Here is a 72089-nt window from a genome sequence, read left to right on the forward strand (position 1 = left end):
CCAAAAATATCTTTAAAAAGAAGACTAAAATTAGAGGATTCATACATCCAAATTTCACAACTTTATATAAAGCTACAATAATAAAGATAATGTGGTATCAGCATAGGATAGATGCATAGATAGATTTACTGAATAGAATTGACAGTCCATAAATAAATTTTTACAAATGGTCAATAGATTTTTTTTTTTTTTACAAAGGTGCCAAGACAATTCAATGGGGGTAAAACAGTCTTTTCGACAAGCGGTGCTGAAAAAACTGGATATCCATATGCAGAAGTTTCCCTGATGACACCAAAAGTACATGGAACAAAAGAAGAAAATAGATATTTGGGGATCTATCAAGATTTAAAAATCTTATGCTTCAAAAGACACTAACAAGAAAGTGAAAAGACAGTTCTACAGAAGAGATTATGCAAACCATGTATCTGATAAGGGACTTATATGCAGAATACCAAAAAAAAACCTCTCATAACTCAAAAACATAGATGACTTAATTTTAGAAACTAGATCTGAATAGACATTTTCTCAAAGAAGATATATAAATGCTAACAAGCACATAAAAAGATACTCAACATTCTTAGCCATCAGAGAAATGCAAATCAAATTCACCATGAGATAACACTTCGCATCCATTAGTATTAGTATCACCAGCTAGTATCCAGAAAAAAACAACAATGGGGAGAAATAATAAATGTTGGCAAGAATGTGGGGTAACTGGAACACTTAGACGTTGCTGGTGGGAATGTTAAATGGGGCAGCCGCTTTGGAAAACAGTCTGGCAGTTCCTCAAAGGATGTATGACTCAGCAATTGTACTCCTAAGTATATATATCCAAGGGAAATGAAAAATTATGTCCACACAAGTTTATATTTTACATGAAAGCACATAGCAGCATAATTAATAGCCAAAAAGTAGACAGCACCCAAATGTCCATGAGTTGATGAATGGATAAATACAATGTGATATATGCATATGAGATATTATTTGATATTTATTTCTGTGAAGGGTATGATCAGATTGTTTTTTTAAATAAAGATTTACTATAGTATCAATGTGGACAATTGATGGGGGTTGGGAGAAGACAAAGAATGGAGAAAGTAAGGTCATTAGGAGATTGTTGCTATAATCCACTGATAACTTAAAACGAAGGGAGTAGCAGGGGTAATGGAGAGATTTGGAACAGATTTGAGAGACAGTAAGAGTCTAGAATTAATGAGATTTGCTAATAATGAAGGAGCATGGAAAAAGCAAAGGGAGTAGTCATGGCAAGCTCCTACTTGAGGGTTCAACTTCGGCATCACTTTCACCAAGGACCTTTTCCTGAATCTACAGTTTGAATAGTATGTCCTTTTTTGTCTTACATATGATACACCTCTACCACTGTATTCTCTATGTTGTAATGTAATGTAATTCTCTATTCCCCTATATCTCCTATTAGTCTCTGTAATGGAGGGCAGGGACCTTATAATGCCCTTCTAGCTCTATACTACAGAACTTAGTGCCTGGCCAGAACATTAAGGAAAAAAAAAAAGAGCTTTTGAATTAAAGAATGAATGCGGAAGATACCACCAACAGGATAGAGAATAGGACAAGGGAAGCAGGCTTAGTTTGGGAAAGGGACATGCCAAAGTAAGATAATAAGGCCAGGTTTTCATATGTGCCTACAACACAACCAAATACAACTGTCAAGCAGAAAGTTGTAGATCAGGAAAGAGGCTTGGAATAGAGTGAGTAAGTACCAGGACATAAGAGGTACAGGCAATAACTAAAATCTTGAACACAGGGACCAGATTGCCCATAAAACACATAAAACAGAAGGAAAGCCAGATAAAAACAATCTTGGAAATCTATATTTAGGGAGAGGGAGAATAACTGGCATTCACAAAAGGAGTTTGAAGAGGGATTATAGAGGAAGAAGAAATCAGAGAAAATGACATCAAGGAAGTATTGGAGGAGATACTCAAGAGGATGGAACTAGGGGCTGACCCTCTAGTTGGACCTGGGCAATTGGATGGTCATTACCCCTTCCCCTGTTCGTGGAATGTACACACTGCCAACCATTCCTGTAGTGGGAGCTGTTCCAAGGACATAGCCTTCAAAGAATAAGGTATTGTTGAGACCATTTGGACTGAATATGTGACTGAATCCAGTTATGGCCTCTGTATAATTTTAAGACTCTGGTGGATAGGTGTGGAGATCTACTCGTCTTGTGGCTGCTCAAGAAAAGCCTCATGAGTAAGTTCCCTTGCTTATTAAAACTGTCACCTACTAATCTGGTGTAGTCTGCCTCTTTCTTTGGTTTCTTCCTACCCTCCTCTTAAGGTGGCCAGTTTCAGATTACACTAGGAAATTTCCAGAGTTTGCGAACCAACAGAAAGGAATTTCAAAAAGGGCAAAAAGTTACTCACTAGGGGGCGCGTGGGTGGCTCAGTAGCTTGAGCATCTGGACTCTTGATTCTGTTCAGGTCATAATCTCAGGGTCCTGAGATCAAGCCCCAAGTTGGGCTCCAGACTCAGCGTGGAGTCTGCGTGCCCCTCTCCCTCTTCTTCCCGTGCCCCCCAACCCTCGTGCTCACTCTCTGTCTCTCTCAATCTCTCTCTCCCTCTCAAATAAATAAATAATAAAATATTTTAAGAAAAAAAGGTATTTACTAGATTTGGCAAAAGTCTCTCGTGATCTTGGCAGAAGTGGTTTCAGTGGAGAAAGAGAGGTAAAAAGACATACTGAGGTTGAAGAAAAGCAAATGAGAGATGGAGGACGTGCAAACAGAAATCAAGAAGCTTGACCACAAGGGGAAGGATAATGGTTGGGTAGTAACTAGAGGATGATACAGGGCCAAAGTTAAACTTTGTATTATCTTTTTTTTTAATCAAAAATTCTCAATCATGCGTATTACTTAGAAAAAGAAAATAGAGGAGCTTAGAAGAAAATGGGGATAAACTGATAAAGGCAATCACTGAGAAGATAAAAGAGGATGAAAGCACAGCTTCAGATAGGAAGGATACATAAGGATATAATTTCTAAATACAAGGGAGCAATGAGGGGGCTAGCAGGAGGTAAGGGAGTTCTTACCTGACTGCCTTCACTTTCTTGGTGAAGTAAGAGGTAACATCACAATGAAAAGTGATATGGAAATAGTAAGAAAGAAGCCCTGAGGAGAATGGCAAAGATTTAAAATAAGTATTGAAGGAATAGAAAAGGAAAGCTGACCTGGAAATACAGACAAAAACTGCCATGTGATATTAGGAGGTCAAATTGAGGTTGAAATTCTAAAATCTATAAGATTATATGATTTATCCCTCCAGCTATACAGGATTAAAAAGTTAAATAAAATGGAAGTGGAGAAGAAATAAGTACAAAATTCATTAAGCTGTATACTTCAGAATTATTTAACTGTAAATTATATCTTAATATAAATGTTAATTCAAAAAAGAACTCTATATTATATGTCTCATTATGTACCCTACACTCCCACCCCCAAATCAAGAGACTAAATAAAAAGGACCTCTAATGTCTGTTTAAAAACAATAGATATAAAAAAATAACAAAAGACTGAAAATGAAAACAAACAGAAACCTGGGGAAAAAAAACCCTATTTCTCCTCCAATGCATGTTTTTTATCTGGAGTAAATTACAGACCACCAAGTACAGTCTGACTTGGGTATCCAGCACCAGTTCCCACATGAAAATTGTTATTGTTGGCTTTAGCACTTTAATCCAAAGAGGACACAATTTCTGCTCATGTTTGAATAACCCTTGCCAACAAATTGATCCCATAGCAGCAGGGCTGTAGGGAGTAGTTTTAACGATTGAAAGGAAACATAAGGGGGATAAAACTCAGTAAATGTATTTCCTCCTACTTAGAACCTGGGATAGTTCACTTTAAAAAGAAAAAACAAAACAAAACTTTTAATCTTTCCTCTTTTTCCAAATGTTCTCTAATGCCCTGTTTTGGCTACATCTGTAATTTACATAGAAGGGAGCAATGCCAAAGAAATGCAGATTCCACAGCTGTTAACCCAGGGGACAACTCAAATCAAGCAAATCTCTAAATAAGGTCTGAAAGGCAGATGCTCTGCTAGAGGGCAGCTAACTTTCAAAACCAGGAGTATGGAGCGGGTACTTGGAATGCTAATGTCTGCCTTTCTGGAAAACTACCTTTTGCCTTTATATGGGCAAACCAGAATAATTCATAATTCCTTTGCTAATTAAGATATACCCAAAGACGACTAGAAACTTTGCGTTGCCACCCCTAACACAACATAAGAAGAGATTTTCCTTGTCATTTTAAATCCTCATCTTCTTCATCTACTCAATATTACATGTTGGTTAACAATATTACCAGAGTAAAAGCTCCCAAACTGTGCAATATCAAAATTAATATACTTTTACAAACTCTCTAATAGAATAGGCTACAGAACCAGATCCCCTGGATTCAAACTCAGCTTCTCTATTTCCTGTGTTGCTTCAGGCAAGTCACTTTACTTTTACAGACCTCAGTTTCCCATCTGTGAAATGAAGATAAAATTACCTCCTCATACAGCTGTGAGGATTAGTCAGTACATTGATGCATATAGACGCAAATATTTCAGATATATTTTCAGTGTTCCATAAGTCTTAGCTCCAGCTATTAAGTTCCTACCTTAATCAATTTATATCAAATCCATCTCTTTATTATGACTTCCGAAATTTGCATGGCACCCAGCATTAACTGATGTAGCTTATATACTCTGTGAATGCCTGATAGGCAAAAAAGGGTCTCAAGCTGCAGCACGATGAATTTGCTGGCCTATTCACCAATAAATAGCTAGCAAATATTAATGATTCCATTGTAAAAGTAGATACATTCAGACTTATGATTTGAAGGTTAAAGGCTCAATACACCAACTCCATTTCCCTTGACTAGTAGTCCTCTTCCACATAATATATGTGTTTACTGTAATGACTGACGAACTGCCTTTTGCGGAAACTGTCGATATTCTGCATGCACAGCATCTGAAAGGATTAAGCAGGACACTAGGGAATTAAAAAATACAATTAAGTGAAAATTAAGAAGGAAATAGAAAGATGTGTTTTAAATACCTAGAAGAGAGTTTCATTCAGCTTTCATAATTTTTCTCCCTTTTTTGTTAGACCACTAGTGGAGTTCTGTCCCTTTAACTGTCAAATCATTTTCCATGTTACAAGTAATCTTTCTTCACAGAGGAGTTTTTTAAAGTTATAAATAAAATACCCCAAATATTTTCTTTTTCCCACAGATGAGAACATTAGAACACTGATATTTTAATCTCTTCTGTACAAGAGTGAGTTGTGTCAACACAGTGCTCCCAGCTACAACACTGAAAAAAAAAAAAAAAACAAGTTTAATTAAAGACAGAGAAGAAACTGCATGTGGAGCCTAAGCCATTGAGATACAACGAAGAATTGTCATCTTCAGAATCAGTTCTCTATGAACAAATCTCTTTGTTATTGTCAGGAGGAAAAAAGACATAGGAAAGTGTGATGCTATAAAGGAAAAACATGGTGGTGTCAAATGTCAGTGTTCAGACTAAGAACTAAAAAATAGTATTTATGTAGTACTTACTTCCAGAGTCTAAACACTACTCCTAACATCATAAAACATCTCGGGATATAAACAGATGCTTATTAACCTTGTATATGTTGTAGAAGATAAAGCTGAAGCACAAAAAGGGAAAGAAGCTTAGCCAAGATCACAAGGTAAGAGTTTAGCAACAACAAATATTGCCCTTACTGGGTTTATTCCAGAATATTGGTATATCCCTTCCTTAAATTTTAATTTGAAGGGAAAAGTAGCATCATCACAGTGCTATTTTCCAAAATTAAGCCCAGCTCTAACTACTTTCTAGCAATAGCTTGCTTGCCTATGCCCTGCTCTTCTGTTAGGGCATCCTATCAACAGACAAGAAGCACTGCACAATAAAAGAAAACAGGGTAGATGTGACAGGTTTCAACCTCAGCTTTGCCACTTCCTAGCTCAGTAACTTTTGGGCATATTACTTATTTGAGGTTCTTTTTCCTCATCTATAAAACAGTACCTACGCAACAGCGTTACTGCAAGACTTCAGTGAGACAATATATGTAAAGTACTCAGTTCATTTCTTGGCACATAGAGATGCTCCATAAAAAATATTCTTCAAAACTTCTGATTTTTATAACACAGACCAATCGCTGATTGTGGGTCATCATATTCCTTATAACTACAACTTCTCTATTTAACTGTAATATAGCCTAACACACCTTAGTGGGAAACCTTAGTATTAAGTCTCAGTAACTGCTGGTCTGCTTAGACATATACTCTGGCATTGAAATAAATGTATAAAGATCTGTACAGCTTATCACAGGTTACTTATCTGTGCCTCAATTTCCTCATTTGTAAAACAGGGAAATAAACATATTTTATATTTATAGGGCTGCTGGGAGGATTAAATACATTAAATACACGTAAAGCTATTAGAAAACCTGGTCCAAGTAGGAGTTCGGAAAACATTTGCTATTATCTAACAAATATATCTGCAAATGAATGTTATTTTATATTTATTATAATAGTGTTAAATATTACTCAGAATTTATACAATATAAAGTTGTAGGGAGAGGAAGTGGGGTAAGTGTGTTAGTGAATAGTCATAAACATGTTAAAAACAAAAGGAACATGCATTAAGGGAAAAAAATTGTCAAACACGAGATAGGAAGTAAGTGAATAAGAATATAAGAAGGGACAGCATCATGGAGAAGAGAGTACAAAGATTCAGATAGATGAGAAAGAAAAAACAGGTCATTCAAAACAGTAAAAGACATGAGCAAAGGTATGAGAGAAATATAGAAGGCCCACTTTGAGATTGATGATAAACAGATTTGTCTACCTGGAACTGGGGGTTTCTATAGGAAAGAGTTGATCTGGTGCTCTCAATTTCCTTCCCACAGAGTTTAGCATGCACACATGCTAAGGTGCTCATTAAATAGCAATATAAAAGGATGAATTACAATTGTATCCAGTCTCAAAAGCTAGATTAAACAGCTTCCTAACTGGTATGCCCAGGCACACTGGTGTGCCCAGATTGGGCGACAGGTACACTGAGAGGGTGACACTCTCAGCTCTTGAAGTCCAAACACTCCAACCAGGAGATGATTTGCCTTCCACCCAAGTGTGCCAAAGAAATATCATCATTTTGTATCATCATGTACCATGCCATAAGAAGTTGGGAAACAATGGGCTAAGAACATGTCATTAGGCAATATACAATGAAACGAAGATAAAGATGACTAAATAGAGAGGACATAATGTACAAAAGTCGTTGCCTAGTTTGGTGTTACTGTGGAATACAATTAAAGAGGGAAAAGACAAGTGGCAAAAAGAGTAGTTCAAAACTGCTATCACAGGTGAGGCACAAACAATACAGGCCAAAATTAGGGTAGTAGAAAAGGGATGCATTTAACAGGTTGTGAAAGAAAAACTGTTTAGAACTCAGTTTACTTCAATTCCACAAACATTTATTGCTGCCTATTATACATCAGCCACTTGAGAGGCATTTGGGATTTAAAAAATTGAAGACATAATTCCAATCAAGAACTTTTTTTAATTGTAGAAAAAAAACCCCAGGTTTTCTTAATGCATTCTATTTCACATTAGCTCTTAGAAGAAAAGAAATATTAAAAGGTGTTAGGTATTACAGTATAAGCCAAAGTTTATGGGTAAGTTTTAACTTACCCTTTAGAACTTCCAAAAGTAAGCCTTTTGGTTAAAAACCTCAGTAGTAGAGGGCAGAGGGCCGTGGAGAGAATTTTGTGAAATAGTCACCTAAACACAATAGTTGTAGCACTAGTTTGTAACATATTTATATCTGAGGAAGTACTGGAATGCATGCTATTGGCAAAAAAGTTTTAGCCTTTAAGAGATGGTAAGAAAAATAATAGGTCTCACTTATACCAAACATCGTGCCATTTTTCCATATATTATCTGATTTTATTCTCCAAACACCCCCAAAGTATAGGTATTATTATTATTCTCACTTCATTTATGAAAACCAAGAATATTAAGTCACCTGTCCAAGGTTTTCCAGCTAGTATAACGAACAAGTCAGAATTTAAACCCAGGCCTGTTTAATTCTCAACTCTATGTTCTTTTTAAATGTATTTTAAGAGATAAGTTATTTAAGAAAGAGTCTTGAGGGAGGCACCTGAGATACAGAGAAAAAAGAATCAGAGGCAAACACAGGCAGTCCCACTCATGTACTGTGCTAGGAGAGAATGCGCTTGCCATCTAAGCCTCAATGACTGGATCCATACACTGAAAACCCTAGGTCTGTGTATTAGTTTTCTACTGCTGGTAACCAATTACCACAAATTTAGTGGCTTAAAACAACACAAATTTTTTAAGATTTTTAATTTACTTATTTGACAGAGAGAGACACAGCTAGAGAGGGAACACAAGCAGGGGGAGTGGGAGAGGGAGAAGCAGGCTTCCCGACGAGCAGGGAGCCCGATGCAGGGCTCGATCCCAGGACCCTGGGATCGTGACCTGAGTGGAAGGCAAACACTTAACGACTGAGCCACCCAGGTGCCCCCAAACAACACAAATTTATTATCATACAGTTTTATATGTCAGAAATTTGACATGAATCTCACTGGGGGACTCAGGGTACATATCAAGGTGTCACCAGGGCTGCATTCCCTTCTGAAGGCTCTAGAGGAATATCTACTTCCTTGCCTTTTCCAGCTGCTTGAGGCCACCAGTATTCTTTGGCTCATGGCCCCCTGCCACCATCTTCAAAGTCAGCAATGGTGGGTTGACTCCTCATGCTGTAGTCCCTCTAGTTATGCCATAATCCCATTTACCTTTCACCACAAAGAGTTTTCCCGATTTTAAGAAAACTTGTGATTAGATTGGACCCACCAGATAATCCACCATAAATCTCATCTCAAGGACGTTAACTTAATCACATCTGAAAAGTCTCCTCTGTTATGCAAGGTAGCAGGTTGTGCAGATTAGGGCATAGACATCATTGGGGAGCCATTATTCTGCCTACCAGTCTATGAGAGAGTGGTGCCACTCAATGCTTGAACCATGTAACTAGCTTCCTTGTTCTGGTTCCCCATGTACAAGGCAATTCATGATAGTATTTTGGCTTGCCTTATAAGTTACTCATAGGAAGAGAATGTGCTATTCAGGGGATACAGTCTCCAATCCCTAGGTGAATATATTTTACATTATATTGAATAATTTGTTTTCTGATACATTAGTGTCTTGTGAGTGCTGTCAGAATGAGTCAGAATCTCTTAGTCCAAAAACTCTAGGACTCAGACAAAATCAGTATTCTGAATCTTCAAGTTAAGGGTCAGAGGGTGAAGGGGGTATATTTAACAGGTCTATATCTATGGTAAAAACAGCCTTTTGAAAATCGTGTTTAAGAAACTATATATAATATCTCTAAAACTGCAGTTTTATGTCACTCCTTTTGATTTACAAGACTTGTATCAACAAAGAGAACAGTCACATTTTTCTAATTATACTGGGGATTTCAAATCAACAACTTTAAAAACTTGGATTGCATAGATTAATGGATGCCTAGGGCTGGGGGGATTGGTGGGGGAATAGGGAGAGATTGCTAATGAGTATGGGGTTTCCTTTCGGGAAATAAAAATTTTCTAAAATTGATTGTGGTGATGGTTGCACAACTTTGGGAATAACAAAAAAATCATTGCTTTGTACATTTTAAATAGGTGAATTGTATAGTATGTGGATTATATCTTAATAAAGTTGTTAAAAAACACTTGGGTCACAAAGAGAAGACAATGAGAGGAGGATCTGATTAAATACTAGGATTAAATGGGAAGGGAAGTCTTATCCAATTTATGATCTTAATGAAGATCCTTCCTTAGTATCTACTGCTTTCCTACTTGTTCTTTACTCTAGCTTTTTACATTATGTTCTTAGAAAACTCGCAACTTCCCACCCTTTTCCTTTCCTCTTTTGTTTTTTAGTTTACTTATCAATAATATACATATACAACATAAATAGCAAGCTTATTTCATAAATCTAATATTAACTTCCACTGCTCTCTACTACAGAGTAAGTATGGATAGAGGAGACATTCCCATTCTGATCCTGTTTTAAATGCTTATGTTTTGTCACCCTCATTCTGTGTCGTATGCCGACGATTCTCTGTATGCCCTAAATATCATTCCATGTGTCACAACAGCCTGTGTGAGATTCATGTCTCCTTGTGTCAAGATTCTCATGTTAAATTCAAAGAATTTTTGGTGTGGTGTGAATGTGGAAAGTTCACACTTTAGTCAACATGCTCCGTTTGCTCTGTTTTATAGTTGTAACTATTACAATGGCCAAGGGTGACCTCCACTGACCCGTACAATGCTACTGAATGACCTCTCTGCATTTCTTTTTACCTGCATCCTGTTTCTCAAAAGCAACGATACTCCCTTTATCCAAACACCAAGGCAGAGTAAAACCTGGCTGTCAGAGGTCACTACACAGTTATGCTTACAAATTAGAATGTTGGACAGGTTTTGCTTGGACCTTGCTTGCAGGTAATATGAAAATAATCAACCAAATCATTCCTAATGTCTCCTTTGAATAAGTGATCAAGTCATTTCAAAGAAAACACTTTCCTGAAACTGATACATTAAAGTTGTTCAGTTAAATTAATAAAATACCATTAACCAACCCATAATGGTAGATCCATTATCCACCTTGAGATAGAACACTTCCCATGGCAGAGTTTAGACAAAATGGCTTGGTTACTTTTCTCTGTGAGAGTTGTAAGAGAACACTCTCCACTCTCAAAATAATAGAAATAACTGAGGTTGCAACCCTAATCCTTGGGTGTAACTATGCTTATAAACTGTGTTATCCACTGAATCACAAGTTCATCACACTCTGTCATATGCTTCCATGCAACAGAGTTTATTCCCTTATCATGGTATATACCTAATTGTATATGCAGAAAGAACGTGATGGTTTGAGAAGATAGATATATACAATCCACACTGTAGAGTGTATATAATTTCCTTGCTCTTAAATATGAATGAAATGACTTTGTAGAACATAGTATCAATTCAGTTCCTGATATAAAACTACCTTTGTCAAGTAGTTTATATTACTCATTCTGCCAGGTTTCTGCAAAAAGTGTTGCAGTTGAAACTGCAATAAGTTTGTTAAGGTTGTGCTGTTGCTATTGTTGTTTTTATGCACCTAGAAACTCAAGCCCATATTCCAGGGATCCTTTCAGACAATCAAAAGCAGAATTTTCCAAGTAGACAGCTGTAGTTCATTAGATCTGCCATGGACCGTGAAAGCCACTTGCCAATAGTGTCGAAAGACTGTTACTCATTTCAATCTTTCCAAAGAGGACAGATCTTTCTTTGACAAAACATTAGTGAAAAACTCTGAGCTTGGGGCTGTGATTAGAAAAGCCCAGCACACATGATCGAAACTCAGTAGAGAAACTAAAGCTAAATGGAGATAGCAGAATGATCTAGCTTTTCACCTTCACATACCAGAACTTCTACCTACATTCCAAGGAAAAAAAGAAAAAAACCTAGGAATAACAATGCACTTGCAGCATACATAATAATTGTACCACCTGACCTGACAGAACTGTCAGTCTGAATGGCAAATTCTCTGCATATGATTGAGTTCTGTAAGCTTAGCGGTTCAAAACAGAGAAACTTAAGGGGCCAATCAAATCAGTTTTGAATGTCAGTGACTGTCCAAGCAATGTGGTTAATCAGAAAAATCAGGATCACACTCAGAATTTGTCTAAGTCCTTATTAAGCAATCACATAGACAACCAAGGAGACTCCAGACATTTAAAATTCTGTAGAATTAAATTGAATGAATATTAATTAGTATGCCCAGCCAGTATGCCAAAGACAAAAGTAATAATAACTATCTGGATAATTTGTGCAAATACTAAGTAATCTTGCTCTTCGTAAGTTTTTAAATCTAGATAACTACATAATACTCAACAAAATTTCAGTGGGTAGATAGATCCTGGTGTTTAGTTAGGTGTTAGCACTAATAAGGATTCAAGGGTATAGGTTATAGTCTATTGCTTGATCAAGGTGCTAGCTACATAGGTATCATTAAATTATAAATTATAAAAATTTACTGAGCTGTACACTTACAATATGAATCTTTGTGATCAAAGAAACTTTGTGATCAAAGACACATCATGTCCTCTAGTCAACTGCCGCATGAATTCAGTCTCCGAAAAAAGCTGTAGTATCAAATTCCCATTTGATCAAGATCATGTCAGCTTCACACATACTTGTTTTTCAGCTTTTCAAGCTAAACCATTTAGGGAGAGATTCAAGTTAGACATGTTAGAGCAATGGAACATGTTTTATTATATTTGGATCTATTATCTCATAACATAGCTTTTAACAATGACAATTATTTCTATCCTAAAGACCTACGAAATATTTTTTAAATAGTCCTGATAATCAGGATATTTAATTCCTAAAAAGATCTACCAAACCACAAACTCAGGTACATTACTCTTTAATAGTCATAAAGTAGTCTGTAAAAAATACACAAGACTGAGCACAATGTTTCAGTGGTAGAGGGCACTCAAAATATGTGCTATTGATGGCAAAGGCAAATCAAGAGATAGACTAAGACACTACTCAAAGTATTTATGAAAGATCATGATGAGAAAAAGACTGAGACTCAAAGATGAATTCCAATTTTGCAAGACACTGTTAAAGATATATCTAAAATGAAGGGGGGGAACCGGAGGGGGGAGACGAACCATGAGAGACGATGGACTCTGAAAAACAAACTGAGGGTTCTAGAGGGGAGGGGGGTGGGAGGATGGGTTAGCCTGCTGATACGTATTAAAGAGGGCACGTTCTGCATGGAGCACTGGGTGTTATACACAAACAATGAATCATGGAACACTACATCAAAAACTAATGATGTAATGTATGGTGATTAACATAACAAAAAATTAAAAAGAATTTTTTCAAAAAAATATATCTAAAAGCCTAAGAGATGCAAAAGTCTTAAAGCTACAGTTATTTGAAATTTTCTATTAACTTGCTATTTTTATAAGGTAGAATCATTGCTCAGCATCAGCTTAGTCTACTGTATTCACAACTAGGAACCTTAAAGGATTCCCTTCCCTTTTTATGAGCCAAGTGTTACACAAATGTGGGATTAAAAAGGCAGGAGCCAAAAAAGAAAATACACTTTCAATACCAAAAATTCACATGTACAATTTTAACATCCCATACAAATCTCAAAATTTTGATAGCTAGCATATGAGGCTGAGAAAAGCAGTAACTGCCTTCATTTCTTCAAAACAAATTCAGTTATTTCCTATGTTGCCTAAATCAAAGGCAAACCTTGGGGCACCTGCGTGGCACAGTCAGTTAAGTGGCCAACACTTGGTTTTGTCTCAGGTCATGATCTCAGGGTCATGACATCAAGGCTTGCATTGGGCTGTGTGCTTAGGGCAGAGTCTGCTTGAGACTCTTTCTCCCTCTCACTCTGCCCCACCCCCTGCACTCTCTTTCTAAAATCGATAAATAAAATCTTAAAGAAAAAAAGTCAAGAAAAAAAGGAAGGCACACCTCACCTCAGATTGAATGTTTAAAATGCACAGAAATAGGGGTGCCTGGGTGGCTCAGTCGGTTAAGCGTCTGCCTTTGGCTCAGGTCATAATCCCAGCATCCTGGGATCGAGCCCCACATTGGCATCGGGCTCCGTACTCAGCAGGGAGCCTACTTCTCCCTCTCTCTCTGCCTGCCTGTCTGCCTACTTGTGATCTCTCTCTCTCTGTCAAATAAATAAAATCTTTAAAAAATTAAACTTAAAAAAATAAAACACACAGAAATAATCTTATTTGTTAGTATTTGTTAATAACACAGCAACAATTTTAAATCTGACTTAAGTAAAGAAGGGTTCTTCTTCCAAAATGAACATTTACATAAGTCACTATAGCTTACAATTAATATAAGGGGATCAAATTCTGAGAAAGAAAAATGGTTAAATTTGATCTTAACCTTCAGTTAAAATACATTTTTTTATGCCTGTCTGGTATTAGTGGCATAACTGCTCATTTTTTACATTTTAAGAGTTATGTCTTTTAAAATGTATTTTTAGCCAATGAGCAGCATAGAATAATCAGCCCAAAGTTCAAGACAGTTCCTCTCTTAACATTTACCAGGATTTCAAAGGAATCTTCTTTAGATTTTTTTTTTAAAGATTTTATTTATTTATTCATCAGAGAGAGAAAGAGCACAAGCAGGGGGAGAGACAGGTAGAGGGAGAAGCAGGTTCCCCACAGATCAAGGAGCCCAACGCAGAACTTGAGCCCAGGACCCCGGGGGATCAGGACCTGAACCGAAGGCAGATGCTCAACTGACTAAGCCACCCAGGCATCCCAGGAATCTTCTTTAGATTTAAATTAGTAACCTAATATTTCCAAATAACCAAATGTTGAATTAACTATTAGTTGAGCTATATGAAGTTGCCATTGGTATAGATCAAAAACAGTAAAATCTTGGTAATTTCGTGTGGCTTAACCTAATAACAGTTTTTTAGACAGTTCCAATTCTATTCCAAAAAAAAGCAAATATACACAAAAAAATGTTTACATCATCTGCAAATACATGTAAAAAAAGTGTTTCCAAAGAAACAACTAAATGCAATTGAACAAGGAAAAATAAAAATAGTGGGTTTTATGAAAATGGAAAAATCAGGTAGTTCAACAGGTTACTGAAATCCTGGTGGTGATCGATAAATCGACTTCTGCTTCACCTTTTATGAAGAGGCTGTACTTAGCAAATCACTGCGTAAGCTGCCTCAATAACAGCACTCCTGCTATCAAGTTTACTTGCAATGATTCCAACAAAGAAATTAATTTCTTAGATGACAAGAAAAGGTTATCTGAAACAGGGAAAACACAGGAAACTGAGCTTTCTGCTAATAAAACAGACAAATACCAGTCTAGGCACTGATTTTAGAGCTGTTTTATGCTCTGCAAGACCTGAATTCCCTGTAGCCTAACTAATACCAGTACTTTAGACACATACGCATCTACCTATATACACTACCCATACAATATATCTATATACATACATACTTGCCTCTGTTACCTGTTTTAGCAAGGTTCCTAGTTACAGCACTGAAAGTTCCATGATCCAGAAACCCAAGCCTGGGCAAATTGGGATTGTTGGTTACCCTAATCTACAGCTACATCTTGTTTGTGCATGTACACCTATGCATATACACATAAACACTCACCCATCCACATCCCAAACTCCAAAAAGTGCCTTCCTGAAACTTCTAATGAACTTACTAACTCTTCAGAAAATAAGTAGTGCTATAAACTTATCCAAGAGCTTTAACTTGCTTTATAACTACATCAATAAAGTATATAACTGGCAGTGATCAAATCTGAGAATGTGGAAACTGCCATTCATCACAAATCATCAGACGTATTCATTCCTAAAATCTTTTTTTTTTTAAGATTTTATTTATTTATTCATGGGAGACAGAGAGAGAGAGAGAGAGAGAGAGAAGCAGAGGGAGAAGCAGGCTCCCAAGGAGCAGGGAGCCCGATGCGGGACTCGATCCCAGGACCCTGGGATCATGACCTGAGCCGAAGGCAGACGCTTAACCAACTGAGCCACCCAGGCGCCCCGACGTATTCATTCCTAAAAGATTTTATGCTTAAATCATATTTATATAGATAAGTATTACTATTGGTAACCTCTTACAATTATTCTGTGTTGTAAATACGAGGAAAATCTCTGCAGCACTCTACAGGTCTAAATTCCAGCTTTATCACTTATCAATGATGTAACCTTAGGAGAAACTGCTTAACCTCATGAATTCTTTATTTCCCAGTGTGTAAAATAGGGATAATTGTACTTACCTCATAGGGTTTTTATGAGTACTAAATGATGTAATGTATATAAAATCTTGGTACAATACAGTAGCTTAAAATTAATGATCACTAGATGTTACTTACTGTTATAGTTGCTAATAGTATTATTGTACAGTAAGAACTTACAAGTGCTTTGAAGGTAGCAGTCACCTATTCCTGTCTTCTTTGGTGGAAACATTTTCTACTAAAAATAATTTATTTCCTATTACAATATTTAGATTTCCAGAATTATTATTTCTGACTGTAAAAACTATGAGAATCTTTAACAGTTTAAAAGAGTGCTCTTATAATAAGACTAATTACTTCTTTATAAAGAATTTCTTTCCATTATTGAATTTCAACATCAGATGTAATAGTGCAAGTAAAGAATAAAAATCAGAACTCCTTGGCCCCTAACTTTAATAAAATATCATATTTAAAGGGCTAAAATACAGATGATAAAGTTTTATGTGTGCCAAAAAGAACAAGTGTAAACATTAAATCAAAACAGAGTCAAATTAGATTTGAGAGTTCGAGGAAACCTCTAAAATCATCTAGTCTAATGCCCTCATTTTATAAATAAGACCCAAAAAAAGGTGACCTGTCCAATGTTATATGGCCAGAATCAGAGATAGTACAGTAAGTCAGGTTTCCTAGTACCTACTCTAATTATCTTTTCAGTATGCTTCTCTCCAAATCGTAAGTATAAATCTTGAGATGAATTCCTATTTCAGAATTTCTAATAAAAATCATCTTTAAATACAGAACAATAATTAAGATGTGTGATGAGAAGGCCAAGGAAAAATAACTAGGAAAATGTAGTGGAAAATACACTTTGAAGTCAAACAGAGCTTGTTTCAAATGCCAGCTATGTCACTTCTTTATTCTGTATCAGTGGGCAAAGTACTTTATCTGAGCTTCAGATTCTTCACTTGTAAAATGGGGATAATACCACTTAGAACAAATACATAGATTATAAAAAGGGTTAGAATTGCACAATAACATAATCCCAACAATAGTCGGGAGTCACACTACCTATACTGGAGTCTCAACTCCACAACTTCCTTGTTGTTTGATCAAGTTATATAACTTTGAACCTGGGAAGTACTTCAACACAGAATATGATGGCACATAATAGTTTTAGTGTTATCAATATTATATATGAATCCTCTGCCATTAAGTGTGTAGTGAATAAGAACAACCAACACAACTACTGATAAAAATACATTTGCTTTTATAAGTAAAACAGATTGACAAAGCCAACATGTTACACAAAAATTGATGCTACCTATGCTAAAATATGCCCAATACCCTGAAATGTGTAAAAAGTTCTTAAGATTGAGATTAAATGTCAAATTCAAAAAGTACAAAAATTCAAATCTATCAAGTAAATAATCATTCTGTAGTGACATATTTAAGAAAATTGTGGTTTTCAGGGTTTTGGACTTTAAAATGCTCCATTCACAAGTCAGAAAAATATAGTATAAAGCCAGAAGTTAGGTAATAAAGTTTACAAAGTATGAAATAAAGCTAAAATTATAGCAATGACACATTAGAAAATCTGTAAAACATCATATATAGAAGAAACAGCCAGCTTTGGAAGACTGTGTCTATTATGACATGGTTTTCATACACTCCTAATCAAAAATATAAAAGGGGGGGTGCCTGGGTGGTCAGTAGGTTAAGCATCTGCCTTCGGCTCAGGTCATGATCCCAGAGTTCTGGGATTGAGCCCCACATAGGGCTCCCTGCTAAGCGGGAAGACTGCTTCTCCCTCTCCCTCTGCCTGCCACTCCCCCTGCTCGTACTCTATCTCTCTCTCTCTGTCAAATAAATAAATAAATTCTTAAAAAGAAATTTATAGGGGTGCCTGGGTGGCACAGTTGGTTGGGCGACTGCCTTTGGCTCAGGTCATGATCCTGGAGTCTTGGGATCAAGTCCCACATCGGGCTCCCTGCTCGGCGGGGAGTCTGCTTCTCCCTCCCCGCTCTCATGCTCTCTCTCTCTCTCTCTCATTCTAATAAAATCTTTAAAAAAAAAATTTATATATATATGTATATATATATAATAAGAGAAAAAGAAACAGTGGAAATCCACATCCAACATATTACCATTTAAGAGAACCAATTCCCAGTTGATTAGAAAAGAGCTATCTGAACTGGATGAAAAGGCAGGATTCCTAAATTCAAAGGCAAATTAAAACCACAAAGTTTAAACGAAACAGCATGAAAAAAAATACCTCACAAAAATGAAAAGGAATAATTCAGTTTTCAGCTTTCTCTTTATAAAAATTCTATTTTTAGATAAGATATAGTGGTTTAAGATGCTACCATGTCTTTAAGCTCCATTTGGTAGGGAAATACCTGTGTTGGCTTTCCTATTTCTAAAGGTAAATAGGAGGTTTTGCATTTAAGTTACAATGTAGACTACTTCAGAGTAACCTCATGCCAAAATGGCACATTTCTGAGGGATGCAAAGGTATTCAATAAAAAGCTTTTAAAGGCATATTTTTAAACTTGCAGCAGGAAAGCTTTTCTGTGTCAAGACAGTAATTCTTTTAACAGCATTGATCAAAATGTCATTCTTTTATGAGTGTACAATACCTTTTAATGGCATACAACAAGCCATTAGGGTTATACACCTCTGTATAGCAGACAACTTACTGGAAAAAAGGGAACACTGGCCAAGATACAGTCAGTAGGTTTTATGCTTCTAATAAGGGATCTTTCCCCCCCTAACTGCTTCATTCTCAAGTCCCCAACTGAAATTATCCAAAGATTAAGTGGTAAGCTTTCTTCTGTAATTTAGAAGCGCTTTCACAGAGTCCTAAACTGCAAGGTCTAAACTTTATCTTTGTAGATACCATAGGATGGCCTTGAAAACAGTCTCTCACCCAGGGCCAGTGAAAAATTATTCATGAAGATTAGAAAAGAATGATGGTTTTATTTACTTTGCTAGTTTCTGGGGAAAGAAGTAAGTCAATTAAAAAAAATGTTATGAGATGATCACTTTTCAAATTTATTTACAAAGCCAAATACTAAAGGAATATTAAAGTTATGTATTACTCTAACACAAAATATCTCTTTTTATCAACTAATAGTGATTATATAATCTTTTATACAAGGAAATTATTTAAAAATCATCTTAAAACAGGTCCTTGTCTTTGGGGTATTCCTGCTTAAAGAAAGAAAATAAACTCTGAAACTATATAGAAAACAAACACAGGGCACCTGGGTGGCTCAATCCATTGAGCATCTGACTCTTGATTTTGGCTAAGGTCATAATCTCAGGGTCCTGGGATCGAGCCCCATGTTGGGCTCCATCCTCAGCAGGGAGTCTGCTTGAGATTCTCTCTCTCCCACTGCCCCTCCCCCTGCTTGTGCTTGTTCTCTCTCAAATAAATAAATCTTTTTTTAAAAAGAAAATTTAAACATATAAGTATACAAACTCATGAAAAACTTCCATCAATTTACCAAATTTTTAACCACTCAGGAAATGGAGAGGTAAGGGAATTACAGAAATATCCCAGATAAATTGATTGTAGCATAAATTTTGACCTTTGGAAAATTATTTAAGGGCTTCATAGAGTCTAAAAAATGTTAGCAATAATAATTACAATCCTGTATCAAAAAGGAAAACTCAACTTAACAGACAATACCAGTTACATTTCAAAATCTTTTGCCTAACAGCAAAATTTAAAAAGTAGAAGAAATTGTCTCCTTTTAAAAGTATGAGTGTCTGGATGTGGATATGTGGTATTGTAGTGGGAAAAAAATGGTACCCCAAAAAAGGAAGTTCCTATTAATGGCTTTCCAAATTTTATAATCAAACAAAGTTTGTTTCAGGCAATATGGAAAACCAGAGTATATACACCAACTCCATCACTGAAAACAACTAAAAATGCAAGGTAATATATTATACAAAAATACCTTCTTAAAAGCATCCTAGTTGATAAGAATAGTAAGAAGTTATCAACTCAAAGTTTCAGAGAAAGTGGAACTCAGAAATCCCAAGTGCTAAATATGCTTTTGCTCTTGGGAATACTTGGTTAACCATTTTGACCAAAGTAAAATCTTATAGATCTTATTTGGTATGAGGGTTAGAAAACAAACCTGAACACCACCTAAGAGTCTAACAGGAGATTCTCCAAGCCATGAAGCCAGGAACTCAAAGGGTTAGCCCCTCAATGTAAAGGCGATCAGGAGACTAGGCCTAAGGGACCATAAGGAAAGTTGTTGTGGCAATGAGCAAGGCAGGGAAAACATAAAACCACAAGGAGCTGTAACCACAACCTTGGAACTCAAGTAAATATACATGCTAAATCCTTATCATCAGAATGGGTCCAAAAATATATAAATAAGTAAATAAACATAAACTGGTGCACAACTGGTAGTGTTCCCAGAAGCCAGATTGCAGCAAACACAAATGTTATCTGGTGGAACTGTTAAATACATAAGTAAAGAAGGCACCATGAAAGAGAAAATGAACCTATGAGGATTTCATTTATTGGAATTGTCAAAAATAGATTATACACATTTAATATATTTAAAATAATTTTTAAGGTGTAAACATATTTCACAGAACAAAAAATTAAAAATAAATGACCTAGAATACTCAAAAGACATCTATACAAATTAAATACACAGTAGTTAAAATTTAAAACTCAGTGCAGAGGATATGGCAGATTATCTCAAATGAGACTAACATTCCCAATAAAAAGAACTAGAAAAACTAGGTAAAATACAGAAAACAACTATGGAAAGGCATGAGAGAGCTACCAAAAGCAACCAAGAAGTACAAAAGAGAAGTATACAGAAAGAAGCTCAGCTTTCAGCATCAGTTTTCTTAAGTCATTGCCAATGCTCAATCAGGAGGCTAAGAAGCTGAGTAGAATTGTTAGCAGTGTCACAAGCCAGGTGGGATATTTTTGAGGTTGGATAATGCTAGTGGTAAACCAGAAATGTATCAGAAGAATGAAATCCAGCTATATATCAGCTCAATCTTAGGTGTATTAAGTTTAACTGTCTACACCTACTGTCAGAAGCAAAATGAAAACAAAAAAACTCTTTGGGAAAGTTAATATCATTCAGATCTTCCAAGTACGCATCTAATATCTAACAATACTGTCAATTCCATTGACAATTACTAGGCATATCAAGAGACAAAACCACAATAAAATTTAAAAGAAAAGAAACAGATCTACAAGATATACAGGTACTGGAGTTATTAGATGTAGGCTTTAAAATATCTTTGATTATTATGTTAAAAAATAGAAGAGGACCCCAGTTTCCCATAAAATAAGAACCCTCACCTAAATCTGATATACCCACATAACCTTAACAAAATTATAAAAAGGGAGTGAATATAAAAACCCCTCAAAATCCACATCTACAGCATAACTAAGAGACAAAGACTAGCATAACCCATGGAATCCATGCTTTAAAAAGAGATAAACGAAGATTATGAAGAAAAGAAGAGAAGGTGACAAAATACAGACAAAATAAGCACCAGTAAGTGGGGAAATCCTTAAAATAGGTCTCAGACCTGTTAGATCAGAGCACTAGTTACTGTGGAATCAAAAAGAAGAGGTTTGCAATCACAAGAAACAGAAGTGACAGTGTTAGGGAAGCACCACTTCTAGGGGAGACTTAGAAGTGGTATTTCTTGGATGCTTGGTGGTAAGGAGAAAAAAGAAAACAATAATGGTCCTACAGATATAAAAGAGAAGCACAAAATTAGAGGGATGTCAAACCCTGTCACCCGTCAAAACAAATGCACCACAGATTCAAGATACTGCACATTATAGTAACAGAACAGACTGCTTTTAAACTAAGAAACCCTGTAAACCCTCTAACCATTTTCACTATTAAACTATTTTCACTGGTCAAGAAAAATTAAATTTCATAACTGATCATAAAATAGCTGGCAACAACTGTAACTAGGTTTATAAGAATACAAAAAATAAGAACCAAAACTCTTCAGCTGATGAACATCTCTCTCCAAGGAACGAAGGAAGGGGAGGGGAGGGGGAGGGAGGGAAAGGGAGGGGACAGGAGGGGAGGGAGGAAGGAAGGAAGGAAGAAAGAAGAAAGAAAAAAAGGCCATAAGAAAGAAAGAAAGGCCATAAGGTAGAGATAACTATAATAATATCTCAACCTGAATTATACATTGTTAAACAGTATTTACAAATATTGGGGGGAAAGCATCAAATCAAACATTCAATAATTCAGAACAGAAATGGGCCCCAAATCTTCACATTAGGAAGATGTGAAATGAGAGATATCTGGTCTAATAAATAAAATTAAGGAGACAAAAGTTATTTTAAGAAAGGAAGAATAAATTATAAATTACTCAAGAGAAAATAGAATTGAATGAAAATACAGTAAGGGGTATTGAATGAAAGGATAAAAATAGCAGAAGAACAAAATGAAGAAAGATCATAATGAGAATCAGGGAGAAAGTGTTAATATATGAAAAAGAGAAAGAGGACCAACACACATAAAATGGTACAGCTAATATTTAAAACTTGAATACAAAAAGAGATAACCAGAAATAAGAGAATACATGAGTCTATATATTAAAAAGACCTGTGAAAGATCTGGGAAATTGACACAAAAACCCTATTATGGGACATATGCAATATGTAATTGGGCTTTAAAGGTAAAATTGCAAACCCCCACACACCCCACAATTTAGAACATATGGCTCCTAGTTATTTCTGACTAGAGTCACATAGCCCTTAGTTACTGTTAAAGAAATCTGTAAAATTGCCTTAGGAAATAACATAAAATTGTCTCCTGAAAAGTCTGTGGGATACTGTTCTACCTGAGAGAGCAAACATAATGTGCCATGTTTGCAAGAAAAAAATAAGTTTGCAACTTAATAATTCCAGGATATAGAACGTCTGCCTTTGTACTCTTGTGAACATAATATGCAGAGAGTATTTTGAAGTTCTAGGCCCCTAAAGCAGAACAACCAGTCTCCTAAAGCAGAATGACAACCTTACTATAGCCATGACAACAAAATCAGATAGGGAACTGACAGAAGGAACAAGATGATCAAGAAAAGAAATATTATAGGACCTAATCTCTAATCAATCAGCTTGATTCAAGACCCTGAGACCATTACCCTGAATTTTCACCCTCTTAAAACCTCTGTTTATAAGCCGTCGGGAGTTCAAGACTTTTGAACATTAGCTCCCTGTTCTCCTGGGTGACACCACACCAATAAATAGCCTATCTTTTTTCACTGCAGAAACTTGGTGTTGAATTTTATTACCTTGATGCTCATTGGGTGGATGAACTCTCCTTTGGTTATTTAAAAAGATAAAAAAATCTTCCAAGATCATTTACATGGGAAGCAAAATCAAACTGGTATCAGACTACTGAGCAGCAACATACAAAGAAAGATATTAGGAGGGTAGGAACCAAGTTATGCTATTTAAACTGACAAACAATGAAATCCAGAGTAAGCAAAAAGAGGATGAGGCATAATTAAGGGCATTATAAATAGTAGTATAAAATAACCACTAGAACAAAAATACAAACTTTCTAAAATACCAAAGAAAATACAAAAGGGAGGTGCAATAAAAAATATACTACATAAAAAGAGAGAAAATGTAATACATATAATATTATGATGTGTTAGTATAGAGACCACACATAAAAACTTACCTATTTTTAAATAAGATAGTTTCAAATTAACTCACAGAGCAAAATTCAGCTCTTCAATATATTGCACAAACTCATCTAAAATAAAGAGATTCAAAAAGTAAAAATATAAGGGACAAAGGTCTTCAAGGCAAATGAAAACAATAAACAGGTGTTGTAATTCCGATATTAGACATGGCAGAACTGAGAACAAAAAACATTACACACTAAAAAAGCAACATTTTATGACCTAAAGACCACATTCAAAATAAATATAATAGTTATGAATATCTACACACCAAATAACATGACAACTACTTTGATAACATGAATCCAAGAGAAATAAAAATGTAAGAAAGAAACCGAACAGAAGACATCAATATACCAAAACTCAGTACAAGACAAATGTACAAAAACTTTTAAAAAAACCAACCATGGAAGTCATGAACTAAACAAAGCTATATCAATATCTAGATTTTTAAACTCCCATAACAAATACTTTCCAAGTATACATGAAACATTCACAAACATTGACCAAATATTATAAGTCTCAAAGAAAACTTCAATATGTTCCATAAAGTAGAAACAATATAAATAGTATTCTCTGATCCCATAAAATAGAAGTAGAAAATTATAACAAAATAAAAAGGGTCTCCCACATGGTAATTTTAGAACTACCCAGCAAAGTCCTCAATGAAAGGGGAAATATAACCTCCCACACTAAACAAAACTGTCAAAATTAAAGACAATACCAAGTGTGGGGAAAGATGGGGAACACTAAAGCTCTTCTACAATCAGGTGGGACTATAAATTGGTACAACCACTTTAGAAAACTCTTTGGCAATTTCTACTAAACCTAAACACATGCCGCTGTATGACCCAGGAATTCTTTTCCTAGACAAACAGACACATATAGATATACATGCATATACACACGTAAAAAAGACAAGTGTATGTCTCTAGAATGACATGTACAAGAATATTCATAGCTTGATAGACAAACTCAATGTGCATGAACAAGAGAACTATATATTGTCGTATATTCATACAGTACAATATTGCACACAATGAAAAAGAATAAAAGTGGCCTTGCACAACATAATTGGTATCATGTGTTATTTTAAGTAAAAGAAACAAGACACAAAATAGCACATACTTTTAAATGAAGTTCAAAATGAAGTAAAACAAATTGATGTTAGCCAGAGCATTTAGGCAAGAAAAATAAAAGACATCCCAATTGGAAAATACATAAAATTATATCTGTTCACATATGATGTACTTTTTTATGTAGAAAACCTTACAGATGCCACAAAAAATTTTAGAACTAATAAATGAACTCAGCCAGGAAATAGGATACAAAGTCAACACACAAAGTTAGTTACATCTATACACTAACAATGAACAATCTAAAAAGGAAATTATGAACACAATTTCATTTACAATAGCATCAAAAAGAATAAAACACTTAGGAATTAACCAAGAAGGTGAAAGACTTGCACAATGAAAACTGCAAAACAATGCTGAAAGAAATTAAAGAAAATACAAATGAATGAAAACACATCTCATGCTCATTGATTGGAAGACTTAATACTGTTGACATGTCAATACTACCCAAAGTGATCTACAGATTCAGTGCAATCTGAATCAAATCTGCAATTCCTATCAAAATCCCAGTGATGATTTGGCAGAAAAAAAAAAAAACAACTCATCCTAAAATTTATATAGAATCTCAACGGACCTCAAATAGCCAAAACAATCTTGAAAAAGGAGAACAAAGCTGGAGGACTCACACTTCTTGATTTCAAAACTTACTACAAAGCTACAGCAATTGGGGCGTCTGGGTGGCTCAGTTGTGTAAGCCTCCAACTCTTGATTTCATCTTAAGTCATGATATCGAGCCCCACATCAGGCTCTGTACTCAGTGGGGAGTCTGCTTGAGATTCCCTCCCTCTCTCCCTGCCCCTTCCCACTGTGCTCTTTCTAATAAATAAATAAATAAATCTCTCTCTCTCTCTTTTTTTTAAAGCTACAGTTATCAAAACGGAGAGAAAACAGGGTGGTACTGGCATAAAGACAACGGAATTGAATACAGACCAACGGACTTGAATACTGGGCCCAGAAATAAGCCCAGATATATATGTGTGTATATATACATACATACATATACACACACACACATATATATGTTCAAATGATTTTTTAAATTTTTTATTTTTTTATAAATATTAAATATTTAATATATAAATATTAAACAACACACTACTGTACAAGTAATGGGCCAAATAAGAAATCAAATGGCAAATGAAAATGTCTCAAAAGAAAAAGAAAGCACCAAAAGAAAGAAAAAGAAAGCACAATACTCTAAAACCTGTGGGATGCAGCAAAAGGCCAGAATAAACAATAAGATAACACTGAAAGTAACGACCAGTTTAAAACAAACAAAATAGGCAATGCTCTAACTACATTAACTAAGAAAAAAGAGAAAAGACTCAAAAATCAAAATGAGAAATGGAAAGCAATACAACAGATAACCACAGAAATACACAGTGTGATAACAGATTAAGATTATGATAAAGAATTATATACCAACAAATCAGGTAACTTAGGTCAAATGATTTCTGACAAGGGTAGCAAGACGACTCAATGGGGAAGGACAGCCCTTTCAACAAATGGTGCTGGGAAAACTGGATGTCCACATGTAAAAGAATGAAACTGGACCCTTACCTGACCACATACAAAAATTAACTCAAAATGGATCAAAGATCTAAACCTAAGACCTAAAATATAAAACTTAGAAGAAACAGAGCAAAAACATCATGACATTTGATTTGGCAATGACTTCTTGTATATGACACCAAAGGCACATGTAACAAAAGAAAAGATATACAAATCAGACTTCATGAAAATAAAATTTGTGCAACAAAAGACACTACCTACAGAGTAAAAAAGCAATCCATAAAATGGAATATTTGCAAATCATTTATCTAATAAGGAATTAAATTTCAGAATGTAAAGAGAACTTCTGAAACTCAACAACAAAAGGACAAACAACCTAATTAAAAAATGCATAAAGGACGTGAATAGACATTTCTCCAGAGAAGATATGCAAATGCCCAATAAGCACATGAAAAGATGCTCAGTGTCACTAACCACTAGGGACTAGGGAAATGCAAATTAAAACTATAATAAGAATACCACCTCACACCTATTAAAAGGGCAACTATCAAAAAACAAGAAAAAACAAAGTAACAAGTGTTGGTGAAGAAGTAGAGAAATCAGAAATCTTGTACACTGTTGGTGGAAACGTAAAGTGGTACAGCCAGTTTGGGAAAACAGTATGGTAGTTCCTCAAAAAATTAAAAATAGAATTTCCATATAATTCAGAAATTCCCTTTCTAGATATATACCCAGAAGAATTGATAGCAGGGCCTTGAAGAGTTGTTTGTATACCCATGTTCATAGCAGCATTATTTACAATAGTTAAAACACTGAAGCAACTGAAATGTCTATCAACCAATGAATGAATAGGCAAAATGTGATATATACATACAATGAAATATTATTCAGCCTTAAAAAGGAAGGAAATTCTGCAATATGCTACAACATGGATGAACCTGGAGGATATTAAGTGAAATAAGCCAGTCACATAAATATAAATACTGTATGATTCCACTTAGATGAGGTAGAGAGTATACACACTATATGTAGAAGCAGTAATAAAAGGAAGGGGGGAAATTGGAGGGGGAGATGAACCATGAGAGACTATGGAGTCTGAGAAACAAACTGAGGGTTCTAGAGGGGAGGTGGTAGGGGGATGGGTTAGCCTCGTGATGGGTATTAAAGAAGGCACATATTGAATGGACTACTGGGTGTTATATGCAAACAACGAATCATGGAACACTACATCAAAAACTAATGATGTATGGTGATTAACATAATAAAATAAAAAATATATATATAGTAATTAAAATCAGGGACATAAAGTAGAATGGTAGTTGCCAGGAGCTGGGGGAAAAGGTGAAATGGAGAGTTATTTTTTAATGGGTATAGAGTTTCAGTTTACAAGAGGAAAAGAGTTATGAAGATGGATGGTGGTGATGGTTGGAGAACATTATAAATGTATTTAATTCCACTAAACTGCATGCTTAAAATGGGTAAGATGATAAATTTTATGTTATGTATATTTTACCACAATAAAAAAATTTTGGAATAAAAACTTCACTGATGTTGATAATAACAAGAATATTGTGGTTATCTCTGGGAAGACGGGATGGTAATAATTGGGAATGAACATAAGAACTTATGAGATGCTGAGAATGTTCTGTATCTTGATCTGGTTGTATATATAGATGTAGAAAACAATAAAAAATATTTTTCTGAACTGTATACTTAAGATTAGTGGACCTGACATTCTTTACTACATGTCAAACAACCAAAACAACCAAAATAGTCTTGAACAGATACTTCATCAAAAAAAGAAATCAAAAAAAAAAAAAAAAAGAAATCCAAATGGTCAGAAAACATAAGTATACTCAGCCTCATTAGATACTAAGGAAACGCCAATTAAACCACTACGACAACTGCTACAAGATTAATACACTATTTGATCAATCATCTTGACTGATTTGTGAGATTGCAAACTGGTACAACCATTTTGGAAAACTGTGATTTCTCTAGTAAGCTAAAATATAGAATTCTCTCAAAAAGTTGCTTGGCTTATGTATCTTATTTCAGTCAAGTCCTTAGTCCAGTAGCCACAGTTCTTTTCTAGACATGCTTGGGGTTTTTAAGGCTTTTTTTTCTGACCCCATATATTCCATCTTTCTTCCTACTTATGAATATCTTAGACCTATCAAGAATCAGAGAGACTTGCTCCCGAGCAAGATGGCGGAGGAGTAGGAGACCTAGATTTCGTCTGGTCTCAGGAATTCAGCTGAATAGGGATCAAACCATTCTGAACACCTACGAACTCAACAGGAGATCAAAAAGGAGAGTAGCAACAACTATCTGAACAGAGAAGCGACCACTTACTGGAAGGTAGGATGTGCGGAGAAGTGAATCCGAGGCGATATTCGAGAGGACAGACGGCGGGGGAGGGGCCTCCGCCAGCCGCTTCTGGTAAGTGATAGAGTCCTGGAGCACAAAATCGGAACTGTTAGAAGTCGGCTCCGCTGAGGGACATCGCTGCAGTGGCTAAGAAGGGGGTGGAACCCTCGCGGGACAGTGTGGTCTCAGGACCCTTGGGGTCACAGAAAGACCGGGGGTGCCTGAGTGCGCCAGAGCTCCCAGGTATCAGAGCAGGGAAGCCGGCTGCAGAGACGGAGCTGAGGCGCGGGCTCTCAGCTCGGGGTTGCCATAAACTGTGATCCGCGGCCCAGTCGGGCCACTGCTCCTCCAGCAGGGACCCAACAGGCAGCAGATCCGGGGACACTCCCCTTCCTTCCCGGGGAGGAGCGGCGCGGGAACACACCACAGGGATCTGCTGGGTTTGGAGACTCCACACGGGGTCGGGTGCCGCAGATAGCAACGCTCGGTCACAGGCCAGGTGAGCACGGAGAGCGGCCGGAGACCAGGGACAAGGGAGTGACTGCTTTTCTCTGGGGGAGCACTGAGGAGCGGGGCCCTGAGTTCTCAGCTCCTCCAGGTGGAGATTGGGAGGCCACCATTTTTGCCCTGGTCCTCCAAGGCTGTACAGAGAGCTTGCAGGGAACAAAAGCTCCTGAGATCAAACCCAGCAGCTTGCTTAGCCCAACCGACAAGGGCGGGGCAATTCAGCCTCCGGCAAAGACATTTGGAAACCACAGCAACAGGGCCCTCCGCCAGAAGATCAGCTCGAACAGCCAGCAAGCCAAGACCAAGTTTACCGATCAAGGAGAACGGGAGAACTCCAGCGCTAGGGGAATACTGCACATAGAATTCATGGCTTTTTTTTAACCATGATTCATTAGTTCATCAAAGTTAATTTTTGTTAACTGCTTTTTTTTTCTTTTTCCCTTTTTCAACCAACATCTTATCAATCTCTTTTTAAAAAAAAAAAAACCATTTTTTATTTTTCATTTTTAGAGTCATATTTTATCCCTTCATAGTAGTTACCCTTATTTTTGGCATATATATATAAGTTGTTCCCTCTTTAAAATTTTGAGATACAATCTCTTCTAACAGATCAAAATATACCCTAAATCACTAGTGTATGGCTCTGTTCTAGTCTCCTGCCTGATCACATTCTCTCCCTTTTTTCTTTTTTTTTTTAAATCTTCTTTCTTTTTTCAAACAACTTCTTATCTTATCAAGTCCTTTTATAAAATCATTATAATTTTCATCTTTACAGTCATCTTCTATCGCTTCATTGTATCAACCCTTATTGTGTACATATATGTCTTTCTTCCTTCAAAATTTTAGGAGGCACTTTTTTCTAACGACCAAAATACGCCCAAAATCTAGTGTGTGGCACTGATCAATGCACTGGCCTGATCATATTTGATCACATTCTGCTTTTTTTGTATTGTTCTGTTTCTGTTTTTATCTTTTTTTTCTTTTTTTTTTTTCTCTTTCTTTTTTCTTTCTTTCCCTTTCTTTTCCCCTGGTTTCAGGTCTTTTCTGATTTCTATACAGTATATTTGCTGGGGACGTTGTAAACCTGTTAGCATTTTGTTCTCTCATTCATCTATTCTCCTCTGGACAAAATGACAAGACGAAAAAAATCACCTCAGCGAAAAGAACAAGAGGTAGTACCGTCAGCCAGGGACCTACTCAATACGGACGTTAGTACGATGTCGGACCTAGAGTTCAGAATCATGACCTTAAAGATACTAGCTGGGCTTGAAAAAAGCGTGGAAGTTATTAGAGAAACCCTTTCTGGAGAAATAAAAGAACTAAAATCTAACCAAGTCGAAATCAAAAAGGCTATTGATGAGGGACAATCAAAAATGGGGGCACTAAATGCTAGGATAAATGAGGCAGAAGAGAGAATCAGTGATATAGAAGACCAAAAGATGGAAAATAAAGAGGCTGAGAAAAAGAGGGAGAAACAACTACAGGATCACGAGGGCAGAATTCGAGAGATAAGTGATATGATAAGACGAAACATTAGAATAATTGGGATCCCAGAAGAAGAAGAAAGAGAGAGAGGGGCAGAAGGTATATTGGAGCAAATAACAGCAGAGAACTTCCCTAATGTGAGGAAGGAAACAGGCATCAAAATCCAGGAGGCACAGAGAACCCCTCTCAAAATCAATAATAATAGGTCAACACCCCGACATCTAATAGTAAAACTTACGAGTCTCAGAGACAAAGAGAATATCCTGAAAGCAGCTCGGGAGAAGAGATATGTAACCTACAATGGTAAAAATATTAGATTGGCAATAGACCTATCCACAGAGACCTGGCAGGCCAGAAAGGACTGGCAAGATATCTTCAGAGCACTAAACGAGAAAAATATGCAGCCAAGAATACTATATCCGGCTAGGCTGTCATTGAAAATAGAAGGAGAGATAAAAAGCTTCCAGGACAAACAAAAACTAAAGGAATTTGCAAACACGAAACCAGCCCTCCAAGAAATATTGAAAGGGGTCCTCTAAGGAAAGAGAGAGCCTAAAAGCAGCAAAGATCAGAAAGGAACACAGACAACATACAGTAACAGTCACCTTACAGGCAATACAATGGCACTAAATTCATACCTTTCAATAGTCACCCTGAATGTAAATGGGCTCAATGCCCCAATCAAAAGACACAGGCTATCAGATTGGATTAAAAAGCAAGACCCATCCATATGCTGTCTGCAAGAGACTCATTTTAGACCCAAAGACACCCCCAGATTGAAAGGGAGGGGGTGGAAAACCATTTACCATGCTAATGGACACCAAAAGAAAGCTGGGGTGGCAATCCTTATATCAGACAAACTAGATTTTAAAACAAAGACTGTAATAAGAGATGAGGAAGGACACTATATCCTACTTAAAGGGTCTATCCAACAAGAAGATCTAACAATTGTAAATATCTATGCCCCGAACATGGGAGCAGCCAATTATATAAGGCAATTAATAACAAAAGGAAAGAAACACATTGACAACAATACAATAATAGTGGGGGACTTTAACACCCCCCTGACTGAAATGGACAGATCATCTAAGCAAAATATCAACAAGGAAATAAAGACTTTAAATGACACACTGGACCAAATGGACTTCACAGACATATTCAGAACATTCCATCCCAAAGCAAAGGAATACACATTCTTCTCTAGTGCCCATGGAACATTCGCCAGAATTGATCACATCCTAGGTCACAAATCAGGTCTCAACCGGTACCAAAAGACTGGGATCATTCCCTGCATATTTTCAGACCACAATGCTTTGAAACTAGAACTCAATCACAAGAGGAAAGTCGGAAAGAACTCAAATACATGGAGGCTAAAGAGCATCCTACTACAGAATGAATGGGTCAACCAGGAAATTAAAGAAGAATTAAAAAAATTCATGGAAACCAATGAAAATGAAAACACAACTGTCCAAAATCTTTGGGATACAGCAAAGGCAGTCCTGAGAGGAAAGTATATAGCAATACAAGCCTTTCTCAAGAAACAAGAAAGGTCTCAAATACACAACCTAACCCTACACCTAAAGGAGCTGGAGAAAGAACAGCAAATAAAGCCTAAACCCAGCAGGAGAAGAGAAATCATAAAGATCAGAGCAGAAATCAATGAACTAGAAACCAAAAGAACAGTAGAACAGATCAACGAAACTAGGAGCTGGTTCTTTGAAAGAATTAACAAGATTGATAAACCCCTGGCCAGACTTATCAAAAAGAAAAGAGAAATGACCCAAATCAACAAAATCATGAATGAAAGAGGAGAGATCACAACCAACACCAAAGAAATACAAACAATTCTAAGAACATATTATGAGCAACTCTATGCCAGCAAATTAGATAACCTGGAAGAAATGGGTGCATTCCTAGAGATGTATCAACTACCAAAACTGAACCAGGAAGAAATAGAAAACCTGAACAGACCTATAACCACTAAGGAAATTGAAGCAGTCATCAAAAATCTCCCAACAAACAAAAGCCCAGGGCCAGATGGCTTCCCAGGGGAATTCGATCAGACATTTAAAGAAGAATTAATACCTATTCTCCTGAAACTGTTCCGAAAAATAGAAATGGAAGGAAAACTTCCAAACTCCTTGTATGAGGCCACCATTACCTTGATCCCAAAACCAGACAGAGACCCCATCAAAAAGGAGAATTATAGACCAATGTCCTTGATGAACATGGATGCAAAAATTCTCACCAAAATACTAGCCAATAGGATCCAACACTACATTAAAAGGATTATTCACCACGACCAAGTGGGATTTATCCCTGGGCTGCAAGGCTGGTTCAACATCTGCAAATCAATCAACGTGATACAATACATTAACAAAAGAAAGAACAAGAATCATATGATCCTCTCAATAGATGCAGAAAAAGCATTTGACAAAGTACAGCATCCTTTCTTGATCAAAACTCTTCAGAGTATAGGGATAGAGGGTACATACCTCAATATCATAAAAGCCATCTACGAAAAACCTACAGCGAATATCATTCTCAATGGGGAAAAGCTGAGAGCTTTCCCCCTAAGGTCAGAGTCCACTCTCATCACTGCTATTCAACATAGTATTGGAAGTCCTAGCCACAGCAATCAGACAACAAAAAGAAATCAAAGGCATCCAAATCAGCAAAGAGGAAGTCAAACTATCACTCTTTGCAGATGATATGATACTGTATGTGGAAAACCCAAAAGACTCCACCCCAAAACTGCTAGAATTCATACAGGAATTCAGTCAAGTAGCAGGCTATAAAATCAATGCACAGAAATCAGTGGCATTCCTATACACCAACAACAAGACAGAAGAGAGACAAATCAAGGAGTGGATCCCATTCACAATTGCACCCAAAACCATAAGATACCTAGGAATAAATTTAACCAAAGAGGCAAAGGATCTGTACTCAGAAAACTATAAAATACTCAGGAAAGAAATTGAAGAAGACACAAAGAAATGGAAAAACGTTCCATGCTCATGGATTGGAAGAACAAACATTGTGAAGATGCCAAGGCTACCTAGAGCAATCTACACATTCAATGCAATCCCCATCAAAATACCATCCACTTTTTTCAAAGAAATGGAACAAATAATCCTAAAATTTGTATGGAACCAGAAGAGACCCCGAATAGCCAGAGGAATGTTGAAAAAGAAAAGCAAAGCTGGCGGCATCACAATTCCGGACTTCCAGCTCTATTACAAAGCTGTCATCATCAAGACAGTATGGTACTGGCACAAAAACAGACACATAGATCAATGGAACAGAATCGATAGCCCAGAAATGGACCCTCAATTCTATGGTCAACGTATCTTTGACAAAGCAGGAAAGAATGTCCAATGGAAAAAAGACAGTCTCTTCAACAAATGGTGTTGGGAAAATTGGACAGCCACATGCAGAAGAATGAAACTGGACCATTTCCTTACACCACACACAAAAATAGACTCAAAATGGTTGAAAGACCTAAACGTGAGACAGGAGTCCATCAAAATCCTAAAGGAGAACACAGGCAGCAACCTCTTCGACCTTAGCCACAGCAACTTCTTCCTAGAAACATCGCCAAAGGCACGGGAAGCCAGGGCAAAAATGTACTATTGGGATTTCATCAAGATAAAAAACTTTTGCACAGCAAAAGAAACAGTCAACAAAACCAAAAGACAACCGACAGAATGGGAGAAAATATTTGCAAATGACATATTAGATAAAGGGCTAGTATCCAAAATCTATAAAGAACTTATCAAACTCAACACCCAAAGAACAAATAATCTAATCAAGAAATGGGCAGAAAACATGAACAGACATTTTTCCAAAGAAGACATCCAAATGGCCAACAGGCACATGAAAAAGTTCTCAACATTGCTCGGCATCAGGGAAATCCAAATCAAAACCTCAATGAGATACCACCTCACACCAGTCAGAATGGCTAAAATTAACAAGTCAGGGAACGAGAGATGTTGGCGGGGATGCGGAGAAAGGGGAACCCTCCTACACTGTTGGTGGGAATGCAAGCTGGTGCAACCACTCTGGAAAACAGTATGGAGGTTCCTCAAACAGTTGAAATTAGAGCTACCATTCGATCCAGGAATTGCACTACTGGGTATTTACCCCAAAGATACAAATGTAGGGACCCAAAGGGGTACGTGCACCCCAATGTTTATAGCAGCAATGTCCACAATAGCTAAACTGTGGAAAGAGCCAAGATGTCCATCGACAGACGAATGGATAAAGAAGATGTGGTATATATACACAATGGAATATTAGGCAGCCATCAAAAGGAATGAGATCTTGCCATTTGCAATGACGTGGATGGAACTGGAGGGTGTTATGCTTAATGAAATAAGTCAACCAGAGAAAGACATGTATCATATGACCTCACTGATATGAGGAATTCTTAATCTCAGGAACAAACTGAGTGTTACTGGAGTGGTGGGGGGTGGGAGGGATGGGGTGGCTGGGTGATAGACATTGGGGAGGGTATGTGCTACGGTGAGCGCTGTGAATTGTGCAAGACTGTTGAATCACAGATCTGTACTTCTGAAACAAATAACGCAACATATTTTAAGAAAAAAGAAAAAGAAGAAGATAGCAGGAGAGGAAGAATGAAGGGGAGTAAGTCAGAGGGGGAGACGAACCAGGAGAGATGATGGACTCTGAAAAAAAACTGAGGGTTCTAGAGGGGAGGAGGGTAGGGGGATGGGTTAGCCTGGTGATGGTTATTAAAGAGGGCACATTCTGCATGGAGCACTGGGTGTTATGAACAAACAATGAATCATGGAACACTACACCAAAACAAATGATGTAATATATGGGGTGATTAACATAACAATAAAAAATTAAAAAAAAAAAGAATGAGAGACTTTTCCATGAGATTCTGTTCTATAAAATTATAAACTGATATGATATGTTTATAAGCAAGCACATTACCTTTCTTGGTAAATTGAGATCCTGTCCTGTTCCACAGACAAGGAATATTTACAGATCTCACAGCACTAACTTATAAATTTTGTGTCACTGGTCACAAAAAGGAAAGTGGATATCACTAAAGATCTCAAATAAGGCCTCTGAAAAATCCTCTTTCATTAAAGAAATGAGAGCATTAGCAAAAACTACTAAAACAAACATTTTCAGAATGCTAGAAATTAACCAAAGGCTTGCAGCAATTCAGGGAATGATTATTCAAGAAAAATGGCCAACTCTCCATAAGAACAATGAGTTTGGTAGCATTTTTCTTTTTAAAGATTTTATTTCTTTATTTGACAGAGAAAGACACAGTGAGAGAGAGAGAACACAAGCAGGGGGAGTGGGAGAGGGAGAAGCAGGCCTCCCGCTGAGCAGGGAGCCTGATGCGGGGCTCGATCCCAGGAGCCTGGGATCATGACCTGAGTGGAAGGCAAATACTTAATGACTGAGCCACCCAGGTGCCCCAAGTTTGGTAGCATTTTAATTTGCCCTATGCCCATCTATCCACCCCCCAGCTCCACGAGAGTCTCAAAAAACAACAGCTACAATCATGTCTGGCAGTCCAAAAAGTTGGAACTCTTTCAAAGTCCCATTCCCAGAGAAAGATCATTATTGGACGTGAAAGATTCTATATGTAAGACTGTTGTTATTTGAACTTACCCAGAGCTCATCAGTCCAAAAAGCATTTTCCCTGAGACCATTTGTTAAAACCAGCCAGAGACAACTGTTGAACATGACTCAAGACATAACTCTTAAAACTCAACAATAAGAAAATAATCGTATTTAAAAAAGTGTGAAGATATATCTCACCAAAGATTTACAGATGGAAAAAAAAAAAGAGAGAGAGAGAGAAGACGCTTATCATATAATGCATTAGGGAATTACAAATTAAAACAGTAATATACCACTACACACTTCTATAGCATGCCAAAAATTCAAAACAAATGCTGGTGAGGCTGGGGAACAACAGGAACTCTAATTTATTGCTGGGGAAATGCAAAACGATACAACCACTTTGGAAGAGAGTTTGGCAAGTTTTTTTGTTTGTTTGTTTTTTAAACAAAACTAAATATACCCTTATCACATAATCCAGGAATCATGCTCCTCGCTATTTACCCAAAAGAGCTGAAAAATCATGTCCACACAAAAACCTCTATATAAATGCTTATAGCAGCATTATTCATAATTGCCAAAACTTGGAAGCAACCAAGATGCCCTTCAGTAGGTGAATGGATAAAGTCTATAGGTTTATTGCTTTTTTTCCCCCAGCACCTTAAATGCTTCTAGACCCTAGAGATTTCCCTTTTATATGAGGTTTTGTTTTGTTTTTGTTTTTGTTTTTTTGTAAGTGAGAGCATTTTAGGTTATCTTTTCTTCCATAACACAGGAACAGGAAATCTGAAAATTTTCTGAAAAATAAAAACTTGGGATTTAAGATATTTTGGGATATACTTTATCTTCCATATTACCTCATTTTAATTATAATTTTAATAATCTTAAATTTCTAAGATTTTCTTTTTGTTTTAGATAAGATTAGACTTATTTCCTACCACAACTGGTGAAAGAGTTTTTATTAGTAATTTGACTTAATATTCTTCTTGCTTTAAAAAAAATCTATATTCTTCCAGAAAAAAAGTAAGAGAAATCTTTATGTACTTGGGACATTTTCAAGTTCCTGATATCTGTTTCCTTGAAGGGAAATACAATATCTACTTTTTAATATAAATAGGTTCTATGTATGCTCTTAGAAGTCTCATGATGGAAGATAATACTAATGGTTGTCTAACCTGAAGATTTAGTGAGTTGCATATATTGTTCCAGATTTATCTTCATAGGTAGAGAATAAAAGTACATGCTAAGTTAAAAAACAAAACAAAACACTGTCATTAATTTTAGAAGAGGGGTGACTGTAATAAGTAGTGTCATCTTCATAAAATGACAATTGAGAAATCACACCTTTATTTCTATAACAGCAACAAGATACTTGTTGCATGAATTTAACTCCAGGCCACATAATTAAAATGTCATTCACCCTTCCATTCTCAAACAGGTCTTAAGTTTAGAATCTCAGACAGTTGTTAACTAGTACTATTTAATGCCTGAACTCCTGTATTCCGTACTCCCTTGGGAGAGGGTGATGTCTTGTTTTGAAATATTGGGATTTTTTAGTAAGCCAAATTTCCAGTGACCTCAGTTCCTTATCTGTGAAAGGGGGATAATCGTTATCAGAAGAAACAAATGAGATAACCATAAGATGATAAATGTTAGGTTAGCTGTTGTTTGCTATTACTATTATTCTTGCTTATAATTTTTTTCCCAGCAATGATAACTGCTTTTGAGAGTAATGTCAAATACCTAGGTAAGTTACTCTAAGGAATCTTGAGGATTCCTCATAGAAACAAATGAGACCCCTATAAGGTATGTCTGTCATAAGCTGGCTATACACTACCACAGAAACAGGTTTTAGAGGGGGCTGGGCGGTTCAGCCCTTAAGCATCTGCCTTCGGCTTAGGTCATGATCCCACGGCCCTGGGATCCAGCCCCGCATCAGGCTCCCTGCTCCACAGGAAGCCTGCTTCTTCCTCTCCCACACCCCCTGCTTGTGTTCCCTCTTTCACTGTGTCTCTCTCTGTCAAATAAATAAATAAATCTTAAAAAAAAAAATGAAACAGGTCTTAAGATTTTTTTTATTCCTTTCTTCCCTAAATCTAAATCTTCTCCTTTCTCTATGTAAGGATGCCTATCACTGGATTAGGGTCAACCGTAATTCAGTATGATCTTAAAATGGGTTACATCTGCAAAGACCTTATTTCCAAATAAGGTCACATTCACAAATACCCAGGGTGAGGTCTTAAACATATCTTTTTGGGGGATATCATTTGACCTAAAATAGAGAATATCACTACACTTAAGAAACTGTACAGAATTCATGTAATCCCTGTCCATGTTCTGCAGGTCTGGGTTTCTGGAAGTCTCTTGGGACTCCTGTTTTCCTCATTTATCTCTGTGGGTAGTGCTTTTTAAATGACACTAGCCCTGTGAACTCACAGCTTCTACAACGTCCTCTCTTTATAAAAAATTCTCTTCCCAGGCAAAGGCTTGATGGTATAGTTTTAATAAATTCCTTTCCTCCTTGTGGACAAGGATCAAATTTTTAGAATTCCTTGATACTAGAATGGGGTCTGATATCAAAACCCTAGAAACCACTCAAGGATCCTCTTGTTTCACCTGTATAATCTGTTTCTCAGGGTACCTTCTAACAAGGTGATTATCTTTTAACTGAGCTCCTATGCCGTGTAAGAAAGATCTCATGGCATTTCCCCATATCCCACATCCTTATGTTTTTCTCCTGAGACTATTTAACTAAAATCTCCTGTTTGACTTCTGAGAGTAGTACCACTTTGCAAAATATGCGTTAAATTGCTTCCAGGTCATCTTGCTCTATATTTTTGCTTGGTTTCCCAAAGGAAAATATAACTTTAACAGAAATTATATTATAACTTCATTTATGCAAATCAGTCCTCCCTCAACATCCTTTTCTCAGTTGGATCTGATCTGTTCTCAATTCTATATTTGACATTGTTACTCTTTTGTAAGTAAAAAAAAATTGGCTATTCTTTCCAGGTTCTATGGTTCCACTTCCATTTTGCTCTGTTTTCTTATAAAAAATTATTTAAAACATTTTAAAAATAAAAAAATTTCTGTATTCCTATCACATAGCTTAAAAAATAACATGTTAGCAGATAGTTTAAGCACTGTATGCATTCTTCCTTAGTAATATTCTTTTGTTCTTCCCTGCTACAAGTACATATCAGAAGTTATCTCCACAACCAAGTACTTTCAGGAAGCTGATGTTTGTAATCCCATGAATTCTGCATATTTTTACTAAATCATATAGTGTTCTATATATTTTTAAGCTTTAATTCTGTATTATACCTGTTACAGATTCCTGTGCAATCTATTTTTGCTCAAATTATGATCATGAGATTCATTATATTGATACATATTTCTGTTTCATTATTTTAATAGCTTCAATTTTTTAAATTTTTCATTTTTTTAACATTCTTCTACTGATGGATATTGAGTTAGTTTCCATGTTTTTGCACTTATGAACAATGTTGTTTGAACAGCCCATTAGTGGATCACAACTAGTGGGTTTTTTCCTTTTCTTTTTTTTTTTAAGCATTTATTATTTGAGAGAGAGAGAGAGAAAAGAGAATGAGTGGGGGGAGGGGCAGAATGAGACTGTGAGAGAATCCCAAGTGGACTCCCCGCTAAGCACAGAGCCGGACGCTGGACTCGATTCCAGGACCCTGAGATCATGACCTTAGCCAACGTCAAGAGTTGGACGCTTAACCAACTGAGCCCCACAGGTGCCCCTCCCTCTTTTTAAAAAACAGCTTTATTTATATATAGTTCACACACCATAAAATTTGTCCTTTTAAAATACAACTCTAATTTTTTTAGAATATTCACAGAACTATTCAGCCATCACAAGTTCTAATTCTAGAACATTTTATCATCCCCCAAAAGAAACCCCACTCCCACTCCTCTTCTCCCTCTCCCAGTCCCTGGCAAACACTATATTCTGTCTCTACAGATTTGCCTATTAGGACATTTTATATGGAATCACACAATGTCTAACCTTTTGTGATTCTCTTCTTTCACTTAGTATAATGTTTTCAAGGTTCATTCATGTTGTAGCATGTATATTAATTTGATTGTAGTGATGGGTGTATACACATATCAAAACTTTTCAAAGCATAGGATTTAAATATATGCAATTTATTGTATGTCAAATATACTTCAATGAAGCTGCATAAAAATTAGAGATGTTGATACTTCACCACAGAAGTTATACATAAAGCAAATACACAAAAGATAATTTACATCATTAGTCATCAGAGAAATGCAATTAAAATTACAATAAGACAATACACATGTACTGCAACAGTTAAATTTAAACTACTAACACAACACCCAAGAGCTGATATGAATGTACACTAATGAGAATGATCATAAGTTACTGGTAGAAAAACAAAAGGAATAGCCACTTTGAAAAAATGATTGGCAGTATTTTGTAAAGTTAAACATATTTTTACTGTATGACCCAGCAGTTTCACTCCTATGTAGTCACCTAGCAAAAATAAAAATCTATAATCACACAAAGACCTATTGGCCAATATTTATAGCACTTTATTGCTAATAGCCAAAACCTGGAAACAACCCAAATGTCTAGAAACTGGCAAATGGACAAATTTTGGTACATATATGTAATGGAATACTACTCAACACACAAAAAGGGATAAACTACTGATACATGCAAAAACATGCATGAACTTTCAATGCATTATGCTAAGTGAAAGAAGCTAGACACAAAAGGCCACATAAGATTCCATTAACAAGAAGTTTTCAAAATGCAAACCTATGAGTAGCAGATCTGACATTAGTTTTGCTAGGGGCTGGGTGAGAGTGGGCGTGGAGAATTGATGATGATTGAGTATGAGGGAATTTTGTAGACTTACATAAATACTCTCTACCTTGATTATGGTAAAAGTTCAAACTTTACATTTGTCAAAATTCATGGAACTGTATTCCTAATAAAAGTGAGTTTTACTCTATGTAAATTTTGCCTCAACAAAACTGACTTTAAAAATAAGAAGTAGGGGTAACTGGGTGGCTCAGTGGGCTAAGCGTCTGCCTTCAGCTCAGGTCACAATCCTGGGGTCCTGGGATGAAGCCCCATGTTGTTGGGCTCCCTACTCAGCGGGGAGTCTGCTTCTCCCTCTCCCTCTACCCCTTCCCCCAACTCTTGTTCTCTCTCGCTTGCTCTGCTCTCGTTCTCTCCCTCTGTCAAATAAGTAAATAAAAAATCTTAAAAAGAATTTTTTTTTAAAAAGCAGATCAAAAGAAGACATTACATACAAGAGAACAAAATACAACTTCAAATATTAAAAACAACACAAGCAGGAAGATAATACAAAAGTGCTAAAAACCAAAATTACATATAGTTTAAAAATATATCTTTCAAAGTCGAACTTAAATAAAAACATTTTCAAGCAAATAAACACCAATAGAATCCATGACCAACAAGCCACACTATTAGCAACGGTCAAGAAAGTCCTTCAGACTTAAGGAAAACGATATAAACTTAGACCTAGAAAAAGAAATAGAGTGCCAGAAATGGTAAGATGTAAGCAAGTAAACTTTGTTCTCATTTTCTTAATTTTATTAAAACCTTCTCACAAAGAAAATCCCAGGGCTAGACAGATGCACTGATGCATTCTATTTAAGAAATAATACCAATTCTATACAAACTTCTAAGAAATAGAGAAGACCTACATCTCACATCACTTAAAGAAATCAGCCAGCCTTGCACTAATCCTAAGACTAGGCACAAGAAAGCAAAACCAAAGACTAATCTCTTAAGAACACTCTAAAGGAAACAGATATAAAATCACATTAAAAGACATAACAGCAATCAGGGCATACTATGTTTATGGATGGAAAGTTTGAATATCATAAAGATGATAATTCTTCCCAAAATAATCTATATATTCAAAGTAATTACCATTAAACCCTCAAAAAAATTTCTCATGGCATTTGGTAAACTGATCATAAAATTAATATGGAGGATCTAAGGGCCAAGAATAAGATGAAAAACAACTTGGTATGAGGCATAAGGGCAGCAATTTAACCTATTGGATATTGTCTTATTTTAGAGCTAAAGGAATGAAAAAATTGTGTTGAGTGTGCAGGGCTAGACAAATGAGACAGAATAGAGAACTCAAAAACAAAGACAAACATACGGAACCTACATGGGACACACATGACATTATCCATTTAGTGGGGAAAGAATGTCCTATTCCAGGGGCTGGCAAAATTTTCAGTAAAGGGACAGACAGTAATATATTAGGCTTCGAGGCCCATGTAGCCTCTGTCACAACTACTAAACTGTGACAGAGTAGCACAAAAGTAGCCACCAACAAGTAAACAAATGGATGTGTCTGCGTTCCAACAATTTTATTTACAAAAATGGTGGGCCAGATGTGGCCCATGGAACATAGATTTCCAAACAGCATTGAAACAATGAAAAAAAAATTTAGTTAAAGCCAAACTTCACAACATACACAAAATTAAGTTTCAGGTGAACTGAAGTTCTAATGTGAAAAAATAATGTTTGAAATAGTTCAGAAGACCATGGACAATAGATATGTTGGTGGAATTTCACAATAAAAATTATTTCAATATAAAACATCCAAAAAATTAAGCCATGTAAATTATTTTAACTTTTAGTGTCAATCATGAATTTTCCTACTTTTTATGTTAATTCAAAAAGATTCTGGATTCAAAATTGTCTTGTCAACTTATTTCTTGTATGCCTATGTGCCCATATACTACCCTCATCTGTGGATGACTTTCCTATGACTTTAAGAAGCATTTCAGTGACTTCTCCAAAATTCTTAAATCAGTGCTCCTTTAAAAGTTTTGCTACTAATTCAACTGTTTCAGACTTCTCAATCCCTACTTGCTTCAGAACTGTAAGTCTCAACGCATAAAAAATAATGCCGATGTCATTTAAGTAAAACACCTGTTTTTGTTGCGTAACTACTACTTTTTCAAAAAATAGAAATAAACTTCTAGAACTGGACTGGGGCCCTACAGATATCCATATGTCAAAGTGGACTCTAAAACTCCCTGATATTGATAGAAAATTTTTCTGTGTTATATTGCATGCAAAACCTCCAAGGTTTTTCTTGGTTCTTAGAGGAGACTATGGACACCACTCCCCAAAGTTAAGAACCTCTGTTCTAGAGGCTGGACATATAGAAAATTACACTGAACGATCAAATTAGAAAGAAATAGAAGATTCTCATAGACATAGGAGATGTTAGGGAAAGCTGTCCATTTAAAGCATAAAACTTCTGAAATGGTCCTGAATCTCAACTTGACATTTAAATACATTGGGGAGTGGAGGGAAATCACGTCATACCAAAGAAGTTGAAATTTAGTGAAGAGGTTTCAATCAGTGGTTGCTTTTGTTTCAGATCAAGCCTCAGAATTTGACTGTACTCCAACATACACGTGAAACGCATGTATCAATAGGTCTGACCAAGAACAAAATAACCATGTTTTGGATATGAATCCATCATCATTCAGAGTCAGCAACTGCACAATAGTAACTTACATTTCTGTGGTGCTTTATACAGAGCTTCCACGTGCGTTCTCCACGTGACCTTCATTACATCCCACTTGGGAAGATTAGGACAGCAGCACCCTCGTTCTTGTTAAGGAACGTTCTGGATTCAGCCTGTGAGGTGTGGGACGCTCACCAGTAGCTGCGGAGACATTTTTCCACAGTCAGGTGCAGATATAACGTTTCTGATACTGCTGATGAGGGGGACGAGGATATAATTATGAAAGACAGCGGTGGGAATAAAGTGTAGTTGGTGGGACGTGGAAGCGCGTCAGAGCTGGAGGGTTGTTTCTGGGGAGGGAAGTGAGAGGCACTGGAGAAAGAGAGAGAGCGGCGTTACGAGGAGCCTTCCTTCAGGGGCGACTGACCGAGGACACACGTGCAGTCTCTGAATCGCAGGGAAAACGACGTGAGGAAGAACCTAGAGGCTGTGTGTAGGCGGACAGAGGTCCTGCCTCAGGCGAGTGAAGCTGACGGCTGAAGTCCCCCATCTCGAGACGGCCTCTCTGACTCAGGGCCCCTCCACCTCCAGCCTCCCTTTTTGTCATTTTCCCCTCAGAGTCGCTCACCACAAGATTACCGGCTCCAGTAAGACGCCCAGCCCCATTCCGCACCTCAAGAACTCTACGCGCCACAAATTCAAATATGAAGTCTGGAGTCGCACCGCCCCAAACGTCTCCTAGAGTGAAGGAGAGATGGACCAATCAAAGCCAGAATGGCTCCAGACGCCCTAATCGGTGGGCGAGGCAAAAGAATGGGGGCGGGTCGATAGTCTGTTGCCAAGACGACGGCTTCCGGGTGGGCGGGCCGAGATGACTTCTGGCCGGAAGACGAGACTCCGCGGGAAAAGCAGCCCTGCTAGATGGACGAGGAGCTGTTGGGCCGAGGCAGTTTCCTCAAGAGTAAAGGCGGGTCTGTGCTAGGGTCACGCCACCGGCCTCCGTTTCCTTTACCCTTCTCTATCACCAAACGATATTCCTGTCCAGTTACAAAGTGCAAGTTGTTTCCCTCAGGTAAGCGTGTGGTAACCCTATCCCCTCGTTAAATTGGGGTTTATGGAAACTGTAGTCCAATTTGTCACACGAGGAGCGGGTACTGAAAAAAGGAAAAGGTAAACATTCAGTAACTTTTTAGAGTGCGGATTTTTTACTGCACTGTACATGTTTTTTAGTTTTAAAACACCGGGTGCAATTCGACTTACTGTTAAATTTAAAATGTTGGTTCTTCCTGACTGCCAAATTCCATCTTAACCTGGTAATGGACAAAGACCCGAATTTTCAAATTTTCTGTAACAGTCTCAAAGCTTCTCTTACTTAAACTTTTAATCTCCCACAAATCTGAAGGCAGATGGTAAAATGGGCAGGTGCTTTGAGCCTAAACCGTTCTAAGAATCAAACTAATTCAGCTGTCTCCTCCTTTCTTTAAGAGAATCAATCTAAAATAATTGAAGCCAGGTGCTAAATATGGCGCCTTGTTTCAAACGTGTATCTCATTTGATGATGTTGATCTCACCTAAGTCTTATTTATGAAAGTAAACATTGAAATGATAGAAGATAAATAGGCTCTTTAAAGACATAATTTTTTTAAAAGATTTTGCAGCTTTAAAACACACCTTTTAACAAACCACAAAAGTCATTGTTAAATTCTTGTCACCAAAATCTTTAAGAAAACATCAGCAAAACTTATCTGCTTATCAGGAAGAATTTAGTCCTCTAGAGTTAAGGCAGGGAAGCATTTATAAAAGCTTAGATCTCTATATGTGTTTAGGTTCCTGCCAACCTCTTTCTTAATATTCCATCTTTAGAACTCCCTGCTAATGAGCACTTTTCCAGCAGCTTGGATGAAACATTTTGAATAACTTCCTCAGCCTCTAGGTTAGAAATTTCATTAAATAAAAAATTAAATACATTAGAATGCTTAGGTATGAAACATTAATGAACTGTGTAATACATTCTGCAAAAGAGGCACTTAGGAAAACACAGGCCACCTGCATCGTGGAGCCATCTAATTGATGAGATTTGATATATAGGCAAGAGATTAAAAAATGGCCAGAATTTCAAAAGAGAATGTTCGATGAGCTGCCTAACTGCCCTCACAGACCATTTGAAAATAAAACTAAATCTCAGCAGGAACCCAGGAGACCTTAGAGATGAACCAGAGCATCCTTTGGATGTCAGTATTGTACTGAACAAAGTCAGTTGGACTGTTACTTATCTGGCAGGAAAAAACAATGCCTAAATTTTATAAGGACTTGGTCATTAATTTAAAAATATATAGTGACTTTAGGGTTGAGAAAGGAAACTTGAACTCCTTAGATGTACCTGTAACTTGGAAAAAATATTTATTCAAATAGTAGATATATTTGACTTTGTACACTGTTCCTTTCACCTAGATGTCCTTTCCCCTCCACTTAGTTGACTCTTATCCTTCAACACCTAGGCTAAATTCTAAATTTTTTGAGATGTAGCCCATAATCAACTCACTCCAAACCACCTATAGTATTATAATATGCTCTTTATTTGGCATTTTTGCTTTAGGCTTTGTGATGTTTCTTTTTTATGTTGATAAATGTGTTTTACATATAGTTTGCCTCATCTACTAGATTCTAAACTGCTTAGAATGGTATTCGCCAGTGTACCTGGCAGAATGACTTGAACATGGTAAACATGATTTTGATGTAAAAATGCCTAAGATTAATGTTAAATATAATTGGCAGCTGTATTAGTTTGCTAGCACAACCTTAACAAAATACTACGGACTGGGTGGCTTAAACAACAGAATTTATTTTCTTATTCTAGAGGGTAGAAAGTCCAAGATCAAATTGTTAGCACGGTTGATTTTATTCTGAGGCCTCTCTCCTTGGCTTATATAGATGGCCATGTTCTGCCTTTGTCTTTTTATGGTCTTTTTCCTACGTGCATGTAAACTTTTGTGTCTAAATTTCTTCTTAAAAGGATACCGTTCATACTGGATTAGGGTCTATCCTAAAGACATTTTTTTAAAATTTTTTATTATGTTAATCACCATACATTACATCATTAGTTTTTGATGTAGTGTTCTATGATTCATTGTTTGCGTATAACACCCAGTGCTCCATGCAGTACATGCCCTCTTTAATACCCATCACCAGGCTAACCCATCCTCCCACCCTCCTCCCCTCTAGAACCCTCAGTTTGTTTTTCAGAGTCCATCGTCTCTCATGGTTCATCTCCCCCTCCGACTTACTCCCCTTCATTCTTCCCCTCCTGCTATCTTCGTCTTCTTTTTTTTTCTTAACATATATTGCATTATTTGTTTCAGAAGTACAGATCTGTGATTCAACAGTCTTGCACAATTCACAGCGCTCACCATAGCGCATACCCTCCCCAATGTCTATCACCCAGCCACCGCATCCCTCCCACCCCCCACCACTCCAGCAACCCTCAGTTTGTTTCCTGAGATTAAGAATTCCTCATATCAGTGAGGTCATATAATACATAAAGACTTTTTTTTAAAGCTTAATTACCTCTTTAAAGATCTTGTCTTTAAATATGACTGCATTCTGAGAAGCTGGGGATTAGGACTTCAACATAGGAATGAGGGGGTTTGATGGGAGGTGCACACAGTCCAGCCCTTAACAATAGCCAGCGCTCAAAAAGCAGAAAAGATTGGGAGCGGTTGTCTGTCACCAATAGAACTCTCCTGTTTAGACCATTTATATAGACATAAATATGTAATCACATTAGTGTAAGATAATAAGAAGTAGTAGAGCCTGTGGTAAATCAGAGAATATCTGCCTAAGCAAGAGATTTAAATTAAAATTTGTAAACAAAACACCCTAATAATACTGGGGTATCCAAACAAAACAAAGAGGCTAACTGGTTTTGGCTTACAAGGCATAGGTTTGCAAAAACTACCAGCATATTATTTAATTTGGAATCTATAACCTTTGAATATGCAAAAAAAATATGATAGATACTGGACATATTAAGTATGTTTTTGCATATTCAAAGTCGTTTTCCCCAGATCTCATTGGTTCACACATAACTTTGTATTGAGAACGTGCTGTGTTGAAGGAACTTTACTGAGGGCCGTACTATGCTGTGCTTAAAATCCACAAATTTGGCCTCGTATATCCAAGAGTTAGAGACATCCTATTTTTGAGATAATTTATTAAGGGCATAACTATGTATAATTTAAGTTTGTTTTGGTACAGCTTTATCCTATAAATAAACTAGAACTCAAAAAATTCCTTGTCAGATTATTTGCCCTCATAAGGCCAAGGCTTTGCCCCCAAGTACAACTGTAGAAGACTTGAGAAATATACAAAGGTAATTATAGTGCAAGATAAAAGTGAGACTTTAAGAGAATTATAAAGTACTGTGGGAAATTAGAAGAGGAAAAGATTTCTCCCAGCTGGGTGTGTTACTAAAGGTATTTAATGAAGTTAGAATTAATCTTTCCTACTGCACCTGGTACTTCTAGTATAGCATTAATCAATGTATTATATGGTAGCTATTTGTATATGTTCACATCTTTCCCAATGCACTCTGAAATACACAAGAATGTCTTAGTCTTTATATGCTCCAATCTAGTGTTGCCCAAAAATATCAGAGTCACCTGGGGAACTTTTTAAAAATAAACTTCTCAACTCTATTTCTAGAGATTCTAATTTAATAGGCCTGGAGGGATGGTAGAGAATCTATTTTGAAAAGGCTTCTCTCACTTAATGACTCTTGATTATCAGCCCCATTTGGAACCTCCTGCCCTAGAGCACCTAGTATATAGTATACTCTCAATAAATTCTTGTCACATTAAATGAGCAGAGCTGTGACTTAGTAAGATTAATAAGACTCCAGTGTGTAGGATGAATTAGAGTGGAAAATGTCCTAGAGGCAAGGAAGTCCTATTACAGATGTCCAGCTAAGAGATTAAGCAGCCCTAAACTAGGGTAAAGGCCATAGGAAAGGAGAGAACCAAATGAAAAACATTGAAAAGGTAGACCAACCTACAGAATTAGATGATACTTGATATAATGCACTAGCTCCCAAACATAGTGTGCCTAAGATTTAGATGGGGTGTTTGTTTAAAAGGCGGGTTGCAGGAATCTTGTGTGAAATTCTAGTTAATCTGGGGCGAAGCACGTGAATCGGCATTTTTAACAACCCTTACTCATGATTTTGATTTAGGTTATTTACTCTTTTAATATAAGACCTCAGTTTAAGAACACACTGATCTGTTGCCCATCGTAAGAAGGAAGACTGAAAAATCTAAAGGTTAAATCTTGAGTGACAGGGAGGATGATAAGCCATTAACAGACACTCAGTATTTGGTTTAGAGGAAAATAAAATTCATTCATGGAGCTATTTGACAAGTAAAGAAATGCTTTCCCAGCTTAAGAACCTGGGAAAGAGTTAGCGGATGAAGAAAAATTGGAAAACCTTTGTGATAATAAAGATTCCTGAGAGATAAAGGGAAAAAGAAGAGAGTCATGGAGAAAATTGAGACATTATTTCTCTTTTTAGAGATCTTGAAATGAAGGACACAACATATGAAAGAGAAGGTCGGAAGAAAACTTGGAAAAGCCAAAAACCAAGAGTCTTAAGTAAAGAATATATATAGTCTAGTGTGAATGAGAACGACAAGGGTTGTGGGGTGAACATGGAGATCTATTTAGTACCCTTTAATAAAGGGAGTTTTACAAAACTGTGTGGTTTCTATGAGTTGAAAAATAGAGGGCAAGAAAATCTAAGCTAGGGATGATTAGACATAACTAACAATGGGAAGAAAAAATATCTGCACCCCCATGTTCATATCAGCATTATTTACAATAGCCAGGACATGGAAAAAACCTAAGTGTCCATCAGAAGAGGAATGGATATGAAAGCTGTGATACACACACACACACACACACACACACAGTGGAATATTAGCCATAAAAAACAAAACAAGGAAATCCTGCCATTTGTAACAACAGGGATGGACCTCGAGGGTATTAGGCTATGTGAAATAAATTCGAGAATGACAAATACTATATCATCTCACTTAAATGTGGAATCTGAAAACAAAACTCAGAAAAGAGGTCAGATTTATTGTTACAAGTGGCAGGGGGTAGGGGAGGTACAAACTTACAAGATAAATAGTACTAGGGATATAATGTACATTTTGATGACTATAGTTTGCACTGCTATATGATGGATACATATGAAAGTTAAGAGGGTAAATCCTAAGACTTCTCATCACAAGGAATAACTTTCTCTCTCTCTCTCTCTTTTTTTTTTTTTTTTGCTTATTGTATCTTTATAGATAGAAGGTAACTAAACATTGGGGTAATCATTTCACAATATATGTAAGTCAAACAATTATGTTATACACCTTAAACTTGTACAGTGGTATCTCAGTATACCAATGATATCTCAATAAAACTGGAGGAAAAAAATGAGACATTGTCATTATATGAAAGAGGTAATCCAGGAAGATGCTTAAAATCTGTTAGACATTTCCATTTTTTGTAATGACAAAATAATTTTTAAGAGCAGGATCAAAGGAAATAAAGAGATAAAAGGACCATGATAATATTAATAGTAAACATGCATCATTAGCAAAACATGGGTTTTTAAAAAAAAATTTATTTAAATTCAATCTAGTTAACATGTAGTGTATTATTAGTTTCATGGGTAGAATTTAGTGATTCATCAGTTGCATATAATACCCAGTGCTCATTACATCAAGTGCCCTCCTTAATGCCTATCACCCAATTACCCCATCCCCCTACCTCTCCTCCAGCAACCCTCAGTTTGTTTCCTATAGTTAAGATTCTGTTACGATTTTCATCTTATTTTTCTTTCCCTTCCCCTATGTTCATCTGTTTTGTTTCTTAAATTCTACATAAGAGTGAAATTATATGGTATTTGTTTTTCTCTGAATTATTTCACTTAGCATAGTACCTTCTAGTTCCATTCACATCATTGCAAATGGCAAGATTTCATTCTTTTTGATGGCTGAGTAATATTCCACTGTATATATATGAATATATACCACATCATCTTTATCCATTCATCTGTCGGTGGACATCTGGGCTCTTTCCATAATTTGGCTATTGTGGACATTGCTGCTATAAACATTGGGGTGTGTGTGCCCCTTCAGATCATGATTTTTCTATCTTTTGAATAAATACATAGTGGGTTTTTTTAAGGTCTTTCTTGGATAATAAAGCAGTAAAGGAATTGAATAATCAGGTTAATTAAAAGTTCCCTTTTTAAGAAATAAAAGAATAAAAGGAATTTCTGGACTAGAGTTTTTTTAATATAGGCATTAAGAAAATTTTTCAAGTAATAGCCTTTCTAGACTTATCAAGAAAATGATTTTATAAACATCTTATATGCCAATCTTATAACCTATCCCTATGTACATAATTAGTATAAAAATTTATATAACAGACCTGGATTCAAAACTCAGGACTGCCTCTTAATAGATGAGTATACAACCTTGATTAAGATCCTGTTAAATGGAAATTTATAATACTTGATAGCATTAAATAAAGTGATACAATGTTAAATATGTGCCTGACATATAGTAAAGATTAAATAATGATGACTCTTATTGAATGACCTTTTGCAAGTTACTTGATTGTTCTGAATTTTTAAGTGTTCTCTGTCAAATAGGAATAATTATATGGACAAGGACATCCATACAAGGAGGTAGGGTTATCAAGATTAGGTTATTAGAAAATTGGAATTATCAGAGGACCTTGCAATAATGCTTAGTACATAAAAACATTCAGTAAATGGCATATGCTATTGTTATGTCAAAAATCTAAAAATATCATTTTCACAGTCCTTTGAAATACATTCTTCATATAGTCTTTTCAACAGTATTGTGAGATAGTCCCTTTTATAGATGAAAGTCAGAAAGCTTGAGTAACTTAGAGCCAAAAGAAGCAGCAAAGTCTTCTCACTCCCAGGCCAGTTCTTTTTTACATCATACAATATCTGGCATTTAAGTCACAAACCTTATTTTTTTAAAGTTTTTATCTTGAAATTTTAGATTCATATGTAGTTGCTAGTAACAGTATAGAGTGGTGCCTTGTACACCTTCACCCAGTTTTGCCCAATGGTAACTATATCTTGTATAACTACAGTATAACATCACAACCGAAAAATAAGCTATCTAATGACCTTACTGAGATTTTACCAGTTTTACATACACTAATTTGTGTGCATGTGTGCATTTATTCTATGCAGTTGTATTTGTGTGTAGATTCATGTAACCCATTACAAAGTACATAACTGTTTTCACCATAGGATTTTTTTTTTTTAAGATTTTATTTATTTGACAGAGCGTGCAAGAGTGCGTGCACAAGCTGGGGGAATGGCAGGCAGGGGGAGAGGGGGAAGCCCGATGTGGGACTTGATCCCAGGACCCCGGGACCATGACCTGAGCCGAAGGCAGTCACTTAACCAACTGAGCCACCCAGGTGCCCTCACCATAGGATTTCTTACACTACATTTTTGATAGCCACAGATCTTCCACCTAGATCCCAGTTGCTACATGTCTATAATTTAGTTATTTTGAGAATGTTATGTAAATGGAATAACAGTTATAACTTTTTGAGATAGATAAGTCTTACCATTACTAAAATTTATGTTTAATTTGTAGCAAGTAAAAGTAAAGACTTTTTTTAAAGTTTTTAAATTCCAGGGGCGCCTGGGTGGCTCAGTTGGTTAAGCAACTGCCTTCGGCTCAGGTCATGATCCTGGAGTCCTGGGATCGAGTCCCGCATCGGGCTCCCTGCTCAGCAGGGAGTCTGCTTCTCCCTCTGACCCTCCCCTCTCTTATGCTCTCTCTCTCTCTCTCTCTCTCATTCTCTCTCTCAAATAAATAAATAAAATCTTTAAAAAAGTTTTTAAATTCCAGTTAATGTACATTGTTATATTAGTTTCAGGTGTACAATATTGTGATTCAGCAGTTCCATACATTGCCCGGTGCTCATCACAAGAAGTGTACTCCTTAATCCCTGTCACCTATTTAACCCATCCACTCACCCACCTGCCCTCTGGTAACCATCAGATTGTTCTCTATAATTAAGAGTCTTTCTTGATTTGTCTCTCTCTTTTTTCCCTTTGCTCATTTGTTTTGTTTCTTAAATTCTCCACATGTATGAAATCATATGGTATTTATCTCTCTCTGATTAATGTTTTTCGCTTAGCATTATACTCTCTAACTCCACCCGTGTTGTCATAAATGACAATATTTCATTCTTTTTACGGCTGAATAATATTCCATTGTGTATATATATACCTCATCTTCATTCATTCCTCAGTCATTGGACACTTGGGCTGCTTCTGTAATTTGGCTATTGTAAATAATTCTGCTATAAACATAGGAGTGCATGTATCTCTTTAAGTTATTATTCTTGTATTCTTTGGGTAAATACTATTTTTAACTTTTGGAAGAACCTCCATACTGTTTTCCACTTTGACTGCATCACTTTGTATTACTACCAACAGTGCACAAGAGTTCCTTTTTCTTCACAACCTTGCCAACACCCGTTGTTTCTTGTGTTGTTGATTTGAGCCATTCTGACTGGTGTGAGGTAGTATCTCATTGGAGTTTTGATTTGCATTTTCCTGGTGATAAATGATGTTGAGCATTTTTCATGTATCTGTTGGCCATCATAAGTCTTATTTGGAGAAATGTCTATTCAGGTCTGCCCATTTTTTAATTGGGTTATTTGCGTTTCAGGTGTTGAGTTGTGTAAGTTCTTTATTTTGGGTACTAATCTTTTATTGGATTTGAAATTTGCAGATACCTTCTCCTATTCTGTAGGTTACCTTTTAGTTTTGTTGATTGTTTCCTTTACTGTGCAGAAGCTTCTCTTTTGATGTAGTCCCAATAGTTTATTTTTGCTTTTGTTTCCCTTGCCTCAGGTGACATATCTAGAAAAAAAAGTTGGTATGACTGATGTCGGAGAAGTTATTGCCTGTGTTCTCTTCTAGGATTTCTAGGGTTTCAGGTCTCACTTTTAGGTCTTTAATCCATTTTGAATTTATTTTTGTGTATGATGTAAGAAAGTGGTCCAGTTGCATTCTTTTGCATGTTGCTGTCCAGTTTTCCCAACACCATTTGTTAAATAGACTTTTACTCATTGCATATCATTGCTTGCTTTGTTGAAAATTAACCTATAACTGTGGGTGTATTTCTGGGTTTTCTATTCTGTTCTATTGATCTATGTTTTTCTGGGTTTTTTTTGCGCCAGTACCATACTGTTTTGATTACTACTGCTTTATAATATAACTTGAAGTCTGGAATTGCAATGTGTTTGTCCAGTTTTTTTCTTTTTCAAGACTGCTTTGGCTATTCAGGGTCTTTGGTGGTTCCATACAAATTTTAGGATTGTTTGTTCTAGTTCTGTGAAAAATGCTATTGGTATTTTGATAGGGATTGCATTAAATGTGTAGATTGCTTCTGTAGTGTAGACAGTTTAAAGATCTTCCAATCTATGAGCATTGAATATTTTTCCATTTCTTTGTGTCATCAGTTTCTTTCATCAATGTTTAATAATTTTCAGAGTGCAAGTCTTTCGTGTCTTTAGTTAGATTTATTCCTCAGTACTCTATTATTTTTGGTGTAATTGTAAATGGGTTTGTTTTCTTAGTTTCTTTCTTCTTCATTATTGGTGTATAAGTGCAACAGATTTCATAAGTGCAACAAAAAATTGATTTTGTATCCTGCCACTATACTGAATTTGCTTATCAGTTCTAGCAGCTTTCTTGGTGGAGTGTTTCATGTTTTCTATATATAGTATTATGTCACCTGCAAATAGTGAAAATTTTACTTCTTCCTTACCAATTTGGTTGCCTTTTATTTATTTATTCTCTGATTGCTGTGGCTAAGACTATGTTGAATAAAAGTACTTGAGAGTGGACATCCTTATCTTGTTCCTGACCATAGAGGAAAGGCTCTGTTTTTCCCCCCTTAAGCATTATGTTAGCTGTGGGATTTTCCTGTATGGTCTTTATTATGTTGACGTATGTTCCCTCTAAACCTACTTTGTTGAGGGTTTTTATCATGAGTGCATGTTGTACTTTCTCAAGTGCTTTTTCTGCATCTATTAAAATGATCATATGGGTTTTGTCCTTTTTCTTATTGATGTGGTGTATCATGTTGATTGATTTGCAAATATTGAAACACCCTTGCAATCCAGGAGTAAATCACACTTGATCATGGTGAATGATTTATTTTATTTTTTTATTAAAGATTTTATTTATTTTGACAGAGAGAGAGCGAGAGCAAGAACACAAGCAGGGGGAGTAGGAGAGGGAGAAGCAGGCTTCCCACTGAGCAAGGAGCCTGATGTGGGGCTCAATCCCAGGACCCTGGGACCATGACCTGAGCCGAAGGCAGACGCTTAATGACTGAGCCACCCAAGTGCCCCTATGGTGAATGATTTTTTAAATGTATTATTGGATTTGGTTTGCTGGTGTTTTGTTTAGAGTTCTTGCATCTATGTTCACTAGCGTGATCGGCCTGTAGTTCGTTCATTCGTTCATTCTTTCTTTAGTTCTTTTGTGTGTGTGTGTGTGTGTGTGTGTGTGTGTGTGTGTGTGTGTGTGTGGTCTTTATCTCGTTTTGGTATCAGGGTGATGCTGGTCTCTCTTTCTTCTTCCATTTTTTAGTAGAATTCACCTGTGAAGCCATCTGATTGTGGACTCTTGTTGGGAGTTTTTTGATTACTGAGTCAATTTCATTGCTGGTTATCAGTCTGTTCAACTTTACTATTTCATCCTATTTGTTTTGGTAGTTTATATGTTTCTAGGAATTTATCCATTTCTTCTAGGTTGTCCAATTTGTTGGCACATAGCTTTTCATAATATTCTCTTATAATTGTGTTTCTGTGGTGTTTGTTGTTATTTCAACTCTCTCATTTGTGATTTTATTTGGGTCTTTTCTCTCTTGATAAGTATGGTAGACGTTTATCAGTTTAAAAAAAAATTTTTATTCATTTGAGACAGAGAGCATGAGCAGAGGAGAGAGGCAGAGGCAGAGGGAGAGGGAGAGGGAGAAGCAGAAGCAGACGCAGACTCCCTGCTGGGCCAGGAGCCTGATGCGGGCTTAATCCCAGGACCTGGAGATCATAACCTGAGTCGAAGGCAGATGCTTAACCATCTGAGCTGCCAAGGTGCCCTGAGGTTTATCAGTTTTACTGATTTTTTCTCCAGAGAACCATCTCCTGGTTTTATTCTATTGCTTTTTTAGTTTCTCTATCATTTATTTCTGATCTAATCTTTATTATTTCCTTCCTTCTGCTGGCTTTAGGTTTTGTTTATTCTTTTTAGCTTCTTTTAGGTGTTAGGTTGCTTGAGATTTTTCTTTTTTCCTAAAGTAGGCCTGTTGCTATAAACTTCTTTCTTAGAACCACTTTTCGTGCATCCCAAACTTTTCGGATCATTGTTTTCATTTTCATTTGTTCCCATGGAATTTTTATTTCTTTGTTTATTTCCTGGTTGACCCATTCGTTATTTAGTATGTTATTTAACTTCCATGTATTGTGATCTTTCCAGATTTTTTCTTGTGGTTGACTTCTAGTTTCATAGCATTGTGGTCAGGAAAGGTGCATGGTATGATTTCGACTGCCTTGAATTTGCTGAAGCTTGTTTTCTGGCCTAATACGTGATCTGTTCTGGAGAATGTCCCATGTGCACTTGAAAAGAATGTGTATTCTGCTGTTTTAGGATGGAATGTTATGAATATAACTGTTAAGTCTTTTGGGTCTCCTGTGTCATTCAAAGCTATTGTTTCCTTGTTGATTTTCTGTTTAGAGGATCTGTCTGTTGATGTAAGTGGGCTATTAAAGTTCCCTACTAGTATTGTATTATATTTGATTAGATCCTTTATGTTTGTTATTAACTGTTAAATGTATTTGGGTGCTCCCATGTTGGGGACATAAGTATTTACAATTTTTATACCTTCTTTTTGGATTGTCCCCTTTATGTAGCATCTTTGTCTCTTGTTGCAGTCTTTGTTTTAAAGTCTATTTTGTCCAATATAAATATTGCTACTCTGGCTTTCTTTTGACATCCATTTGCATCATAGATATTTCTCTATCCCCTCACTTGCAATCTGCAGGTGTCTTTAGATCTGAAATGAGTCAACTTATAAGCAGCATAAAGACGAGTCTTGTTTTTTTTATCCATTCTGTCTCCCTGTGTCTTTTGATTGGCATGTTTAGTCCATTTACATTTTACATTCAAAAGAATTATTGATATGTATTTATTGTCATTTTATTGTTTTGTGGTTGCTTCTGAAGATTTCCTCTGATCTTTTCTTGTCTTTCTGTCTTTAATGATTTGCTGGGTTTTTTTTCAGTATATGTTTGGATTTCCTTCTCTTTATTCTTTGCGTATTTATTAGTGGTTTCTGATTTGTGCTTACCATTAGGTTTGTATATAACATCTATGTATAGCAGTCTATATTAAGTTGATGGTCATTTAAGTTTGAACCCATTTTTTTTTTAAGATTATTTATCTTAGAGAGACCACATGACAGCACAGGGAGTAGGGGCAGAGGGAGAGGGAGAGGGAAATCTCAAGCAGACTCCACACAGCCTAATGTGGGGCTCAGTCTCATGACCTGAGATCACGACCTGAGCTGAAACCAAGAGTTGGATGCTTAACTGACTGTGCCACCCAGGCATCCCAAGTTTGAACCATTTTTCACTCTTCTCTTCCTCATGTTTTAGATATATGATGTTGTATTTTACATCCTTTTATTTTGGCAGTTCCTTGACTAATTTTTTTTACAGAAGTATTCATTTTTACTGTTTTTGTGTTTCCTACCTTGATACTGTCATTTTTGGTCTTTCCTTTCCACTCAGAGTCACCTTTAATAATTCTTGCATGGCTGGTTTAGTGATCATGTACTCCTTTAGTTTTTGTTTGTCTGGGAAACTCTTCCTCTCTCCTCTTGTTCTGAATGATAGCCTTACTGGATGCAGTATTCTTGGCTGCACATTATTTTCGTTCATCACTTTGAATATATCATGTTACTTCCTTCTGGCTTGGGAAGTTTCTGCTGAAAAATCCCAATAGTCTTATGGGGTTTCCCTTGTATGTTACTTTTTTTTTTTTTTTTTAAGATTTTATTTATTTGTCAGAGAGAGTGGCAGGCAGAGGGAGAAGCAGACTCCCTTCTGGGCAAGGAGCCTGATGTGGGACTCAAACCAGGACCCTGGGATCACTATCTGAGCTGAAGGCAGCTGCTTAACTGACTGAGCCACCCGGGCATCCCTTTTTTTTTTTCTTGCTGCTTTTACATTTTTTTTTATACACTATATTTTGCCAGTTTAATTAAAATATGTCTTGCTCTTAATCTGCTTTTGTTGATACTGCTTGGGGTTCTTTGTGCCTCCTAGATATGGATAGCTCTTTCCTTCTCCAGATTAGGGATGTTTTCAATTACTATTTTTGTCAAATAAATTTTCTGCCCCCTTTTCTCTCTTTTCTTCTGGGACTCTTATAATATGAAAGTTACTACGTTTGATGGAGTCATTGAGTTGCCTAAGTCTATTCTTCTTTTGACCAATTTTTTTCTGTCCTTTGTTCAGCTTGATGACTTCCCATTACTCTCTCTCCTAGGTCATTAGTTTTTTCCTCTCTTTCTTCCAGCCTGCTGTTCATTCTGTCAAGCATGTATTTCATGTTGTTTATTGAGCCCTTTATCTGTGCTCTGTTATTCCTTATCTCTTTGTTAAAGGTCTCACTGATGCCTTCCACTTTTCTCAAGTCCAGTGAGTGTATTTACGATTATTACTTTAAATTCTCTATCAGCCATGTTAATTATGTCTGTTTCACTTTGTTCTCTGACCATGGCCTTGTCCTGTTCTTCCATTTGGGACAAATTCCTCTGTCTTCTCATTTTGTCTAAGTCTGTGTGCCTGTTTCTGTGTGTTAGGAAAGTCATCTCTATCTCCTGTTCTTGAGGGTAATGGCCTTATGATGAGGAGGTCCTATAGTGCCTAGGTCCTGTACTGCTATGTAGTGTCCCCTATTCCCCAGACTCTGGCACTTCAAGGATTTTCTTTAATGTGTAGTGCATGTGCTCTGCTGTTGTGCCCTGGCCATTTTATCCTTCAGGCCAGCCATCTGCAGAGACTCTCTTTGCCTGTTGTGGGCAGTGTTTGGTCCCTGGCCTGATTGTGGAAAGTTTTAACTAGGTGTGCTCTGGTCTGCTTGTGAAAGGAGACCTATTGTCACCACCACTGGAACTGAGGCCCTGCAAATCTTTTGGATTGGGAGACATAGTGGGAGGGGCAGGGATTTGGGCTGGTCCTCTGGGGGCAAGGATCTGCCATGCTGAGAGTGAGACAAGCTTACTAGAAAGGGAAGTCTCACCAGAGCATGGGGAGGTGGGGCTTGGTGTAAGCAAGTTAGGTAGCAAGTGTCTGCCTATGCTGGTTCCCACATGTGGCCCTGTGCTTATGCTGAGGGGCAGGGTGGGAAATGGCATCTGCCAGTTCCTTTGTTCCCAGGGGGATTGCTCCATGAATGGTGCCTCTCTAGGACATGCACCAAGATGAATAGATAATGTCCCCACTGTGTGCCTTAGGCACTCTTCAGATCACTGTTTCCATGCTGTATGACCACAGGCTGTTTGCCCACCTTATCTCCACAAGCAGCCTCATTGCACTTTGGCCACTATTCAAGCCAAGCCTTCTGAGCTTTAAAACTCAAGGAGTTAATTCTTGCTGGTTCCAAGAACATGGCTCCCTCCCCACTGCAGCGGCCACAATCGGTATCTCTCCCAAGCCATGTCTCTACACTTCTTACCTTCTTCAATGTGGTCTCTTCTCTACCTTTACTTGTGAAGTTTGTTCTGCCAGTCTCAACCCCCCTCATAATAAAGACATTTGAAAAATAAAATACAGGCCTTGTATCTAGTGGAGGAGTGAATCTCTTTCTGTGTTCTTGGCCTATAGATAGTAAGGGAAGAATTGTTGGAATAAAACCACATGGCAGCAATTAGCAATGGTAAAAACTCTTAAATTTCAAATCCTTGCACACATGGTTCTGGGTTTCTAGATAGCAGCACGTTTTGTCTTTAAAGATGGTTCAGTGGCCATTGCCTGTCTTTTGAAAATGTTTTCTTGTGGAAATTAACCTAGTGTACATCTTGTGTGGATTTTTGCTGTCCTGTCAGTGAATAAGGCAAAATTTATGAAGTGTATGATTTCATGAAAAATGATGGAATAGTTATTAAAAGGTGGAAATCACCCAAGTGTCCATCAACAAAGGAACTGATAAACAAAATTCGGTATATCAGTAAATGGAATCTAGTATATCCATACAATGGAATATTACATGGCCAAAAAAGGAATAAAGTTCTGACATGTGCTACAAGATAGATAGATCTTCAAAATATGCTAAGTGAAATAACCCATATATAAAAGGCCAATATTTTATAATTCTAAAAGTTGTATGATTTGTAAAGACAGTAATTAAAGGTTATCAGGGGTGAGGTAGGGGAGGGGCAAATAGATTATTACTTTATGGGTGAAGAATTTCTATTTGGGATGATGAAAAAGTTCTGGATATAGATACTGTTGATGGGTGCACAACACTGTGAATGTACTTAATGCCACTAAATCATAAACTTAAAACTGGTGCTAGTGGTTAACTTTTATGTTCTATGTATATATGAATAAAATTTAATGTGGTTGTTTTTGAGAATCACTGCTCTAACTTAAAAATTAATGAGAAAGCCCTTTGGTTTTCTTTTTTTTTTTTTAAGGTTTTATTTTTTTGGGAGAATGAGAAAGTTGGGGGGAAGGACAAAGGGAGGGGGAGAGAGAAACCCAAGCAGACTCTGCAGGGCACAGAGCCCAACCTGGGGATCGATTTCACAACCCTAGATCAGACCTGAGCTGAAGCCAAGACTCATATGCTTAACCGACTGTGCCATCAAAAACCCTTTGGTTTTCTTTGTTCTAGTTTTTTAATTTATCTTTTAATCGTATTTGGATTTTCTACATGGATTTTTTTCCTTTGAGAGTAAAACATAGTGACCATGCATCAGGAGTATTTTAATATTCTGGTATTAATTTTATATTGAGATACTTTCAAGTACAAATTATTCTCAGAAGAATCTGGTGACACTGGCCTAGTTTTGGGGGGGTTTGATTAGACTTGACTGAGCTGGGGTTGGGAGGCTGAGTTCTAGGTAATAGTAAACCTGGAAACCTAGTGGAAACCGAGTTGCTGATTTGTGTTACACAAACAAAGTGATTCAAATTACATACAGTTCTAAAAACATATTATTACCTTTTTAGATAGGATAGGATAAGCTTTGCTGCAGCAACAAACTCTTGTTTTTGTTTGGCATCATTTTCTTATTAACAACTAACATCAAGAAAGGTTAGAAAGTTTCCTTTGTATTTAGTCCCAGCCTAAATGCCTTGGAGGCTAATGTAGATTTTGCATGATGAGGATTTAAGCATTGGCTCTTTTAAACTGACCTATATCTTAAATTTTTCTTCACAGTGAGTTACGTGGTATTTCAAGTAAGGTTAGACTTAATGTAGTTAGTCTTCACTCTTTTTCAGACAAACTAAGGGAAAGTTTGTAGACTTGAGGTATTTATGGTTTTTGGAGTTCTCATAGTTTTGGCAAAATTCTATAGTAGAACTCTTAGCATTGATAGTGGTATCAACTTTGATGGTTAAGTACCAACTGTTGGAAATATTGTGTGCTCTTAAGTAGTTCATTTAAGTTTCAGCATCTGGAACTGGGATTCTTATGAAGATAAAATGAGAGAGAATGAAAAGTACTTTACAGAATGTCTGATACATTTTAGGTTGTCATGAATGGTAGTTGTCACAATTGATTATATATTATTTACTTTTCCTGCCTTTATGCAATTTTGTGAATATCGGATGAGTTAACATGAAAAGTGGTATATACACATTTGATGATTGTAAATCTTTTCTGAAATATCAGATGAGTTAACATGAAAGCTTTTTAAAACTTGTAAGGTGGTATATAGATACACATTTGATGATTATGAATCTATCTTTTCTGAACTCTCTTTTCACTAATATATAATTGTTTAATAATACACTTCCTTGCGTTTGGTCTCGTTATTTTATGGGTGTTAATCTCATCTTCTAAAAAAGAATTTGTATGCTGCTTCAGGATAGCTAATGTTTCATATATATATTTCTCTTTTATCTCCTACATCTAGCATGGTACTCTGTACTTCAGTGAAATACTCAGTAAACATTTGTTTACTTTTAGTGATTGGATTTTTTTTTTTAAAGATTTTATTCATTTGAGAGAGTGTGAGCATGAGCGGTGGGGGGGGGGGCAGAGGGAGAGGGAGAAGAAAACTCCCTGCTGAGCAGGGAGCCCATTGTTGGGGGGCTCGATCCCAGGACCCTGAGATCATGAGCTGAAGGGAGACACTTAACCAGCTGAACACCCAGGCACCCCATGATTGCATATTTTTAAGCAGCCTGTTAAACATATCATAATTGAAATTAAAATTAACAGTCTCCCTGAGCATGTAACTGCTGCTATGCTCTTGAGAATTCCCATTACTTTAAGGTGATCTTTCTGTATATCCCAATGGATGCACACCTGACAAAAGTGATTCATACCTCTCTAACCAACAACACAGATCTTTGCAATGTGTCCTGCTTTCCAAGCCACTCAAAAGCTACTGAAATAAGCAAAGCATATTACTTATTTAGTGAGGATATTACTTATCAAATAGAAAATACTGTTTCCCAAGCCTATTTTTAGGGTTGGCTTAATATTTGTTCTCATGTACAATTTTAGATATGGCTTCCTCTAAAAAACTTTTATCTGAAAGCAATTTTCAGGAAATTAGCACAGTACATAACCCATAATATGTTAATTATTTTTTTCTGGTATTGATAAAATAACATTAAATCAGTAGCTAAGAGCCCAACTTCGAAGTAAAGAAGTTTTGAATTCTAACTGTGTCATTTATTAGGTATGTGACTGTGGGTAATGTATTTAATTTTGTAGGACAAAATCTCCTCTTCAGTTTTATGGGCATCATAATAGCTCTCTCATAAATTTATTGTATTAAATGAAATAATCCAGGTACAGCATTGGCACAATACCAGATATCTACTAAGTACACATTAAGAGTAATTATAATTGCGGTGAAATGTTTTTAAACCTCAAAATTACTTAAAAATTTGGAAAATATACTCCCAAAGAAATTTCAAAATAGGACAGCTTCCACATTGGACATTTCAGCTCCTCAGTGGCATGATCAGAATTCAGATCTTCTCGTTTTGCCACTCTAGTATCCTCAAAATGTTAGCCCTTATCTTCAGACTTGGTTTTTTTATGGTCATAAGATGACCATTGAATTTTTAGTCTTCAAATCCAGTCAACACAGCATCCAGCAAAATAAAACACCATCTCTTCACGTGTGTTTCTTTTTAAGAACAAGGAAATCTTTTTTTGGAAAACTACTAACACCCTTGCCTTCATGACTTATGGACTAGGTCACATCTTCACTTCCTAAATGATCACAGGTGAGGAGAGAGGGATTATGGATTGCCTAGGGGTTGGTGGGCTTAGAAAAATCAAGATTTGACAAAGCAAGAAAGAATATCCAATGGAAAACAGTCTCTTCAACAAATGGTGTTGGGAAAAATTGGATAGCAACATGCAGAAGAATAAAACTGGACCACTTCCTTACACCATACACAAAAGTAAATTCAAAATGGATGAAAGATCTATATGTGAGACAGGAGAACATAGGCAGCAACTTCTTACTAGATATGTCTCCTGAGACAAGGGAAATAAAAGCAAAAATAAACGATTGGGAGGGGTGCCTCGTGGCTCATTTGGTTAGGTTTCTTTTTTTTTTTTTTTAGTTTAATTTTATTATGTTATGTTAGTCACCATACCTTACATCATTAGTTTTGATGTAGTGATCCATGATTCATTGTTTTTGTATAACCCCCAGTGCTCCATGTAGTACATGCCCTCCTTAGTACCCATCACTGGGTAACCCATCCCCCCGCCCCCCTCCCCTCTAAAACCCTCAGTTTGTTTCTCAGAGTCCATAGTCTTTCATGGTTCGTCTACCCTTCCGATTTACCGCCCTTCATTTTTCCCTTCTCTAATGTCCTCCATGCTATTCCTTATGTTCCACAAATAAGTGAAACCATATAATTGACTTTCTCTGCTTGACTTATTTCACTCAGCATAATCTCCTCCAGTCCCATCCATGTTGATGTAAAAGTTGGGTATTCATCCTTTCTGATGGCTGAGTAATATTCCATTGTCTATATGGACCACATCTTCGTTATGCATTCGTCTGTTGAAGGGCATCTTGGCTCTTTCCACAGTTTGGCTATTGCGGGTATTGCTGCTATGAACATTGGGGTGCATATGGCCCTTCCTTTCATTACATCTGTGTCTTTGGGGTAAATACCCAGGAGTGCAATTGCTGGGTCCTAGGGTAGCTCTATTTTTTAATTTTTTGGGGCACCTCCACACTGTTTTCCAAAGTGGCTGTACCAACTTGCATTCCCACGAACAGTGTAAGAGGGTTCCCCTTTCTCCACAACCTCTCCAACATTTATTGTTTCTTGCCTTGTCAGTTTTTGCCATTCTAACTGGTGTAAGATGGTATCTCAATGTGGTTTTGATTTGAATTTCTCTGATAGCTAGTGATGATGAACATTTTTTCATGTGTCTGTTAGCCATTTGTATGTCTTCTGTGGAGAAGTGTCTGTTCATGTCTTCTGCCCATTTTTTGACTTGATTATTTGTTTTTTGGGTGTTGAGTTTGAGAAATTCTTTATAGATCTTGGAAATTAGTGTTTTGTAGTGTCATTTGCAAATATCTTCTCCCATTCTGTGGGTTGCCTCTTTGTTTTGTTGACTGTTTCCTTTGTGGTGCAGAAGCTTTTTATCTTGATGAACTCCCAAAAGTTCATTTTTTCTTTTGTTTCCCTAGCCTTAGGAGATGTATCTTGAAAGAAGTTGCTGTGGCCGATGTCAAAGAGGTTACTGCCTATGTTCTCCTCTAGGATTTTGATGGATTCCTGTCTCACATTGAGGTCTTTCATCCATTTTGAGTTTTTCTTTGTGTATGGTGTTAGAGAATGGTTGAGTTTCGTTCTTCTGCATGTGGCTATCCAATTTTCCCAGCACCATTTATTGAAGAGACTGTCTTTTTTCCATTGCATATTTTTTCCTGCTTTGTCAATGATTATTTGACCATAGAGTTGAGGGTCCATATCTGGGCTCTCTATTCTGTTCCATTGGTCTATATGTCTGTTTTTGTGCCAGTACCATGCTGTCTTGGTGATCATTGCTTTGTAATATAGCTTGAAATCGGGCAACGTGATGCCCCCAGCTTTGTTTTTTCCTTTTCAACATTTCTTTGGTGATTCGGGGTCTTTTCTGATTCCATAAAATTTTAGGATTGTTTGTTCCAGCACTTTGAAAAATGTCACTGGAATTTTGATTGGGTTGGCGTTGAAGGTATAGATTGCTCTGGGTAGCACAGACATTTTAACAACGTTTATTCTTCCGATCAATGAGCATGGAATGTTTTTCCATCTTTTTCTGTCTTCTTCAGTTTCTTTCATGAGTGTTCTGTATTTCCTAGAGTATAGATCCTTTACCTCTTTGGTTAGGTTTATTCTGAGGTATCTTATGGTTTTTGATGCTATTGTAAATGGAATCGTTTCTCTAATTTCTCTTTCTGCATTTGCATTGTTAGTGTATAAGAAAGCAATTGATTTCTGTGCATTGATTTTGTATTCTGCCACATTACTGAATTGCTGTATGAGTTCTAGTAATTTGGGGTTGGAGTCTTTTGGATTTTCCACATAAAGTATCCTATCATCTGTGAAGAGAGAGAGTTTGACTTCTTTGCAAATTTGAATACCTTTTATTTCTTTTTGTTGTCTGATTGCTGTTGTTAGGACTTCTCGTACTATGTTGAACAATAGTGGCAAGAGTGGGCATCCTTGTGTTCTTGATCTTAAGGGAAAGACTCTCATCTTTTCCCCATTGAGGATGATATTTGTTGTGGGTTTTTCATAGATGGATTTTATGAACTTGAGCAATGTTCCCTCTATCCCTCTACTCTGAAGAGTTTTAATCAGGAAAGGATGCTGTATTTTGTCAAATGCTTTTTCTGCATCAGTTGAGAGGACCATATGGTTCTTCTCTCTCCTCTTATTGTGTTCTGTCACATTGATTGATTTGCGAATGTTGACCCACCCTTGCATCCTGGGGATAAATCCCACTTGGTTGTAGTGGATGATCCTTTTAATGTACTGTTGGATCCTATTAGCTAGGATTTTGTTGAGAATTTTGGAGTCCATATTTATCAGGGATATCAGTCTGAAATTCTCCTTTTTGATGGGGTCTTTGCCTGGTTTGGGGATTAAGGTAATGCTGACCTCATAGAATGAGTCTGGAAGCTTTCCTTCTGTTTCAATTTTTTGAAACAGCTTCAGGAGAAGAGGTATTATTTCTTCTTTGAATGTTTGGTAGAATTCCCCAGGGAATCCATCAGGCCCTGGACTCTTATTTTTTGGGAGGTTTTTGATCACTGCTTCTTCAGTCTCAATACTGGCTATTGGCCTAGTCAGGTTGTCAATTTCTTCCTGTTTCAGTCTTGGCAGTTTATTTGTTTCCAGGAAGGCATCCAGGTTCCTCAGCTTATTGGCATATAGTTGTTGATAAGAATTTCCAATAATTGTTTCTGTTTCCTTGGTGCTACTTGTGATCTCTCCCCTTTCATTCATAATTTTATTAATTTGGGTCCTCTTTTCTTTTGGATAAGTCTGGCCAGTGGTTTATCGATCTGATTAATTCTTTCAGAGAACTAGCTTCTAGTTTCGTTGATCTGATCTGTGTTTCTGGTTTCTAATTATAATTGATCTCTGCTCTATTCTTATTTCTCTTTTAATGCACGGCTTAAGCATTGTTTATTGCTTTTTCTCTAGTTCTTTACGGTGTAAAGTTAGTTGGTGAATTCAGGATTTTTCTTTTCTTTTTTTTTTTTTTTGAGTGAGGCTTGGGTGGCTACGTATTTCCCCCTTAGGACCACCTTTGCAGTATCCCATAGGTTTTTGGACCAATGAGTTTTTGTTCTCATTGGTTTCCATGAATTGTTTAAGTTCTCCTTTGATTTCTTGGTTGAGCCAAAGCATTCTTGAGCAGAGTGGTCTTTAGCTTCCAAGTTTTTGGATTTCTTCCAAAATTTTTCTTGTGATTGAGTTAATTCTAAAGCATTATGGTCTGAGAATATACAGGGAATAATCTCAGTCCTTTGGTATCAGTTGAGACCTGATTTGTGACCCAGTATGTAGTCTATTCTGGAGAAAGTTCCATGTGCGCTCAATAAGAATGAGTATTCTGCTATTTTAGGGTGGAATGTTCTGTATATATCTGTGAGGTCCATCTGGTCCAGTGTGTCATTCAAAGCTCTTGTTTCTTTGTTGATTTTCTGCTTAGATGATCTGTCTATTGCTGAGAGTGGAGTATTGATGTCTTGTACAATTAATATATTGTTATCAATATGATTCTTTATTTTGGTTATGTAGATAGCTGCTCCCATGTTGGGGGCATAGATATTTACAATTGTTAGATCTTCTTGTTGGATGGACCCTTTAAGAATGACATAGTGTCCTTCTCTGTATCTAACTGCAGTTTTTAGCTTAAAATCTAATTTGTTTGATATAAGAATTGCTACCCCAGCTTTCTTTTGAGGTCCATTGGCATGGAAGTTGGATCTCCATCCCTTCAGTCTGGATGTATCTTTAGGTTCAAAATGAGTCTCTTGTAGACAGCTATGGATGGGTCCTGTCTTTTTATCCAGTCTGCAACCCTGTGCCATTTTATGGGAGCATTTAGGCTGTTCACGTTGAGAGTGATTATTGAACAATATGAATTTATTGTCATCATTTTGCCTGTGAAGTCCTTGTTTCTATACATTGTCTCTGTAAATTTCTGTTCTATATCACTCTTGGGGTCTTTCTCCTTTTTTAGAACCCCCCTTAATATTTCTTGCAGGGCCGGCTTCATGGTCACATATTCTTTCAGTTTCTGCTGGTCTTGGAAGCTCTGCATCTCTCCATCCATTCTAAATGACAGCCTTGCCAGATAAGGTATTCTTGGCTGCATGTTCTTCTCATTTAGTACCCTGAATATGTGTTGCCAGCCCTTTCTGGCTTGTCAGGTCTCTGTGGATAGGTCTGACGTTGTTCTGATGTTCCTCCCTCTGTACGTAAGGAATCTCTTCCCCCTAACTGCCCTTAAGATGGTTTCCTTGTTCTTTTTTTTTTTTTTTTTAAACCTCGCATTTGGGGGCAGCTGTTTCAAGGATGAGCACTTTTTTTTTGTTTAGATTTATTTATTTGAGAGAGCGAGAATGAGAGAGAGAGAGTACATGAGAGGGGGGAGGGTCAGAGGGAGAAGCAGGCTCCCCGCCGAGCAGGGAGCCCAACGTGGGACTCGATCCCGGGACTCCACGATCATGACCTGAGCCGAAGGCAGTGGCTCAACTAACTGAGCCACCCAGGCGCCCTTGGTTCTAAGATTTGTGAGTTTTACTATTACATGCTGGGGCGTTGTACTGTTTTCCTTGGTCTTGGGAGGGGTCCTCTCTGCCTCTAGGACACGAATGTTTGTTTCATTCCCCGTAGTAGGGAAGTTCTCAGCTACTATTTGCTCAAATATATCTTCTAGTCCTCTCTCTCTCTCCACCTCCTCAGGGATCCCAGTAATTCTGACATTGGAACGTTTCATGGTGTCACTTATTTCTCTGATTCTGTTTTCATGGATTTTGAGTTGTTTTTCCCTGGCCTCCTCTTTTTTCTTCTTGTTTATTAATTGGTCTTCTAGATCACCAATTCAGTCTTCTGCATCGCTTACCCTAGCTGTTAGATTATCTGGATTAGATTGGATTTCACTGATAGTATTTTTAGGTTCTGCCAGTTCAGTTTTCATTTCTGCCCTTAGAGGCTCTATATTGCCGTTAATCGATTTTTCCATTCTAGCTATTGTCTTCACAATTGCTACCCTGAATTCCATCTCCAACATCTTAGTTATATCTGTATCCATTTGTAAATCTGTGGGAGAAGTCAGTCTCTGTTTCCTATTTTGGGGTTTCTTCCTTCTAGTCATTCTGCTGAGGGGTCGTTGAGGGAATGTACAGAGTCCAAGTTATTGACCACAACCCAAGCAAGATGCACCTGTTTTATAGGGACCTTAGGGTTGCCAGCCTCTTGTCCTCCCAGCCTGTTTTCTGGGGGAGGGGCCTGCTGGGCTGTTACTCAGGCAACCCTGCTTGGGCAGAGTTGCCCTACCCCCTGTGGTGGGGGATGGGCTCAGTGTAAATCAGTTTTGGGGGGCTTTTGTTCTCTGGCAGCTTTCCCTGGTGGCTTTCTGCATCTCTTCTGAGAGAGCAGAAGAGATCATTTCCAACCCTCTGCCTCAGAGTAGAGAGTTCGCAGTCTGTTCTTCAGTGAGCTCTCCAGGCCACACTATCTCTGTTTTTGTCTGTGCTGCTATAAACTGCAGTGTCCTAGGTTATGTGCCCCTCAGCAGTGCTCCCAGTCCTTGCCTCCAGGTCAGGGCACGTCTCTGCCATTTATCCTTCTAAAATCGCCAACCACCCCCAATTCACTCGTGCAGACCTGCTGCTCTGGGTTTCAGTCCGGGGGGCTGCCCTAAAGTCCTTTCCCCATCGCTACTGGTCTGTGATTCTGTGCCCTGTCCCCAGCGCTGGAGGCTTTTGCGCTCCTGTGTTATTTCACCTTCCTGTTGCCAGCGCTTATGGCAGCTCCCTCCCCCTTCCTTTTATCCTCCGGTATCTGCCTGCGGAATCACGGCTCCCTGCTTCATGCCTCAAAACCAACTGCCTGTGATCTTCTGGTTTAAGAGATCCAGATCTATCTTGTTACATCTCAGGCTGATATCATGAGTGTTCAGAGTGTTCTCGTAGATATCCAGCTCAGTTCCAGGGACGCGTTGGAGTAGGGTCCCCTACTTCTCCAGCATCTTCTTCTAGATCCCTGGTTAAGTTTCTGACTCTCAGTTTTGGCTCACGTCATGATCTCAGGGTCGTGAGATTAAGCCTGCATTGGGTTCCACCCTCAGCATGGAGTCTGCTTGTCCTTCTCCCTCTGCTCCTATCCCTGCTTGCTCTCTCTCTCTCTAAAGTAAATAAAGTCTGTAAAAATAAAGTATTGGGACTTCATCAGAATAAAAACTTCTGCACAGCAAAGGAAACAATCAAAACTAAAAGGCAGCTTAGAGAATGGTAGAAGCTATTTTCAAATGACATGTCTGAAAAAGGGTTAGCATCCAAAATATATAAAGAAACTTTTAAAGCTCAACACCCAAAAAACAAATAATGCAGTTAAAAAATGGGCAGAAGACATGAAGAGACATTTCCTCAAAAAAGACATCCATATGGCCAACAGACACATGAAAAGATGCTCAACATCCCTCATCATCCAGGGAAATACAAAGCAAAACTACAATGAGATATCACCTCACACCAGTGAGAATGACTAAAATCAACAACACAAGAAACAACAGGTATTGCCGAGGATGCAGAGAAAACACTGTTGGTGGGAGTGCAAACTGGTGCAGCCACTCTGGAAAACAGTATGGAGGTTCCTTAAAATGTTAACAAAAGAACTGTTTTATGAAACAGTAATTACACTGCTCGGTATTTACCCAAAGAAGGCAAAAACACTAATTTGAAGGGATACATACACCCTATTGTTTATCAGCATTATCAATAGCTAAATTATGGAAAGAGCCCAAATGTCCATCAACTGGTGAATAAAAAAGATGTGGTATATACACAATGGAATATTACTGAGCCCTATAAAGAAAGAAATCTTGCCATTTGCAGTGACATGGGTGAAGCTAGAGAGTATTATGCTAAGCCAAATAAGTCAGTCAGAGAAAGACAAATGCCATATGATTTCACTCATATGTAGAATTTAAGAAACAAATGAACAAGGGGAAAAAAGAGAGAGACTCTTAACTATAGAGACCACACTGATGTTTACCAGAGGGTATAGGTTAAATAGATGATGGGGATTAAGGAATATGTTTTATGGAAGTGTGGAAATACTATGTTGTACACCTGAAAATAATACTACACTGTATGTTAACTAATGGAAATTTAAATAAAAACTTAAAAAGGAAAATTGTGATTTTTCCCTGAGTTTTTGGTTGCGTCACTTTTTTAATGAGTGGATACTTAAAATTGGTATTGTATAACTGGGAGAAATGGGTTTATACCATAGCTATTCGTCTGCATTTTGAATATTTCCCATTTCTGGGGCGCCTGAGTGGCTCAGTTGGGTATCTGCTTTTGGCTCAGGTCGTGATCCCGGGGTCCTGGGATCGAGCCCCACATCAGGCTCCATGCTCAAGAGGAGGCCTGCTTCTCCCTCTCCCCCACCCCTGCTTGTGTTCCCCCTCTTGCTGTGTCTTTCTGTCAAATAAAATCTTTAAAGAAAAAAAAAGAATATTTGCCATTTCTTTTTAATCCTCACGTAATGGAGATTCAGATATGTAACTGCCCAGTTCCTTGCCACTCATCCATCAGTTATTAGATAAACTAATGTCAATCTCATTCTTTTTTCACTCTTAAAAAAATTGTTTCTCATTCTACTGTGGAAGGTTACTGAAGTGTCACAGCTAAAAATGGCAGGTACCTAGAAATATCAGGTTTCCCTGAAACAGATCAAAAACATGAATAGCAGAAGTATAGCTGCTTTCTTAAGGTGAATTTTATCTTGGATGGAAGCAAATAAATAGCAATAGTGTACCTGAGTGATAAATACAAAATCTTGCTTTCCAAACTATAAAAAATCTATTAGAAAGTTATTCTATTTAATTTCCATCTAGATTAGGTAATCTATTAGCAACACCCTGATGAGAACCAAATATGATATTACAATATACTTGTGAAGAAATAAAAGAACATTTTTCATTGTACCAAAGAGTTTATAAAAGATAGGGGTATATTTTTATAGTAATGTATATGTAGGAAATCCTTTAATTTCCCTGATTCCTTCCTCCATACCGCCATTAATTTTTTAATTTAAATTCAATTTAATTAACATATACTGTATTATTAGTTTCAGAGGTAGAATTTAGTGGTTCATCAGTTGCATACAACAACCTGTGCTCATTACTCCAAGTGCCCTCCTTAATGCTTATCACCCAATTACCCCATCCCCCCACCTCTCCTCCAGCATCCCTCAGTTTGTTTCCTATAGT

The sequence above is a fragment of the Zalophus californianus genome, chromosome 17 (assembly GCF_009762305.2).
Source record: "Zalophus californianus isolate mZalCal1 chromosome 17, mZalCal1.pri.v2, whole genome shotgun sequence".
Taxonomy (NCBI): domain Eukaryota; kingdom Metazoa; phylum Chordata; class Mammalia; order Carnivora; family Otariidae; genus Zalophus; species Zalophus californianus.